Genomic DNA, 72,089 nt, shown 5'->3' with positions numbered 1-72,089 from the left:
CTACCCAATGTCTAAGTCACAGCCTTCAGGAGTGCAAAAGAGTAAACTTCCTACAAAACTTTCTAGAGCCGAACATCCATCAAATAATCTCAAAACACCACAGAACTTGAAGGAGACCCTACTAACACCAATAGGTCACTCTCCTTAAGGTCTATGAACCAAAACCCCAACCCAAAACACCCGGTGCAAAATCACGTAGGATGTCTGGCCGAAATTTGCAGGTCTTCGTTTCTGAAATCTAAAGTGCCTAATGTGTAGCTCTACTCAATGTGAATGCGTGGATATGGTGCAATGCAAAATCGAACAACGTATGCTCACCGAATCACAAGTTGAAGCTCGTAGATGGAGCTCGCAAAACCGGACCGTACACGCACAATTAGGTATCGACGCGTAGCTCTCGTCGAGGGCAACACGCTGTACTTCTCCGCACTCGATTCCGACCACCGGTGCACACGTAGCGTCAAGATGAATCTCACACTCTCTCTCGTACACAGTACGCTCACTCACAAACTTCAAAACTTTTTTTAAAATGACAAAAGGTCCTTTCATTAAGGTCAAAAAGTGGTATAAATACCTTACAATTCTCAAACCCTAAAGTTACAAATCAACCATCTACTCAATCTAAATGTCAAAACTGGGATACAATCTGGAAACTTCTGTAAGCCCCAATATTTACAAGGTGAAATGTCTGGTTTTCTTAATAAATGAATAATTACAAAAAGAATGATAATCTGCCGAGCCGTCATTTTCCGTAGGGTGTGTCCAGCTTCTAACAACTTGCATGGATCCATGAGGTGTTGTATTTTCAAGTCCTTCCAATATGGAAGCCTTTAAAATATAAAGTATCTTTGACATACCTTTTGGTGGAGTAGACAGGGGTGAATCACTGTTCTAGTGCTCTTCCCCAAATGCTTGCCCAGTCTGTCATTGTGCACTTTAGAGGTGTCTTCCCATTTGTTGAAGCCTTGTATTTGCTATGAATTTGGGGCAAAAAATGATGGTTGTTTGGATAGATTACTTTGTGCAAGGCATCTAGTTGTTCCATCACCAATGATGGCCTACAAGTAGGACAAGCGGACAACCCTGCACTCATATTATATTGCTAGAGAAAATCTTCAAATTCAAATGGGAAAAAGAGAGAAGAATAAACACAGCATACCAAAAATATCTCCAAGACCAAGATAGTCGTGCATATTCCACATAAGGATATCCTTCACATTGGCCTCTCTCCTTTCCTTTGGAAGTGAAACATCGACAACAGGGATGCCCTTCCATAACTCCTCCAGCTCCTCGATGAGGTACTTGAGGTATACATTAATATTTGAGGTATACATGAATATTTTTCACTTTGGACTTCCCTCTCACAAGAAAAAAAAGAAGTATATTGCCCTCATTGGTTGTCTCCCATGGTGGAATATTACAGTTGATGATCATCATTCCATCATTAGACTGGTGGTTAGCATGCCATGTGAGAAGCTCCACTATAGACCTGCTTTTAAACATGTGCCAAATCCGAGGGGTAGTGAAAAATTCCTCAATAACTTGCAGGGTAGGTGAGCCCCACTCACATCGACGGTGCAACAAAAAAGTGTCAATGCTAGAAATGTGGAAAGTAATGTCAAGGATGCCATAAAATGTGAAAAGTAATGTCATGTGAAATGCCTCTTAGGCCATGCAAGGCAAGTTGGGAAGTGAAGTCCATGTGGTGGGTGGTGAAAAAGAAATTGGATGAGTGACTTAACTTTCCTGCATGAAGAGGGTCAAAAAGTCCTATTCTCTAATTTTTTTGCAAAACTCGTTTTTTCTAAAAATGCTCCTAGTCTTAAGAAAAAGGCCGTTCTAGACATTTGTACATATCACACATGAAAGTCAATTTGGCACCATATGGAAGATATTTCACTTTTCATAACCTGCTACTTTTTCAGCGTATGAGAAGAAGATAAAAGGAGAGAGATCTTTGAGAGAGCCTTTTTGTGTAGGCTCCACCATACCCAATCACTTGGAAAAGAAGCAAGCTTTGATCACATCGTCTCTAGTGTTGTCTGCCTCATCCCTTATTTTCTTCTTTTCTCTTGTTTAAAGGTGTCGGTGTGTGTTGCATTTGTTTGAGCACCCCAAATCAATTGGTGTGTGCACAGAGAGAGAGAGAGAGAGAGAGAGAGAGAGAGAGAGAGAGAGAGAGAGAGAGAGAGAGAGAGAGAGAAAGGGGGGGGGGGAGGTGTTGTGTGCATGGTTGAGAATTGAGAAGCGATTACAATGGTTGAGATGCATTAATTTGTGATATTGTGTGTGATTGTGGACTTGGGTGTGCGCAAATGAGTGATTGCAATGAGTTTTGGTTGTTTGATATCGTTTCTCGAGAGGCTTGGGGTGCAGTGATTCCATATGAGCTATAGAGAGGTGTGTGTGTGTATTGTTGAGTGTGTTTTCCCTTCCCCCCTTCCATCTCGGAGGGGTTCACTCGACAATATGTAGAATAGCACGTGCGATCAACAAAAGGGGTTAATTTCTCTTATGAATTTATAGCAAATATACCTACAGATAGGTGTTTTAAATTGAAAAAGTGAAAATTTTAGTACATAAGGGGTCTTTTTATCAAGAAAAGTGGTACATAAGGGGTCTCTGTATATCTCAAATAGTGTATAATAGGGGGTTTTATAAATACCTCTTGAATGCATGTGCTATACAAGATCTCTATATAGTGACCCCCCCAAGCCTTCCATCTTCTAGTGGCCCCACTGAAGATCATCTAATTTCTCGTATTTAAGGGTGAATTTGTGGTTTTGGAGATGCTAGATGTGCAATTTCTGAAGATCAAGTGATGTTGAAAAAAGATATGGTTGAGTTTTTTTATTTTCATTGAGGTTGAAGAAGCGAAAACTTGGCTTCAGGATTATGGAATATTTCTACTAGAGAGCAAATTATTGAGGGTACGATTCAAATTTTTCAACTCTTAGTACATGGTAATGCAAATAAATGGTATGATGGATTATATGAAGAAGAAAAGATGGATTGGGTGACCTTGGAAGTAGCCTTTTAGAGCACGGATGTGCGATTGGATGAAGCAAAGCAAAAGCTAGATGGTCTGAAGCAAATCTTGGATGAGCATTGTTAAGAATTTGAGTGAGAATTTGAGGGAATTTGGGAACATCTTATCAAGGTACTTGCTGCAAAAAATGTTGATTTCTTAAATCTGAGCAAGTTTATGGATTGATTGCATGAGGAGGTTCAGATAAACTTGAAGTGGATGTGCATGTGTCGTATGTAGAAGCAGTGGCTTATGCAAGAGATTGAACCAAAAAGATTTTGAAGAAGTGCCAATCTAGGCAAGGTTTGTCAAGAGCAATGGTGGCAAGGCCAGTTAAAGCAGTGGAAAGCGGGTACAGGAGTATATGGCGATGCGAGATGAGTGGAGGGTTCTTTGGATACAGAGGGATAGAGTTGTTTCTATGCCCAAGATGTCGATTATAGAGGTTCCAGCTATTGAGAGGTGACAAATCTACCAAACAAGGTGAAAGAGATATGAGCAGGCTCATGTATGGTTGATCAGGTTTCATTGGTTTGTGCTAGCGATCAGAAGGTGAGGTTGTAGTGGAGATAGAAAAAATATTGGTTCTCGAAATAGAAGAGGAGGTGGAAGTAGGCTATAGCAGTTCTCTGGATGTAGATACAACCTGGGAGATAGATTCTTTCCATTTGAGGTATGAGGAGTTTGATCTCTTGCATGTGGAGAAAGATGTGAAAGATATGTGTGAGGAGCAAGAGCCTGTGCAAGCGGTTATGCTAAATGGAAACCAGGATGGAAACAAAGTGTAAGCATCCAAACCTACTAATGAAGACACGCATATAAATATGGTACCTTGTAGCTATAATGAAGTGGACCCATGTTCAAGTTTGGTGGAGATGGATGGTGATGAATCTCGGCACACTGGGTGTACATGCTCTTATGAAGAGGGAGAGTCGATCGATGCTATACTCAGGGTAATGCGGCCTGGAATGTTCTCTTTCTTCTTTATCTGAGGATGTGGTAGTAGGACAAGTGCTTGAAGAGCAAAACGGTGAAGTCAGCATGCAAGGGTGATGGTTGAGCCATCTAGCCTACTTTTTATGGAAGGGCTTGACGATGCTCGGATTGAGGGTGTTACAAGTATGGAGGCAAGCATGGAGATGGTGATGGTGAAGAATCAGATGGTTAGGAGTTTCCAAGACATCGGGTGGATTCTATGGTGCATGGAGGAGAATCCTAGTTTGTGGCCTCGTCCGAGGTATCTAAAGAGGTATGTGCTTCACAATTGAAGGATATGCTTTTGGATGCATTTGTGAAATGGATTGTCTCTATGTTACATGGTTAGGAGGGAGGGTCATGTATGTATATGGAGCAGGATGATGTGCACAATGGTGCTTTGTTTGAAGCACGTTGGATGCAAGGTGATGCTTGGAGTGTTAGATATTCTCTATGGGCATTCTACATGTATGGTTGGCCATGTGCTTGAGTACAACACTACGTGGAGTTGTTGTAGATGGGTGGATATGTTCCCCGGGGGATTCACTCTATATACAAAAGGAGATGCCACCTGCGAGCGAACAACTTTGATAAAACTCCTATATATGACTCATATTAGGGAATGTGACCCCCCTTCCTACGCTTATACGACAATCAATGCAGAAAACTATCATACCCCTATCTTACATATAAAATTTAGGTCTCACATGATATAACTAAGTAAAACTAGTCAAAGAGCGCGTAGCATAGTGACTAGAAACATACTATGGCACCACTTCTATTGATAACTAGATGTACCCTCAATGTGTCTTAGTTTGACTTTCAAACTATGTGCTCGTTAAACCTGTACTATAGCTACTCGTCCAATTCTGACTTATCTAAATTACTTAAAAAATATGGTTATAAAGTTGTGTTAGGTTCTCCTTGTAAATTTGCATCTATACAAACTCTCTATAGCTTTCATCCCTCAACAAATGAACTAAACTTACAAAACAAGCAATTGATACAAATGAGTGTTAGTTCTTGCATGTATCTTTGCAGCTATTGAATCACAAATTCAAGGGCAAACTTTTTTGGGAAGCCATGATTGTGAAACACAAAAACTTCCTCTCATTTTCCCTTTTTTCACTTCTTCCCCCCCCCCCCCTCCCCCCCCCCCCCCTAAATATGGTACCCCCTCCTTTATTTTTAAGCTTGGGAGATAAACTATTGGGGGCCTACCCCTAGCTTATACGCTTATGTAACTTGTAAAAAAACCCCCCTCCCTTGCACTTACGTGGTGCGGTAAGTTTTCCATGGTGAATCCCCCGGGATATGTTCAATGCCACGTGTTTGATCTAGATGGTTTGACTAAGAAAGGGGTTGGGTAACCCTCTTGAGAAGAGGTGACATAAAATAGGAGTAAAACTTTGTACATACAATTTCTTTCTTTCTGCTTTGTCAGTATGGATTCTGCATGTTGGACAGTAAATGTTTAAGTAAACATGTTTTTGGTTGAACATCAATGTTCAACGAGGGGGTGGGAAATGATATTGCATCCAAAAAGTGTCACTGCAAGAAAATGTGGAAAGCAATGTCAAGGGCACTTACAAATGTGTGCCAGAATGTCAAAGCATGTGTGAAGGACCACTATGGACAAAGGAGTTCGTGATGTGTATGACTTATGTATCTAGGTGGACCAAGGTAGAGATTTAATTCTTTAAAGAAGGTTCCTCATGTGAAATACCTCTTAGGCCATGCAAGGCAAATTTGTAAGTGAAGGCCATGTGGTGGGTGGTGAAAAAGAAAGTGAGCAAGAGTGACTTAACATTCCTACATGAAGAGGGTCAAAAAGTCCTATTTTGTGAAAATTTTGCAAAACTCGTTTCTTTCAAAAACAACTGTTTAGAATGAAAGAAAAGGCCATTCTGAACATTTTTGCATGCATATATATGCTTATACTCCATGTGAAGTGCAGTGGCATACGACCTCGCCCGTCAACAATCCGAAGGTATGTGGTAATCATTAGGGAAGCATTTTTCCCATTATACTACTAGGAAACAGAGAATTAATACAAATGCAAGAGGGACAAAGAAGCGAGTGCAATTTATAAAAAACTATAAATAAAAATTACTAAAGAAGTGCATCTACAGTTGCATTGCTCCAACCAAATTACTTTTGCAAGGTGAGGGCTTTCAATGATACTCGAGGTACCAAGTATTCTGCACCATTGTAAAGAGGTGTTCAAGCACTCAATAACAACCTGTCCTATGTTGATTTTTCTCGTTGAGTACACGGTCTACAATCCTTCTCACACATGCTGGCTTCATGTGCTAACAACTCATCCACCATGTTGAACATGTGCTCATCCTCAAACTTGAAGTGTCCTTGAGAGGCATGTGGAAGAGTTGTCAAAGTAGATTTAGTGCCACAATCACCACGTACGATGCATTTTCTCAGTAGCTCTTGCCATTTTCTTTTAGCCTTGCATGCGCAGAGCACCACCACCAAGCACAGACATATGGGGAGCATCCTCATATGAGGGGGAATGGTGCTCCCATCTACTCGAGCACTTTTTTGAGAGATCCAAAGTCCCTAATTCTCCATATGCTCCAAGGAAATACACCTCAAGCAAGGGATTGCCTCTTCGCACTTGGTGCAAGGACAAGGGAGTTTGTCCTTGAGCCATCGCTCATGTTCGGGGCCGTTCAGAGGGACACACTCATCCCAATCATCTTGCACATGCATGAAAGCTCGTTAAGTTAATTGAAAAATCATACGTGCTCTAAAAAATGAACATTTAGTGTATTAGGTGTAAACTAGATATTAAATAGTGAAAGAGAAAAAAAGAGTAAAGAAATAATTTAAAAAAGTGCAATGAGTAAGAAAAGAGAGACCGGCTTGATAAATTATCCATAGTACTAAAGCTAGTGAAAACTAGAGAGGGGATTGCAAAGGGGATAGCCTGCAACATTGGATACTTTTTTGAATGTTTGAAAAGTTTAGCACATGGCAGTAATATATGCAATAATCAGTGCGATGTTCTCCCGATCATGGTGGTCTTCAATCCCACCCTTGCTCGAGGCTCGGTGGTAGCCCCTATTTACCTCTGCATGCACGCCCTCTCTCATGCACTCTCTCCTACTGTCATGGTTCTACCATTGCCATACACTGGCTCGTGTACATTACTGGGGCTTACTGTAGCTTTCCTTCTCAAACTTTGCACGGATCTCATCGGCATGATATACAGGTGTCTCTATCTGTCTGCAAGCTATATAAAGCCCTTATTTAAAGGTGAGGTAATCTCTTCCTATCACTTAACCTTGCTTTCGTCGTGTGTGTTATTTGAAAGCGAGTTTTGAGTGCTTCTCTTTGTCGAGCAATATTGTTGATTAGCATCTTTGCATCATGGAGTTAGTTGAGTAGGGCTCTGCATCTCAGGTTGGTACTTTAGCTTGCATAATTTCTTGAAAAGGTTTTTTTCTACTATAGTTTAATCCTTTGGTTTAGTCATAGTTACCTTAAATACCATCTATCTTTAACTTTAGTTACCTTTGACCTCCATGGACAACAATTCAATCTATCTATCTATCTCTTTCACACACACACACACACACATAGATACAAGAAAACAAACACATATATACACATACAAGAAAACAAACAAACATATATATACACATACAAGAAAACAAACACATATATACACATACAAGAAAACACACACACACACACACACACACACACACACACACACACACAAAATCAATCTTTGGTGGAGTGCTTCATCACTCGGTGTTGGAGAGGAAAGGGTGGACCGCAAGAGGGCCCTACACAAGAGGACCACAAGAATACTTAACCGCTAAACAAGAGGTAAGCTTCTACAAAAACCCCGTACCCTACTATTGCCTTAAACACACACACATTACAAAAGATAACGGGCACCCATAAAAAGAAATAGATCAAGGTGTGTCCCGTTTTTGGGCATACCTTGTGTAGGGTTTGAGGGCGGATAATGAAAAGAGAAGTTCATAATTAAACGATGATAATTAACTATTAAAATAACTTGAGAAAGATATTCAAACACAAATGCAAAATAGATACTTGATTCATTATTGAAGTTTGTACAAAAGTGCACCGTGTGTCAACTATATGTGTGTGTTTTGGGTATCAGAGCGCACATATAGTGTGACACATGGAGAGTGGTTACACATGGTTATACATGTAGGTTGACACACGGTAGCCTAACACACACAAATAGTAGTACACATAGGGTAGCACATGGTTATACATGTAGGATGACACACCGTAGGCAACACAATGCACACATATAGTGTGACACGTGGAGAGTGGTTACACATGGAAGTTGCTACAAAACCCGCAATCCTTACACCTTGCTCTTCAAAACTTACCAACATTGCACCTATTGGAGTATTCATCTCCATATCTCCCTCTCAATCTCTATCCCATCCCTCTCTCCTTCCCTCCCTCTCCCTCTCCCTCTCTCTCTCTCTCTCTCTCTCTCTCTCTCTCTCTCTCTCTCTCACACACACACACACACACACACACACACACACATACACATATACATACACACATACACATAGATACAAGCAAGCACACACACAAAGAAGCACAAGAAAACACATTCTGACACATAAACACAAGCAAACCCATTCTGACATACACACACAGACACAAATGTGTACATACAAGAAAACACATACACACACACACACAAAAACACATACAAGAAAACACATACACACACACACACAAAAAAACACATACAAGAAACACATACACACACACACAAACACATACTTACACATACAAGAAAACAGACACGCATGCACACACACACACACACACACACACACACACAAAACCATCTTTGGTGCAGCACTCAATCACTCAGCATTGGAGAGGAAAGTCTAGACTGCAATCCCGGGGGATTCACCATGGAAAAATTACCGCACCACGTAAGTGCAGGGGAGAGTTTTTCTTTTACAAGTGACATAAGCGTGTAAGCTAGGGGCAGGCCCCCAATAATTTATCTCCCAAGTTTAAAAATTAGGGAGGGTAAATCATATTTATGGGGGGGGGGGGGGGGAAGTAGTGATAAAAGGAAAAAATCAGAGGAAGTTTTTGTGTTTAAAAATCATGGCTTCCGAAAAGATTCTTCCCTTGAACTTGTGAGACAATGGCTACAAAGAAACATGCAAGAACTAACACCTCTTTGTATCAATTTCTTGTTTTGTGATTATAGCTCATTTGTTGAGGGATGAAATCTATAAAGAGTTTTTATAGATGCAAATTTACATAGAGAACCTAACACAACTTTATAGCCATGTCTTTTGAGTAATCTAGATGGGTCAAAATTGGACGAGTAGCTAGAGTGCAGGCTAAACGGACACATAGTTTGAAAGTCAAACTAAGACACATTGAGGGTACATCTAGTTATCAACAAAAGTGGTTAAAAAGTGAGATTAATGAGAAAAAAAAGGAACAAAAGAGAGGAAAAGAGAGATTAGAAAGAGGGGATAGAGATAGAGAGAATGGAGAGATAGAGATAGAGAGAGAGAGAGGCATGGAGAGAGATAGAAAAAGAGGAAGGAAAGGGGGAGGAGAGAGGGAGAGAGAGAGGAAACAAGACATATATATATATATATATATATATATAGAGAGAGAGAGAGAGAGAGAGAGGGGGGGGGGGGGGAAGAGAGAGATAGAGAGATTGAATGAGAGAGATAGAAAAAGGGGAGACGAGGAGAGGGAGAGAGAGAGAGAGAGAGAGAGAGAGATGGAGGGACAGAGAGAGAGAGAGCTAGAGAGGAAAAGAAAGAGATAGAGGGATGGAGAGATAGATAAGAGTAAAAGACACAAAGAGAGATAGAGATATAGAGAGAGGAGAGGTCAAAAGAGAGAAAGATATATAGAGAGAAGAGAGAAGGAAAGAGAGAGAGAGTGTGTGTCATTAAATATCTAATATCTAACCAACCCAAATGATTTTCTCATATTAAACTAATCATTTAATATGGGATTATAAATGGAAACAAGGGTTAGAATATAGACATGTGCTTACAGATCTATCTCAACACGGGGCCAATGGTAAAGGGACCCAAATGAGAGATGGTATGTCAAAGATCAAGGTTAACTAATGAAGCTTAAAAGACCTTAGGGTTATCTTCATTAAAGACCTCCAATGGTTAGTGTTAAAATTCCTTTAATCTTAAGTAGGCTAGGGTTGAGCTTGAGGTGGGAACCCGACCTAAACTTAAGCAAGCTACCGTTGTGCTTGAGGTGCGAACCTCAGCAAGCTAGGGATGTGCTTGAGTTGAGAACCCGACCTAAACTTAAGCAAGCTAGGGTTGTGCTTGAGGTGGGAACTCCACCTAAGGTGCTTGTCATGCTTGATGACTAAGGTACTTGAGGTACTTGTCACATTTAATGAGGAAGTTGCTTGAGAAGCTTCCTATGCATGGGGGTTAAGATGCTTGAGTCAAAAAGATAACCTACACACTTAATGAGGAAGTTGCTTGAGAAACTTCCTATGCATAAAAATCTCAAAGTTAGGGGAATTCTAAAAGAGCACATGGGACACATGTCATACTCTCACTAAGCTTAACCACATGGTGTTCTTGAATGCTATTGGTATGGCTAAAGAGGGGTCTAATGAGATTTTACTTCCATCTAACAAATATCTAGATATTTTCAAGCTCTCTCTCTAAGGGGTAAGGAGGACACTTGTCAAAAGACTACCCATGTGCTTGACTGCAGGCTGCATGTGATTGTCTAGGAGGAGAGGGGCCCAATGAGCATGTATCATGTAGAAATTTTGTCGAAAGCAAGGAAGGGGGGTTCTAGGGGGATATAATCCACATACACACTCATTTGCAAGGCCATTCTCACTTGGTGAAAGTGGAGGAACACCACCTTCTTCTCCAAGCTTGTGAGAGTGAAAGCCTACACCAATACTCTTAGCTATGGAATGCAAATCCAACCAAGAGTCATGCTTCAATGCTTAAGCTTGCCATCTTCTCCATCTTCATTACTCTGCTATTATGTATGATAGCAAGAAGAGTAATGATAAGTGAGGAACTATTTCTTTCTCCTATGGAATGTTTCTTCTTCCTCTTCCCTATCCTCATTCCCCGCTAGCTCTCTCCACCTTCGAAGGTGTTTGAGGCCTTGGGAGTGAGGCTTGGGATAGTTAATGCTTTCTTCAAGTTTATGTTATGCTTGTGATGCATGAAGCTTTCCATATTCATTGCATCACCTAGGTTACAAGGAACACAAAGATTGTATTGTACCAAGTCTCTCTTGAAGGGAGAAACTATAATACAAATCCCTATTGGAGGGGGGACCGCCTCCATATTAATCCGGTCCTCAACCATTGTCATGTTCTCTAAACTCTCTCTCTCTCTCTCTCTCTCTCTCTCTCTCTCTCTCTCTCTCTCTCTCTCTCTCTCTCTCTCTTGCAAAAGTATTTTTCATGCCAAGTTAACTAAGTACCATGTTTATGTTGCTACCATCAATTAAGTTCACCCGCTATGCTCACAAAGTAATCTCTCAAAAGTGCTTCACCTAATTTCCTAATTCCGCTACTCTCAAAGTTCAAAGGCCATTTCCATTACATTGGTATCAGAGCATTTGGTTTCTCTTTTCTTGCTTAAGAAGAGAGTTTTTCAAGTAGCCTATTAATGGTTGATTTTGTTAATTATATTAGGGTAAGTGGGACTGGGATCTATTATAGGTTTTGTTGAGCCCACTATGTGGGATATGGTGCACACCTGGAGAGCTTTAGTCTTAATAATGGAGTCCTTTTAGACTTGCCTACGGCTTTACCATTATTGAGCCATAAGAAGTCTGAAAGGAGCTATCCCTTGGCAACTTCGCTATGTTAGACTCACTCCAATGCTCTCTATAATTAACCAATTCAATCCGTGGATGTAGATACTTAAGTGCCTATTTTCAAAGGCTAAGAGGAGTAGCAACTAAGGTTTTGAATTGCCAAAGCATACACTAAGTAACACCTAAGTTTAATTAACATGGCTGACAATTACCAAGAGAGTAGAATGAACATTGAACTTTGATTTTGCACATGATGAAGGTGTTAATGATGATGCCCTTATGTTTGTTAATTATCTTGTTACTAGGTTGCAACAAGCTATGGGCAACCCCTATTTGCAAGCCAAAGTTACGCAACAACTTCGTGCTTATGGGGTTTCCTTTCCTCTCAAAGAGGAGAGAGAGCTTAGGAGGCCTCTTGGTGAGACCCCACTCTCTCCCATCATACGAGAGGAGGAATCCAAATAACAAGAAAGTAATGACTCCCTAAGTTCCTCAAAAGATGTGGCTCCATGAAGATGGTGGTCTAGACGGTCGCCAACTCCTCCCAAGAGGAAACGGTTAACCCATAGTCCTTCTCCTCGTCACTCCAAAAGGGAAGAGAGGAAACAAAGGAAGAAAAGAGCAAGAAAGAGGTCACCCTCTTCTCCTTCTTCTTCACCTTCCTCCTCTACCGATGAAATCTATGGCTATTCTCCTAGAGAATACAAGAGGAGAGGACATCGCAAATCTTACCCTGCATGGATAAGGTCACAAAATCTAAAGAAGTTCAAGGAGGGAGGAAAGAGTATCTCTTTTCTCACCTATGATGGTACCTTTGGTGCTACCGATAAAGTATTGGCCTTCATCCAAGGAATTGATGGGCCTTTGGAGACGAGTGCTTCACGAAGTCCTCCAACCTACACCATGTAGGTATGCACTTCCAAAATTGGCTCGTCAATGGTGGGCTAGCCTTCGTGGCAATGGCAAAGCCCCAAAGACATGGAAAATTGTACGAGTTTCCATCATGAAGCGATTCCTTGCAAGTGATACAAAGGAAAAAGTGCTTACCAAATGGTGAAGTTTAAAGCTTCTCTCTCATGAGTCTATCTACAAATATGTGTACAAGTTTTGGTATTTACATCTCAAGGCTACTATCTTTCAAAAGATAGACTTTGTCGAGTAAAAGCAACAATTTTGTGCCGGATTACCCAAATAGATGGCCGAGTATGTCAACTCTCAATGGCCTAGTTCTATCACCAAAGTAATCCACCACACCATGGTTGCTTCTCCCATCAATTTCCAACAAGGGGCTAGACAGAATGTCAAGCCCATGAAAAATAAAGAAAAAGATGATGCTAAGGGGAAAACCAATGTCCAAAAATCGTACCAAGGCTATTCCAACAACAACAACAATTGGTCCAAGGAGAAGGGAGTTTAAAAAGGTAAATATAAACTCTCTCCTAAAGATCTAGAAGCTTTTAGTAAGGACCACAAATGTTTTAAGTGTGGGGAGCAAGGCCATGGCTATCGTCCTTGCCCCAAGAGAATTGCCTACAATGAGACTCCTAAAGTCTCTATGTCTGAAGCTCCAAAAGAGGATGCTCATTGCCAAGGATTTCTCCTTTCCTATGCTTGGGGAAAGATGCAAGAGCATGATGCCTTTATTTTGTTTGACCCTAGTTCAACTCACAACTTCATATCCACAAAGTTGACCACTAAGCTAGGCATACAAGCCCACAAGATGGAAGATGCATTGAAAGCCAATGGAGCTATCAAGGGACAAGATGTCTCAGTTACTTCTTTCATTGGAAAATTAAGGCTTCATGTCCAAAGCTATTTGAACAAAGAGGATTTCTTCATCTCCCCTCTTAAACATGAGAATGTTATCGTTGGGGCACCATGATTTAACCGCATGGCTTCCAACATAAATCTCCTTGAAAGGAAATTCTACTTCATGTATAGGGAAAAGAGCATACACATAGATGTTTATGAGTTAGGAAACACCATATCCCTGCAATAAGGATCTGTACAGTCTATAGACAATCAACCCCATTCATTAAGAACACTACCTTCCTATACGGAAGAGTGCGAGGCTCCCTAGTGAGCTATCTCTAAAATGAGGGATGATGACCATGCAATTGAGCTCCTACCAAGAAGCTCACTGACTAACAAGCCTCCTTATCAAGTTTCACAAGCTCAACAAGAGGAGATCATGAGGCAAGTGCATGAAGTGGTAAAAAAAAAAGGGATGGTGAGGTCTAGCTGCTCACTGCCTAACAAGCCTCCTTATCAAGTTTCACAAGATCAACAAGAGGAGATCATGAGGCAAGTGCATGGAGTGGTGAAAAAAAAGGGATCTATTTGATAATTTGCAAGTTTTTGCCTGACAAATGCTCCAGATGCATCATGATGGGCAAAAAAATCTTCAGGCCGTTCAAATTCTCTTGAAGAGTACAAGCAACACCTCTAGGTAATCTTTCAATATTGTGAGAGAGAATAAGCTTTTCATTAATAAAAACAAAGAGAATTTTTCTTACAAGAGATTTAATATTTAGGTCACATTATCTCTAAAGATGGCACCCATATGGATGCAACAAAATTAGAGATAATAAAAGGATGGCCTAATCCAAGGAATCTATAGGAGGTACGAAGCTTCATAGGTATGTGTGCATACTATAGATGCTTCATAGAAAAAATTCTCTCTAATAGAAATCCCACTACATGACTTAACAAAAAAAGAACGTTAAGTATTCATGGACTGCAAAAGTGAAAGAAGCTTTTGAGAAGCTTATCTCTTAACGTGTGTTCACACTACTAGATCTCTCAAAGCCATTTGAGGTCCAATATGATGATTGTGGTGATTTCCTTGGAGCTATTTTGCTTCAAGAAGGGCATTCCATAGCATATGAGAGTCAAAGACTCAACTTCAATAAGTGAGTATTGGGAAAATACGAAAAAAAGCTACTAGCTAATATTCTATATGCCCTAAACACGTGGAAACGCTATCTCTTGGGGACGAATGGATCACAAAGCCTCAAGGACTTCATGACGCAAACCAAGCTCTCCAACAAACAAATGAGGTCGGCAAAATTTCTTTTACAATTTAAATTTCATATTGCTCACGTTGTTGGCAAGCACAATCAAGTGGCCGATGCACTTTCACAACGACCAAGGGTAAATGTGGTGTCTATGGCAACTCATAATGATCTATCTTTTATGATAGATGAGTCTGTTACTTGACCGACACTTTAAGTACGTAATTACAGCCTTTGCAATAGGTAAGCAACAAGAACCATTCACCTTGAAGGATGGTTATCTTCCAAATGGCAATAGGCTATGTGTTAATCACCCATACAATAAGAACGTCATGTATGAATCCCATACATCTCCTTATACGAGGCAAAGAGGAAATCCATAATCTACTCTTCAAGGAGTAGAAATGTATTTTTGTTGGTCTACCATGAAAAGTAAACATACAAGAGTATGTTCCAAAATGTGTGGTATACCAAAAGTTGAAATTTGATCGAGGGAAGCAACTTGGATTGTTTCAGTTGGGCAGGCTTAACAAGAAAACACACTCTACGCCTGTCAAAAATACTATTGAGGCACATCAATTGGCAACCCTCTTCAGCTCTCAAATTTTCAAGCATCATGGATTTCCAACACCCATAGTGTCGGACAAAGATCCTGGAATGACTAGTAATTTCTAGAAGGCTCTCTTTGAGAATCTAAGAAGTAGATTAATTTTCTCTTTCGGCCTATCATCCACAAATGGAGGACCAAAGTGAAATAACTAATCTAACGATTCTTGATCTACTAAAAGCCTATGTCATGGAAGTAGATCAATGTTCTCAATGATAGAAGTACCTACCTCTTATAGAGTATGTGTACAATGATATTGTACATACTTCTATGGGGAAAGTACCTTTTGCGGTTAAAGAAGGAAGATCCAAAAGTCCCTTACTACTTAAAGTACATGGGAAGATCTCCGCTCTACTGATGAATATAGCCGAGACCTACAAGGATATTTTCCAAATATTAAAGGGGTTATATCCATCTCACAGGAAAGGCAAAAAGGGCTGCTGATATTAAGCACAGAAGAGCCTTAGCCTTTACGGAAAAAGATTGGGTCTTACTTAAGTTTCCTATGGCTCGATTGAGGCAAACGACGGGAAAATATCCAACGGCTCATCAAAATTATTATGCTAAACTAGAAAAAAGATATTATGGTCCTTTTTAAATTCTTAAGCTACTCAATGAGATGGCTTATTAATTAAAATTACCCAACCATAGGCTCATGCACCATGTTTTGAGCCTACTCAAGCCCTACAAAGGAGAGCCTCCAAATGAACAAATTATTGAAAACCCTCCCGAAATCGAAGATCAAGAAGAGGTACTACAACCCAAAGCTATCCTTCGGCATGAAGACAAGGTACTATGACATGGTAAGATTATCCGACGGTATCTTATTCAGTTCAAAAATTATCCTTTTGAAGATGCTAGATGGATGCAAGGAATCCAGCTTAAGGATAGTATGAACCTTGACAACGCTTACAATGCTACATTACAGTAACCAAATGTACATGTTTCTTTTAAATGATCAATGTTTGTGTCTTATAAGACTACTTCTCAAAAATTATCCTTTTGAAGATGATAGATGGATGCAAGGAATCCAACTTAAGGATAGTATGAACCTTGTCAATGCTTACAATGCTACATTAGAGTAACCAAATGTACATGTTTCTTTTAAATTATCAATGTTTCTTTTAAATGATCAATGTTTATGTCTTATAAGACTACTTCTCTCTTTATTGTGCACAAATTTAAGTAGTATGCATACTAAGAATCATGTTTGGGATGACGACGTCTCTTAAACACCATGTAGAATTTGTCACTCTACTTGGGAGGATGAAATGGACTAAAGAGTAGACATGCTTGTGGCAGCTATGTCTCCCAAGCACCAAATGGATTAGTCATCCATCTTGGAATGATGTCGTAGGGTAAAAAGGGATCCTCTACCCGCTAAGACAAATTGAGTAATGACTATGACTTTATCTCTTTTACCTCATAATCGAGGACGACTATGATTTCAAGAGAGAGGTAATGTCATTAAATATCTAATATCCAACCAACCCAAATGATTTTCTCATATTAAATTGATCATTTAATATGGGATTATTAACGGGAACAAGGGTTAGAACATAGACATGTGCTTACGGATTTATCTCAACACGGGGCCAATGGTAAAGGGACCCAAATGAGAGATGATATATCAAAGAGCAAGGTTAACTAATGAAGCTTAAAATACCTTCGGGTTAACTTCATTAAAGACCTCCAATGGTTAGTGTTAAAAGTCCTTTGACCTTAAGCAAGCTAGGGCTGAGCTTTAGGTGGGAACTCGACCTAAACTTAACCAAGCTAGGGTTGTGCTTGAGGTGGGAACCTGACCTAAACTTAAGCAAGCTAGGGTTGTGCTTGAGGTGGGAACCCGACCTAAACTTAAACAAGCTAGGGGTGTGCTTGAGGTGGGAACCCGACCTAAACTTAAGCAAGCTAGGGTTGTGCTTGAGGTGGGAACTCCACCTAAGGTGCTTGTCATGCTTGATGACTAAGGTACTTGAGGTACTTGTCACATTTAATGAGGAAGTTTCTTGAGAAGCTTCCTATGCAGGGGGGGTAAGATGCTTGAGTCAAAAAGATAACTTACACACTTAATGAGGAAGTTGCTTGAGAAACTTCCTATGCATAAAAATCTCAAAGTTAGGAGAATTCTAAAAGAGCACATGTGACACATGTCATACTCTCACTAAGCTTAACCACATGGTGTTCTTGAATGCTATTGGTTGGGCTAAAGAATGGTCCAATGAGATTCTACTTCCATCTAACAAATATCTAGATATTTTCAAGCTCTCTCTCTAAGGGGTAAAGAGGACAGGCTGCGTATAATTGGCTAGGGGGACAGGGGTCCAATGAGCATGTAGCATGTAGAAATTTTGCCCAAAGCAAGGAAGGGGGGTGCTAGGGGGATATACTCCACACACACACTCATTTGCAAGGCCATTCTCACTTGGTGAAAGTGGAGGAACACCACCTTCTTCTCCTAGCTTGTGAGAGTGAAAGCCTACACCAATACTCTTGGCTATGGAGAGCAAATCCAACCAAGATTCATGCTTCAATGCTTAAGCTTGCCATCTTCTCCATCTTCATTACTATGCTCTTATGTATGATATCAAGAAGAGTAATGATAAGTGAGGAACTATTTCTTTCTCCTATGGAATGTTTCTTCTTCCTCTTCCCTATTCTCATTCCCCGCTAGCTCTCTCCACCTTCGAAGGTGTTTGAGGCCTTGGGAGTGAGGCTTGGGATAGTTAATGCTTTCGTCAAGTTTATTTTATGCTTGTGATGCATGAAGCTTTCCATCTTCATTGCATCACCTAGGTTACAAGGAACACAAAGATTGTATTGTACCAAGTCTCTCTTGAAGGGAGAAACTATAATAAAAATGCCTATTGGAGGGGGGACCGCCTCCATATGAATCCGGTCCTCAACTATTGTCATGTTCTCTAAACTCTCTCTCTCTCTTGCAAAAGTATTGTTCATGCCAAGTTAACTAAGTACCATGTTTATGTTGCTACCATCGATTAAGATCACCCGCTATGCTCACAAAGTAATCTCTCAAAAGTGATTCACCTAATTTCGTAATTCCACTACTCTCAAAGTTCATAGGCCATTTCCATTATAGAGAGAGAGAGAGAGAGAGAGAGAGAGAGAGAGAGAGAGAGAGAGAGAGAATAATGAAAGGAGAGAGAGATAGAGAGATGGAAAGAGAAAGATAGAAAAAGAGGAAGGAGAGAGAGAGAGAGAGAGAGAGAGAGAGAGATGGAAAGAGAAAGATAGAAAAAGAGGAAGGAGGGAGGGAGGGAGAGAGAGAGAGAGAGAGAGAGAGAGAGAGAGAGAGAGAGAGAGAGAGAGAGATGGAGAGGGAGGGAAAAAGAGAGAGATATGGAGGGAAAGAGAGAGAGAGAGATAGAGGGATGGAAAGAGAGGAAAAGAGAGAGATAGAAAAAGAGGGGGGGGGGAGAGAGAGAGAGAGAGAGAGAGAGAGAGAGAGAGAGAGAGAGACGCTACCCTGAGAGGTAGAGTAATGGGGGCTCTTATTGGGATTCTTATTGTGGTGGTGGAGGGGGGATGGAGTCACCTATTTTGGAGCATGCTGCTCCAACCACAGAGGATGAGGACACTCACATGGGGACTACTATAGGGTCAATTATGGTGGTGAGGTTGACCTTGGTACTACACAAGGCAGCGCATTTTGGTGCTATCTACAAATTATTATACACTCAACATATAAGAATTGCTTTATAAACTTTAAAGACCAAGTGCCTAATCATGCATGCTATGTTAAGGAGGCGTTGCATACTGGATTTTTGAATTCCCCCAATGAGTGTTTCTTGACACAATGGTTGGAGAGGTATATCAAAACATTCCTAAAAAACAAGCAATCAAGTGTACGATGCACAGTGGCCGATCAGGTCACGAATCCAAATAGGAGCTATCGTGGTGGCAACATGGAAAATGCAGAGTGCGAGTGGGTAATGCAAGAAAAGAGGGAGCAAGCTGCAATGGGCTCATCCTACAGTCAACAACGTGAAGCTCAAGCTAGACAAACTACCACGCACTACGATTCGAGAGGCAAAGAAACTTGGAAAGATAAATATGTGTGTTATTTTTAATTGTGAAATTTTGGTTAGAAGGTGTTTTAGCTTATGAAACTTTTTTGGTCATTGTTAACTTAGAAAAATATCACTATGGCCCGCCATCCTACTAGAGAGATGATAAAGTATCAAGAGGGACACACGGAGTTCGATAGTTGGCGATGGTTGTTGGAAAACATCATATGTCTCGTGAGCAATTTGACTCAACATTTAGATCTCTAGAAGCGGTAAGTGTAGACAATAAATATTATATTAATCATTAATTTGGGTTATTGATTTATCTAATTTGTTTTTGGTTGGTGTAGAGTCAAAGAGATCAAATGCATGGACTTGCAGATGAGGAGGAGGACTATGATATATAGATATTTTTCTATAATCCTCTTTTATAAAAAACAAAAAACCGTCACAATTTGTATGTAAATGCATTTACTAGACACGATGTCAGAGGGTGCAGGGTGTATTTCACAGCTCATAAGATAATTCTTATAAATAATAGAGCCGTGCCTTCTAAAAATATCTAATAGTACAATTTGCTTGAGTGTAGCCTATCAGGTGTATTCATTAAGAGAGTAACTTAACAAAAAAGTAAAGAAAGTGAGAGTTTATCAAGCAAGTATATTAAACTGAGGGATTGTTGTAAAAAAGATGTTGTAAGAGGTGGAGCAAAATTTGGAGATCTGCAGATAAGGAATGAAGTAGCATAAGCACTAGGATGGTGCATGGCATCTAGGCCTAAAGATATGTAAAAAGATTTGAATCATCAAGGATAAGTCAAATGATTTTGTTAGATATATATTATTAAAATGAAATGATAAATTACATACTTGTAGGTTCCAAATTAATAAGTAATCTTCAATGGGATCAATAAATACGTCTTGGGATAGCCTTGTACAAGAGAGTAAATATATTGAACCAACTACATACTAAATTATAAATTAATTTAAATATTTTATTGTGTAAGGAGAAGAAAATTGATTCCAGAATGTTATAAAATATTGCTAGTGATGTACAACCTCAATATGATAATTGACTTTGTAAAAGAAACATCAATAGAAAAGAGGACTTACAGTGGTATGGTCGAACCTTGTCACAGTTTATCCTGGTAATTTGAACTTAGTGATCAAATTAAAAATCATAGTTTAGATATACATGTTTAAATAATCTTTAAAGCAGCAAATCTAGAAATTCTAGGGGTTACACCCAATAAAAGAAAATGATAAAGCATTAGGAAAATTTTAAACTCATTTTTGGGCCTTTTAAGAGTGCCACATCATCAAAGTTGTATAAAAGAAAGCAACCCGGTAGACCCTTCTAAATATTGCTTAGAACCCCATGATATGACCTATCATTGGAAAGTTCTTGAAAAATGGATTCTAAAGAGCCAAGGTCCGAAAATTTTGGATGACTTCTATGAAAGTTATGCCATTTTTTCTCAATCAGCCAGGTTTTGTTACCGTTACGGTAATCTAAAATCACATTTTTCTAGATCTACATGAAGGCAATGTCCGATGCATACATGCTATATATCAATAGATAGCATTTGAAGAGTAGATTCTAAATATCCATCCTCCAACAAGTTTGGATCTTATTTGCAAAAAATTTACCGATCCCCACTTTTTGAAAGCTATGTCACATCAACAATTCTTACAAGGCCCATTTTTGAGTCCAAACTTTTCCTAATGGTTAGACCAACATATGGAAGTCTTATGAAGTATGAGGTATGAGAAGTCTTATGGTAGTTCATCATGTTTAACCTTGGAGTGTGTGAGTAAATTTGAGCACAAAAGGCTTACAAGTTTTGGTGGTAATTTCAAGTCACTTTTAACTCATATGTTTAGCTTTACTTTCATATGTATTTCTTAAAGATAAAGCACTAAAGATGATCTTTTAAAACCAATCTTAATAAAAGAGAATTAAAGTAGAAAAATTTGAGTACAAACAAGTGAATAATGGAAGTTTACCGAATGGTTTGCAAAGCTAGGAAAACCAGCAGATATCGGTTTTTGTCAAGGTGATACTAAGGTCAATTAATAATTCCAAATGAAAACTCAATCTGAGTACTTAATTTTGAGAAATGTCAAGATATCTATCCCTAAATATGACTTTTGTAACATTTAATGGCCTAGTAACTTGTGTATATCGGAAAATAGAATGAACATAGTGAGCATTTCATTAAAATTGATTCCTAATGAGATAAAAAAGAGTGCTTGGGTGGAGAAAGCAACAAAAACAATAACACCTAGTTAGATAGCATGAACAATACTTCAAAAGACAGAGAAATTAAGCAATTGACAACAGTTGAGGACCGGATTTGCATGGAGCCGGTCCGCCCTCCAAAAGGCTTTGTATTATGGTTTCTCCCATCAAGAGAGACATTTTACAATACAATTTCTTGTGTTCCTTTAATACTAGCTAGTGCAATGAAGATGGAAACTTCATGCACTACGCAAAACACTTATCAAACACAACATCAATTCCCTCACGGTCTCAGACCCAAGACCTCACACACCTTCGAAGATGGTGAGAGCTAGCGGGATATGAGAGTAGATTGAGAGGAAGAAGGAGTATTCTTACGAGAAAGATGTACATCTCCTCACATAATCACTCATATTAGCATAGCTTAGCTTAGTAATTAGCATGGTAGAGGAGATGAGCATGCATTGAATCTTGGCTCTTGGTTGGATTTGCATCACAAAGTCAAGAGTTGTTGGTGTAGGCCTCCCTTCTCACAAGCTTGGAGTAGGTGACAAGCTTTCCATTAAAGCTTGAGAAAGAGAGAGAGTCTTATTTACTTCACACATGAGCTAGTGTGAGTTTGTAGGTGATAATGCCTTTGAAAAATCAGCCCCCTCTCTCTCTTGGTCGACCCCTCTTGGAGTGTCAATTTTTTTATAGCTTTTCATTTGGAGCTTTCTCACATAGTTTAGGTCTTTCTAAGTTGCATGCACCCACTAGAGTGTTCACTTAGATGTTTCTAAGTTTTATCTATTTTTGCAATTTTGATGCATGTACTCCAATCCCTTCACAACAACAGCATTAGTGTATTAATAAAAGCTCCAACCCAACCAAACTTCTATGTATGTCATTCTTGTAGAGAAACCTACAAGGCTTCAACAAAACAAAGTACAAGCACTACCATCAATTCAAATAAAGATTCCTCAAAAGCATTAATCTGTATGTCATTCTTGTAGAGAAACCTACAAGGCTTCAACAAAAAAAAGTACAAGCACTACCATCAATTCAAATAAAGATTCCTCAAAAGCATTAATCTTTATGATCCAAAATAGTACAAGGCAAAAATCATGTCATCAAAGAGATTGTTTTATTGGGAAATGCCAAAATAAAGCCTCACAAAGTGTACAAATCACTCACCAAAATGTCAAAAAAATTCAGCAAACTACTAGGAATTTATTTTTTCTCTACTTCTTTGAAGGCGTAAACTGTCGGGGTTGATTCAAGATGAAAGTGAGATCTCTTTCATGTAGTGTTGGTTGATGTATAATCATATGCTGCTTACCATCCAACCCAAGAATCTAAGAGTAGACAGAGTATAGGTGCTTACAAGCCAAGTAAGATTTTGTTGCTTTCTCCCGGCCTTGAAAATCATGGCATGTACAGTAGGGCTCCATAGCCACATGCACAACATATACATCTTGAGTTAATATCTTGAACACAGCATGACGAGAAGGCACCAAAATTATCTCTTACACAAAACAAGCTTCCATACGTGCTCCCATTTCCATGCATTTACTTGCCTCCTTAGAGACACCGGACCTCCATTTTTTGTTGCGCTTGCCAGAGGTTCCCACTGTCTCCCTTTCCTTGACAGCATTTGGAGAAGGAGCTCTAATCACAAAAACTGCCCCTAGCAAACCATCATACTCCTCCTTTGATACACCTGTTCCACTCTCTACTAACCAAGTTGTTGGCCTTTCCGGTGGTGACAATACTTGTTTAGCCACAACTTCAATGTAATGCACATCATGGCCACAAAACCACATCCATTGGTGGTTCCTCTGGTCTTTGTAAGTTCTCTCTCCCCAAAAGTATGGGGCCACAAGTCCTGGAGACATTCTCACATCTTCTCCCTTCAAGCACACCAAAACACTTACGAGAGACCTACTTTGCATGACATTCTCACATCTTCTCCCTTCAAGCACACCAAAACACTTACGAGAGACATTTTGAGGCATTCTTCTCATTTCCCGATGACCCCTTGGCACAGCAATCTCAAAATCACCAATAACGTATTCACTAATAGAAGGTATGGTGTCATCTATTATGTCATTATTTGCATGAATCTCCTCATCTGTGGAATCTGCATTCATATCAAATCTTTGTCCCTCTTGCTTCATGTCCATATCAAACAAAATCTTTCGTGGTCGTCCGCGCTCTTTTCGTTGTGTAGAATCCATCACATAGCCAGGCTCATGAGAAGCTGTTTATGCAAATCCTCTAGCCTTATTTCTTTGCATTGTTTCCCTATCTCCATGCAATAAAGGTTTCCCATAAAATGGTGTGCCTGCCCACTGCCCCTTGGAGAGCACGTGCCAACACAAGTGGGCTAAGAGTTTTTGCTTTATTTCTTGATCTCTCTAGATATGTTTGCATATCTGGACCAAGCCCTATGTATCTACCTGTTAGATAGCCATGTTGCTTTCTGCATTGAATGTACGCATTGATGACATCAGTGACGCATGCACCATACAAAGAAATTTTTTTGCTACCGCCTTCTCCAGCAAGCCAAGAAGCATGAATGGTCTCTGACAAATTGGTACTCAGAATTTGAGCCTTTTCCCAAGGACTCATAGAAATTTGCATTCCACCAAAAAAAAAACTTTGAATTAGTGAAATAAAAAAATAGAGAAGGTTGTGGTGAGGCTCATGATTGTATCATACTTCATTGTGTAAGCTACCCCAGTGAGATATCCTTGACTCCCACCACTTGAACCATTTCTCCAATGACTTGATATTCTCACTTACAACATTATCTGCCCACCATCTTCTAATTGCTTCTACTTGCGTCATTGCCAAACCCATTGTCCTTGAATTGCGCCAAGTCTGACACATGTCTTTGTGGATACCAAACTTTTCTTTGGTTATATATTTTTTAGTATGTTTATGTAGACTTTGCTCCCAGTGGAAGAGACAAGACCTTTCCCTTCCATTCATGATGTTATTTGGCCCTTCATTGAAAACTGTACGCACGGCAGCCCAATTTGCTCCAGCCTCATCAGCCATAAATCCTGCAAAGTCTACTGATGGATAACCTTCTTGAGCCATCACATTATTAAGAGATCTCCAAAATAGGACTTGTGTGTCTGTATCCTCCTCTTTGGTGTCACAAACCGCTATAACCATCAATCCCTTCAAACTAAAGAAAAAAAGACAAATCTTAGTTACAAAAAGTTTGCAAATGTGCAATAACAAAATGCTACAACACACCAAAAGACTACCTCGGATCATAGAGAGAGCATGACATAGTTTCCCATCCATCTATTCTGTGTGTGTGATCAAAATGTACCCGAGCAGCACTCAAATCTCCATTTCCTCCTCGACACATGCAATTGACAAGGTCTATACTAGACCCTGGACCTTTTGTTGACATCTTAAAGATGTAGCACTTATCATTTGGCCCACCTTGCCCAGGGAAACGACTTCCATGAAAGTAAGGAAAGTGACATTTTTTCTTCAAAAGCATAATGTGGCCAAACCCATCCCCAACAATCAAGTCTTGTTGTCTTTTCTCAGTAGCTACCATTATCTTAAATCTGTCAAAAAAAGTCATAAATTAAAATAACCTTGTAGTACTGAAAAATCTAAATGTTAAATGTTTTACCTTTGATTTTGAACTAGTGGAATCATTTCTTCCAATACATTTGAGAGCTCTGACTCCCACATTTTTAGTTCATCTGAACCAACAATAGCATCAGCCAATAATTGTCTAGCGACAATCATCTCAACTCTTCTTGGTCCACTGCTTCTATCCACCTTCAAGACACTTGCAACCATCTTCCGTATTCTCTCTATTGTGGCTCTTGAAGTACCTGCTTGAACTTCATGTAAGTGATGACCTACGTGAATCATCATTCTTGTAAGCTTCAAATCTGAGGGCAAAATGTATTACACTTTGCAAGAACAAGTACACTCACAGAAAACAACATTTTTGCAATAATGACAAGTGATACGCAGGTTTTCTTCTTCACATAGAAGCCCTTTGCTGACTTGATTATCTAGGTAACCATGAAAGAAGGATACATTGAACTTGGTGTTGTTCAAATAATAGGGACAAAGAACTCTGTGACAAACTAATGACCCGAAGCAATAACTAAGCCTAACAGTACAATTTATGGGCATGTTATTTTTATGTGGCCTAGTCCAAAAATGACCATCGAATTTTTGCTCCATCCCTTCCATCCTTTTACAACCTTCTTCAATGGGGGGAATCTCAAAGGCAATGTCACCATCATAAACATGTGGAAGCTCGATCACCTGTTTGATTTTCTTGCTACTCTTTATCAAGTGTTGTAGTCTGAAACATGTTTTTCTACCTAAAATCCAAGGAATGATGGAGTTTTTTGTAAAATCATGAACGACATCATCACTGGACCCCAATATTTGTTGTTTGTCAAACGGCTCAGTTTCCTCTTTCATTGATGGATTGTTTATCTCAAAACAATCTTCTTTTGCACATGGAAACTGACTGTTGATGCTTGTTATGCCTCGTTTAGCACCAAAATCACTTTCCTCACTATCTGTAATATAGATCATATCACTAGAATGTTCAATGAAATACTCAGAAGAGAGAGAAGAGTCCAATAAAAAGTGCTCATTTCCATCAATATCCCACTCTGAAGGGGTTTGAATATACATTTTTTCCAACCCGATGTGAAATATTGCTTTCAAACATGTAAATTTGTAGTTTGGAGGAAGAAGACACTGTATCTGTTGAGCAAGAGTTTGTTGTGTCGAAGCTCTACTTCCCTACTGTGTGTCTCTTTTCCAAGTGTCCAAGAGAGAGTTACTCTGTCCATCTCCATACCAAGACAAAGGGAGCAGTTGGTTTTCTAAACCTAATGAAAAGTTCTTGCAAAAAATATAAAACATAATTTTCGCACTTAGAGAGAACAAATCAGTGACTGCCACATCATAAATGTGAGGGCCGCTCATTGTTGCTTTATAATTAATGTCGACGACTACAATCGTAATATAATATCCTCTCCTAGTTTGTCTATAATTAAAGCAATCATAATTAAATACTATCTTTTCATTCTCTCTACAATAATAATTAAATATTATCTCTTCATTCATAACGTAAGGTAGAGTCTTTATTTTTATGAGGAAATAGAAGCTCACAATCATTACTAAAAGCTTGAGCTCATAAAAGGGATTGGAGACTGCAGAGTTTAGAAAGTTCTTTCATGGCTAAAGGCTAGACAAAATGGTGGTCATAGGATCATCAGATTAACAGATACTTTTGCTTAATATTGTAGGTATTATTAATAAAATCCCTTAAATTTGAAGGTGGATTATGTTTTTTTCAATAAACCTAAGGTGAATTTACACAAAACCTAAGTTTTTTGGAAGACCTAAGTTTCGACGTTCTACAACTCATGGCTGGAGCTCGGCAAGTCATGGCTGGAGTTTAGCAGGTAGAACCATCTTCATTCCTCTCCTCCTCCATCTCTTCCTCCACGCCCCCGCCCCACTCGCTGAGCACGCAATCCGTGCTCAGCCAGTGGGGCGGGGGCGTGGAGGAAGAGATGGAGGAGGAGAATGTTGTTTGTTTTTTAATTTTTGTTTAATCGCCTGCGTGCTATCCGCATTGTGTCTAAGTATGAGCTTCTGTTGTGCATGCTGTCCGATTTACAAGCAGGAGGTACAGGCACACTGTGCACGCTATCCGAGACGTGGGAAGCTTTGTATGTTGTTTGAGTACAAGAACGTTGTCCATCTGCACATGCACGGACGGATAGCGTGCTCGTTTTTTGGGTTTGCTAAGGTAGGGTCGCTGGCTGTGCTAGCAAGGAGGGACGGGGCCAGGTGTCAATTACAAAACTGGCAATGCTCTGCAATGATGGGATAGCGAGTAGGTGGAGGGGAATTTTCAAGGCTTTTGAAGCTTGGAAATGGAAAGAATAGACCCTTCTCAACTCGACCTGTGCCATGTTGTGAGTGTCAAAACTCTCAGCAATACCAGTTTGTGGCCATGATGTGAGAAAATCCTTGAAAAGCACGAATCTTTTAACATGCTACGAGGGGGACGGGGTGAGAGAGACGTATCAGAAAGATCGTATTGTCATGTTTTGCAGCTTGAACGGTGTTGGAGTTGGGCGTCAGTTATGGAATCGAACAGTGGCCAGAGAAGGGAGATGGCGGAGTAGGGGTGAGGATGGCATGGATGGCAAAGATGGGCTGCATGGAGGCTGGGGCATTGTTTTTTGTATCTACTCTTGGCCACATAGGTCACGAATTGCTCGTGTGCATGTTGGTTAGAGAGCTGACTAAAGGCTCTCAAGTGGGCTGTAAGAGTGTCAAAACCTGCGGAGGTTTGGCCTTTTACTCCTCCAGCAAGGCCACAGATGTGGAGGAATCGCCATAGATTCCGAGCAATAAAAGTTGAAACCTGCCAGTATGTGCTAGTTGTATCCCAACTACCAATCTTTGAATGTAGTTCAAAGATTAAAATTTTTGTTTGTTTCAAAGCACAGAAAGGTAAATCAGGTTTTGTGAAGATAAACATGAATTTAAGATTCTAAACATACATACATATATATGTATATATGTCCAATTGAGATGTTTGAAATAATCAAAGAAGAGATTGTCATTATCCATATCATCGTCAAATGCTAGAGTGGAGCCTGCTATGCCAAGATGGTTCTCTTGTTGACTAGGTGATTGCGCAGGAGCAATGCCAATATTTGGTGACCACGACGCGTTGATAATGGGAGCATCTGTCTGCTCATGACTAGCTATTGAATTCATATGCAATGTAGTTGATCCAGTAGGCTTGGATCCAATCAATGATCAATATAAGTGAGGAATATGTTGCCTCTCATTCATTGCATGTAGCAATTGCTCTTCATTTGCTAGAAGCGAATTCCGTCTCTCAGTTGCGAGGCTCTGCTGTTGCCTCTCATTTGCTAAGAGTAGTTGTGGATGTTTCTCATTTACAATAGCACTACCATATTGTGGATGTGTCTCATTTACAATTATGGCACCACCATATTGAGAAGCCTTCATGAAGGGCCTCTTATTCGACATCTCCGGCCTTGAATATTGCTCGATGTTGGACCAATCCTCCCAAGGGATTGAGCACTCGACATTGCTCTTGGGCATGTTGTTGTAGGGTGGTATCAAGAGACGTGCTTATAACGTCTATGTTCATAAGGTGATGAAGTCCACTAGAGACCAATGAGAGTGTAGTTGAGCTTGCCTTGGGTAGCGCCTGAGTTGATAGCAGTGCGGGGCCATCCTCCATAAGTGAAGCAGCGACAGTGGTCATGGGGTGGGAGAAGTTTATTAAGCTGGTCGGAAGCAAGGACGAGCTATTGCTGGCAAAGTTAAATAGGTTGCTTAGGCCATGAGGGGAGGCCAAGGGCCAATACTTTTTGTCGAGCTTAGCAGATCGGCATGTATGGTAGCCTTTGTAGATAACATCAAAGAACATTTTCTCCTCGTCACACCTTTGGACTTGTTTGATGGAGGGGCAGCATATTTGTAATACTAGCTATTGCAAGCTCCACCATATCTCATGCGAGTGCCTCCCACATCCCAATTTCCCCCTTGGAGTACAACAGTTGAGATGATGGCTTCTCTTCTGATGAAGTAATGAGCCTGCTCAGTTGGGTTGCCAACTCACCAGTTTTTTTTTTCTCGACTCACCGGGGGGCCCATAGGTGGAGGTGCTTGTCCCTTCCAAATATTAGCCATGTTACATAGTTCTGGAAGAGTTAATCAAACGGACTCTTGACTGCCTTTCTTCATGAATAAAACTCTTGTTTAGTTCTTTTTTTGTTGTTGTGCTACACATAAATGTTAGATAATAGCTTGAAATGTATTTTTTTCTTTAAATGCTACCAACTATAAGAAAAATGCACGGATATAAGAAAGGGTAACTAAAGTCAGCTGTAAATAAGTTTTGACAGGTTTTGACATGTTACTTGTTTTGACAGGTCTTGACATGTTTACCCTATGGCATTGAAACCACTTTGATTTATGCAAAAATCTAAGGTATTTATCCTATGTTTAATTTTTAGCAGAAGGTCAAGTGTTAAACCTAAGAGAGTATCTAGCTATTTAACTCCTAAGTGTTAACTCTCTCTCTCTCTCTCTCTCTCTCTCTCTCTCTCTCTCTCTCTCTCTCTCTCTCTCTCTCTCTCTCTCTCTCTCTCTCTCTCTCTCTCTCTCTCTCTGAAATCATAGCATTTATACATTATAACTGTTTCGTTGTTTTTGCACTTATAGTATTTTATAAAAGAGTTGATAGTTCTAGACAGAGTTTTGATTATGCTAGTGATTTTTTTTAATAAAGGTGTAAGATTTTTCTCATGGCTCCCAAACGCTCCATGAAAAAACGAGAAGCAAATTGTTCAGGGGGGATGACTCTACATTCTGGGGCTATTCAAGGAAGGCAAGTTATACTTGAGGATGGTTCCTCAAGGATTCTACCTATGAGTCCACCAAAGAAGTCTGTGAAGAGAAGAAATCCATGTGTGTATGTTGATGATGAAGCGTGGTCCTTGGACAGGTCTATAGATGGTGCTTCTAATAGCAATGCTATCACTCCAAATAATATTGGTCCATCTTTTGCTCCCACCCCACAAACTACCCACACGGAGACTAATAACCAAACCGAAGTAGATGACTTTTCAAAGCATAACAGGGTTTTTGGGGAGAATGTGTCTCTTGGGTTGATGAATGAAGTCATAAGTCAATTTCATATCAAAAGAAAGTCAGAGCCTCCTTTTGTTCCCTTATGTAGATTAATAGCTACAAATGTTGTTCGATGTGAAATTCGGATGCACCTTGGTTGACATCCACGTTCGATAGGGTTGGCTATGTCTCTTCAATGGGTTCTTTTATTGTTTCACTTAAAGGACGACATGGAGAAATAAAACATCTGATAGAAGATATGATTGAGAAGTGGGATCCAATATGGCAAAGACTTAATGCAGAATTTGAAAATAATATTGTGGGTGATTGGGTAGATCTTCGAGGCAAACTTTTTTTTGTTTGGGATGGTAACCACAGATTGAAAACTTGGATGCGACGAATTGAAGAAGGAAAATGCTTCTTTTCTTATTGTGTTTGAGTTTAGATATACATTGTTGCACTTGAAAAATCAATTTGGATGATGTTTCTTTTGTAGAGCACTCTGAGGATGAAAAATACCATGTGCAAGTTCATTGTGGATAGATAAAAAAGAAGGAAGCAGAGTTGATTTTGAGTCTTGATACAACAAACGAGTAAGGCATATTTGGTTAATTGTTGTTCAATTCTCTAGTTGTAATATGTTTTTTCATTTTCTTACCCGTCAACATTTTCTTCTAGAATCTTGCGGGCTACAGCTCCACCCAACTTGGCACATGAAGTATTTATGTTTCAAAGTTTGGTATTGCTAACAAATCAAGCATAATGGAATATCTAACTCCTGAGCAAAAATCTTGGATGGAGGTTGAGCTTAAATTGGAGGCTAGACATAACCAATGGATTGTGCCATGGTACTCAACGCCGTTGTTTTAGGGAAAAACTACTCCCCTGTTCATACTCACGAGCACGACACAGACAACATACTTATCATCCGATGACACGACTAACCCATAGGTGCACGTAGGAAATCTCGTTAGCTTGCCAGGCTGAGACCAATCTACACATACGCACTTTTATGATGCATCAATCACTAACCCTGGTAGAATGCAACCCACTCTATCCCTAAACGCTCACAACACAGTTTACACGTCCAATGAACTCGGAATCGCATCAAACTTACTAGGCACCATCCTCTCACTAGGATATACTTACCTATAATTCTAATCTCACCAGATTTGAACCCTAGTTATCTTGAATACAGTCGCAATAGACTAACAGGTCATAATCCAAAAGTGGGTGAAACTGAAGTTTATGAGTATCTATGTGTAGCTAATCTCTTTCTCATTCCATAAAGCACTTGATTATTGAAAACGGACACTATTTGTGCTACTTAGAAGCAAAACAAGCTCGAGGACGGATCGATCGAGATCAGCTTGAAAAGGTGAATGCGTGGCGTGGGCGCGTAGCTCTCGGAGAGACTACCGCGATGGTGTGGTCACGTCGTGAATCCGGCGAGGGAGAAGCGCATAGCGAAGAGGATAAGACACTCTCTCTCTCTCTCTCTCTCTCTCTCTCTCTCTCTCTCTCTCTCTCTCTCTCTCTCTCTCTCTCTCTCTCTCTCTCTCTCTCTCTCTCTCTTTCTCTCTGACCCGTACGGCACAGGATTAATATTCAAATGTTATCCAAAAAATGGTTCTAAGGTGACTTTTATACTTTTAGTCACCTTAGCTCAAAAATGTACATGGGGTTCTCTTACTCATTATTACAAAGTGGGAACAAATCTGAGTCCTGACTAACTGATTAATCTTTACATAACCCAGACGAATGGATCAAAATGATAAGACGTCTTTGACATAAAATGGGAATTTGATATGCTTTACAAGATGGGCTCATTACAACAGTTGGACCAATGGGGCTCCAACACTCCCCCCCTCCTAATTCATGTCTACCACGACATGATCATCTTTGTCTTCATTGTCGTTGTCGTCTTTCTTGGTTGATTTGATGTAGAAACGCATCATATCTCATAGAGTCGCTTGCCATTAATGGGCCAAAAATTTTTGACTTGTACATGAAGAAGCTTGTGTAAAATGCTTCTTCAAAGGTTTGGAGATGATAGCTTGGCAGAAACATTAGCCGTTTGAAATAGGCATACAATATTGGCTCCATCGGTGGCCCACTTAGATCGTATGACAACTCCGAGATGCTTCTTTCGGTATTCATATACTCTGACGTCCAGCTTTCTGAGAAGACTGTGAGACAAGCCAAAAAGGTTTGAGCTATTTTACATAGCATTTTGCAGGATAGGTCGGGAGAGCCTCTGAATTCTGTGATGGCGCCCTAAAGGGTTTTCACCATGTAAGAACCGGATATTCTCTCTCCCTCTGCTGGCCCTGGCAATACTGGATAATTTAGCTATGTCAGATTTCTGCTCTGTAGTGCTTTATGTTGGCTGTAGGTGTATGTCCGTGGAGTTGGGGAAAAAGTTCTGTCATTCCTCAGCTCGGGCGGTGCGTTGACTAAGTGGATCAGGTTATTAGGATGATCCAAGAGCCATTGACGCCTCCACTTTGGCTGGCTGTTTACTATTCTATTTTGTTGTTCCCGATCCTGTGCTTCTCCTTCAAACACTGGCACTTGTGCTTCGTTTTCGAGCTGCCTTTGATGTGTTAGAGTTTCGTATTTCAACAGAGCATAGGGTAACATAGGGGCATTCCATTCACTCCGTAGCTCTGCTGATGTTTTCCCTGATCTGGAGATCTCTTGTAGAAACTCCTTTTCTAGTTGCATCGCCTTGTACCATATCATTTCTGATTGTTTCTCCATCTTCTCGGCCAGCCTCTGCTCTTCCAATCTCGTGACTGAATCTTCTTCTGTTTCTTGGTCTTTGGAGCCAGTTTGATCAATTTGTGTATCTAGGGCATCCTGTTCATCTGTTTCTTCCTCATACTCATCTTGACCCCCATATACTTCGGCGAGTCCAGCCAAATTCGTTGTTGGTTGCTCCAGGTGAACTCGTACCTGTCCTTGGTGTTGCCTTGCAGTTTGTAGACTTGCAATTTGCGCAGCCATTGTTCTACTATTGATTTGTAGAGCTTGAAATTCCATTTCCTTTTGAGCGGCAGACTCCTCTAACTGTTTTAACTTGATGTGCATGTTTTCATTTTCTTCCCTGAGTGATTTGGAAACAATGCTTTCCATTTCACTGTCAGGAGCTGGTCCTTGTTGTTGTTCACTTTGTAAATCTGAAATTTGTCTTTGCAGTTGATCTTCTGCTCTAAGCGCCCTTTCGGCTATCATTAAACGCTGTTTTCTTTCCAACTCCAGCTCCCTCTTCAGTGCAACCACTTCTTCTTCTGGGTGGACTACCGATGTTGTTGGTAGCGACGTTTTTTGCTTCTTAGCTCGTTCAATTTCTCTTGCTTGGATATCTGTTACTGCTCTCAAATCTTTGACTTCAATTTGTAAGTCATCGATGACGACTTGCAAACTAATGACTGTCTCCAGCGCATCTTGCTTTTCTTTTTCCAACTTTTTGATGTGTTCATCTCTGTCACTGACATCTTCAAGGAATACGTTTATTGTATCTTCACATATGGCATTGAAGTCTTCAGACTCCTGTAAATTGTCTTTGAGAAGATTTACTGTGCCTTTGAGCCCCAAGATCTCAGCATCTCTGATGCTGATCAGCTTTAAAGTGTCCTCCCTTTGCTCTTGCAGTCTCAGAACTTCCTCATTTGTTTTTTGTAAGCTTATTTTGTTGGACCGGTTCTGATCAGCTAACCATTGACTGTGCAGTCTTGTGTGGCTTAGTATTGTCGCCATTGACTGCAAATCTTCATCTATAGTAGCTTCCAGCTCAATTTATTGAGAGGAGGAAGCTTTTTCTTTAGTCTGATCCACCTCCTTCTCCTTGCCTTTATCACTTTGTGATATGGTTTCAGTGTTTGGGTGTCCATCTGTTCTTTCTTCTTCTTCTTCTTCTTCTTCTTCTTCTTCTTCTTCTTCTGCATTGGGAGGTGTGTGAACTCTGTCATTACGATGTGAACTTTTTGAATGTGAAGTAGAGTCAACAGGTGGGCTAGATTTCCTTTCACTTGTATCTGGCCTTGGAGATGGCGGCGATGTTTCCTGATCACGTGAAGTGGGCCTCAAATGATCTCTCAAAGTTTGGAGATCCTCCTCTTCTAGTAGCAATTCTGGTTCATCCCTAGCATTTCTTTCTTGGATGTACCGCTCGAACCAGTCCAACTCAAAAGCTGGGTTGTTTCTATTCTTCATTCTCAGTGTGTAAGTGCTACTAGAAGGTTTCCAAGTGGCGCCTACATCGCCTTGTAGAGATCTTTCTAGAGAAAATCCTTCTAGCATCCTTTCCATTTTTGCTATCTTCTGCAACCTGGTGTTGTTTTCCATTTCCGCTTCTTTAGTCGGACATGTTCCTCTTCAGATCTTCTTTCTTCTTCCATCTTTTCTTGTGTACTTCTTGTTACTCTTTCCAGCCTGCGTCCTCCAATGGTGTTAATAGAGTCCGGTACTTTCCTTTGTGATCTGTCTTCGATATTCTCCCTTAATACCAGCCAGTCATTCTGGTGAGGGGCAGGTGGCAACTGATCTGCCGCGCCTATGGCATGGTATATTACTCTGGTTAGGACTTCTCCTCCTGCAATGTAATTTGGTATGTCTTGCCTTAGCTTTGTCATTTCTTCAAACAGATATGACGTGTGATCTACATAGAACTCATGGGTCATTCCCATAGCCCATGTCAGTGTGGTTGAGATGCTCCCGTGTGGTGTAGTGTATCTTGGCGGTCTTTTCCTGTAGCTCAACAAACACTGACTGTAGATCTGTGTCAGTTCTCTTACTTCCGGGTTTGCTATGAGTTCAAAAGAAGGTAGTTTGGACTTTTGCAAGTAGGCTGTGAGGTTTTTCCTTCTTTCCCTCATGTTGGCTCCTTGATCTGACAATTTCAATGCCTCTTTGATAATATCTTTGGTGATCTAGATCTCCAGCACTTCATTATCCATGCCTACTACTCTGCAAGTTCCATCTTCTTGGATAGTCTCTATTAGGTATTGTACCCTCTTGAAATCTATCCCTACAGGTGGTAGTGATACAAAGTTCCACAAGCCAACTTTTTTGAGCCATGACCTTTGCGGTGATCTTTTCAAGTAATTCTCTGCCTCCTTGGGAATCATCACTGTATCCACTAAGTTCCTTTTGTCATCCACATATGAACCTTGATAGATCTGAAAGGTTGCTGCCTGTTGCACGTCTCCAGGTATCCAGGTGGCTGCTGGCTTTAGGGAATTGGGTAGAAGTGCATAGGGTACTGCACCTTTCGTTGTCAGGTTCTTGCCTTTTCTTTTTCCCGGAGAAGTCTCCATAGATCCTGTATTCACAATTAACCGTTAATGCACAAACATAGTACTACTCTTCTAAATTGATTACCACTTAATCATGCATCTAGATGAGCCTTCTTAGTCCCAAGATTAGTTATGGTAAAATGTTAGCAGATAGACAAGCTCTTCCATTGTGCGACTTTGGCGGATTTAAATTAATGTTGTTGGTGAAGGAGAACAAGTCCAAATGCCTTGAAATTTTGTGAGGTGTATGCTCACAAGGCATGTAAGGTCACTCTATAAGCCCAAGCTCAAAATTTATTCATTTGCAACTTTTTCTCTGTCTATCGTGATAGACTAGCCTGTTTTTTTTTACCAAGGTCCTATTTTGCAGTTGTGCCTCCACCAATTGGTTTCCCATACCTTGTACATGATCTGATCCCATTTTCACCTCAAATGAATGTCAAGTGACCCCTTTTTGGATGAAATCCCCATTTTCTTGATTCCTTCCAAAGAGATGTTGGTCTATCTCCTTCATTTTGTGTTGTTTTGGGCTCAAACTTAGTGGGTGGTCTTCTTGCATCCTGTTGAAGACATCTGTTAATTCTAATTTTTGATAAGATGGTCCAGTATCTCTCTGCTTAGTCTATCGCGATAGACTGGTACTTAGTGTCAATTTGTCATTTTTTGGCACTGTGACCATCTGTCTGCCTTCTCCCAGTTGATGTAAGGTTTCTTGACCCCTCACATATGAATTTTACCTGTCTGCCCTTGAGATGTTCTGTTCTGACTCTAAGTTGTCACCATGTCTCTCTCAGCTTACCATAGGAGTCCATCCTGTCACCAAATTTGGTGTACTGCCTTCATGTGTTTCCTCAAGTCTATTTTGTTAAAATTTTGAAGTCTTTCCCCCAATTACTGGTGCAGCAAGTCTATTGCGATAGACTAAGTTATTTGGCCAAAAAAGATCCTTCTTGCACTTTGACTTGATATTGGTGGTTAATAATCCTTGTTAGCACCCCTCATGAAGCTAAAGTCAAAATTTCACTTGTCTAAGTGTAAATTCAAGTCTATCGCGATAGACTAGTACTTGGTCATTTTTACCAGTTGTTAGTTGACCACCATGGTGTTAATAGGCCCTCCTAGACACACACATCAAGTTTTAATCAATTTAGCAGAGTGTACTCCCTGTTTACAGCACTTAGCTGGTCCTGGAGTCGAAGTAGACTACTTAGGTGATGGTCGTCGTTCCTTTTGGTCATTGTATGATTCCGGTTGTCTTTTATTTCCTTTTGACCTTCCACCCAAGCAGTCAGTTGTTGTTTTGGTGTTCACAACACCAAGAACGACCATTTGGACATCTTTCTGGCCTGTTGCCGGCATTTGCCCTAGTGGAAGAGATTTTTTCCTGAGTGGACACATTCCATCTCGTAGTTGACCTCTTTTGGATGTACCTTGTTGAATTTGGTGTCATTTTGTCACTTGGTCGGCCAGTTAGAGTATCGTGACGCTTTGTGCGGTTTTCGTCCGATAGGTACTTTAGGCTCCGATTTGACGAACTTTTTCAGAGTCTAACACTTTAGTCGGTTTCTCGAGGTTATTGGCTTGCTGTCTATGAATTTTGGCTCATTTCCGATCACCTTGGTTCAGTTGCCCTTTTGCAGGTCCTGTGAAATTAGGGTTTTTTGAGCGGCTTCCTTCGCGCTTCCCGAGGTCATAGGCTCGATCCCTAAGCTATAGGCATTGTGCCTTTCAATTTTGGTTCCATTTGGTGGCCTCTAGGTCTCCCTAACAACCATTCTACCGTATGTGTGCACAGGTTGTGATTGTGATGCCGACGAGGTTTTGCGACTAACTGAAGCAAACAACACTTAGAGTCAGTGTTGACGAGCATACCTCTCATTTCTGATGTCGATCCGGTGACCGTGCATGATGGATGAGCTCCTGGAAGTCTCAACTGCTGTAGGGAGCTCTCTCTCTCTCTCTCACTATGGAAAATGACTCAAATGAGAGATTTCTAGCCTAGCCTCTCTATATGTAATCGAGACTTCGACACCAAATTTTCTCACCTTTTACCTGTGGCCATAACTTTTTGCGAGATGCAGTTTAGGCTCGCAAATTTTCTGATTTGGACTTCGGTTGCTCTAGTTTTACCATTTTTGTAGATTTCTCATGTTGGAGGTCCCTTCATGACGGTGGTCATTTTGCCCGGTCACCTTTGCAGTCCCTATTTTTTCTACGTCTTCTTTACCTTGCTCCGATCAGACATCTCTTCTTCTGTGTTTCCATCTGGATGACGGATTTTTTAATATAATTTTTGCTAGAAAATGGCTAAAATAAAGCAAATAAATCCCGAAAATAGCAATTCTAACCTAGAAAAATGCCAATGAAAAGCAAAACACTTTGTAGCTCACTTTTCTCTCGTCTATGTACAATCTCCCTCATTATCGTCAACCTTGGCCTATTTTTTGTTGTTTTTAGACAGTTTTTGGCTAGATTTGACTCTCTTTATAGTCTATACACATCCCTAGGGGCTCATGAATGATGATTTGGTCCCCAATTTAGATTAATTACGAGGGCATATTCTTTTTCCCAAAATCACACAATAAAACGCAAAAATGGTTGAAAAATTTCTCACAAACATTGCCCTCTAATATATGACATGAGTCCGCATTTGGAATGCCTCCCTCCCTCCTTGTTGGAGTCCTCCCGGACGACAAGGTATCGTCAAGGGTATGTGATGTGCATGGGTGTGAACTCGTGCTAATGCAGGCCTTGTAATATAGCCCTATATGCCTTTGCAGTCAATGCATGTAGAAAGAATTTATGCAGTGCAAGAGGAAGTTATAAGCGATTCGCTTATTGGCATTTGTCGTTGAGGCTTCCTGTGGTATCTTGAGTTGGCTGGCAGATTTTCTTTGCAAGGAGCAGTTGTAAATCTGCCGCCCTTTGTTTGATTGTTTTCCACTGGTTTTGAATTGGCGTAAGTGGTTCCTTTGAAGTCGATATCGTCATAGCTGGTGGAACATTCTCTTTTTCTGCTTTGATGACTTGGGTCTTATAGATCCTTGTAGTTTTTGTTGTTGATTCTGTTTGTTTCCTCGTGCTGTTTGCATGATGTGGCTTGACCTTGACAGTTGTAGATAATTGCTCGATTGTCATCTTTGGTTTCCCTTCTTGTGTTGTTGGCCCATTTTGAATTAGAAATTTTGGCCGCCATACCAATATAGTCCATTGCGTATTCGACAGATTGACTATTGTTTTTTGAAGTTTTGCTGGCTTTCGGTGTTTTATCTGTTCTTCTGAATCCTTTTTTTTTTGGAATTAGGCTGTCCTGCCTTACCCAAACTTTGTATTTCCTCTTTTGATGTAATTGGGCCTCTATCAGCTCTATACGCCGTACCCAAACTTGCCTGGTTCCCTGCATGGTTGCTGATTTTTAATAAGACGTTGCTGGACTTATAAAATTTGTTTGTTGTGGGGCAGATCTTTGCGGTTGTATTGACTTTTGTTTCCTCCTTGACATGAATTGTTTATATGATAATAAGGGTTCTGAAAAGTTTTCATTTCTGAACAGTGCTTCATTAGTATCCAAATCAATGAATATCCTGTTAGCTTTCATCCATGACACTGCTAAGATACACAGCGTTGCTGATCTACCTGGTGGCAGTACATGGAATTTTGTAGTGTACGGGTGTGCCTGCACTGTGATTGGTATTATAATAGACCACAACGTGGTCACCTCATCACCCGATGCTACTTTCAACCGATGTGTCTCTGGGATCGTCTTCATTGTTCCAAGTTTCTGAAAGAGCTCAAAGCTGATGACACTCATTTTTGCTCTAGTGTCAAGCAATGCATAGATTTCAACTTGTTTTGTGCCTGCATAAGCTTTTATGTAAGGACTACACCATGTATCTTCCAAGTCGTCGATGATGCTATCGTCCTGAGCCCTAAGTTCTGTCATGGTCTTTTCTAATTCATCGCTTTGTGTATCCGCTTCAATTGTTTGGGATGTTGAAAGAGGATATTCGTCAGTCATCATTGGGGTGACCATGTTTATTGTCCAGAGAAACTGCCTTCCTTTAGCAATCCGTTCCTTTGCTTCTTGTTGTGCCTGGTCCTGAATTCTTTGTTGTTCCTGTCTATAGTTTTTTCCATAATGCAGTTGAAACAACATTTCCGGTGTTAAAGGTAGATGATATTTTTTTAAACGACACCCACTAATCCAGTTCGGCATTTCTTTTCCATCTAGTGTCGACAGTTTTACTGCTCTGCTGGACGATATTTCTTGGATCAAATAAGGCCCCATTCCCCTTTTCTTTAGCTTTTTGGCATGTTGTTTAAGGGTGTATACCAAGACATAGTCTCCCGTTTTAAAGTCCTTGTTTTTGACATGTTTGTCAAAAAACTCTTTCTGTTGTCTTTTTTTTGCATATATGGCCGCTACAGCATTGAGTCGTAACTCATCTAATTTTCCAAGGTCCTCTAACCGTTCGGAGAGTTCATGCCCCGTCCAATTTAATTGTTTGGCTACCCTTAGTGTGGGGATCAAAAAGTCAATAGGTAATATTGCATTTAACCCATATACCATATTAAATGGTGTAGCATTGAGTGTTGTTTTATATGCAACTCGATAAGCCCACAATGCCAAATAGAGCATCTGATCCCAATCTGTTCTTGTTTCACTAACCAGTTTCGTAAGAACCGTGCACAATATTTTGTTGGTCGCTTCCGCTTGGCCATTGGCTTGTGGATGATAAGGCGCAGATTTGCGATGAATTACCATAAACTCATTTAAGAGATGTTGGATAACTTCATTTACAAAGTGTGTCCCTCTATCACTCACCAGCTTGATTGGAAGGCCATAACGTGTAAACACATATTCATATAAGAATTGTGCCGTGGTTCTAGCGTCTACTTTCGTTGTTGCTTTTGCTTCCACCCATTTGGTCATGTAGTCCGTGGCCACTATGATATATTGTGCTTGTGAACGATACGCTGGTGGAGTGATAGGACCAACAAAGTCCAATCCCCATTTAGCGAATGCTCGAGCACTCATCATTGGTCTTAAGGGCATTTCGTCTCTTTTAACTAGTACCTTAGTGCGTTGACATTCATCACACCTTTTCACGAATTCTGCTGCATCTTGAATCATGGTCGGCCACCATATACCTACAACCATAATGATTTTTACGGTTCTCTCTGCTGAAAAATGACCTCCTGCTATGCTTGCATGAGCTTGTTCCAATAATGGAAAGTAGTCATTTTCATGAGGAACCAACCTCAACTGGTCATCAGTTCCTCTTTTATACAATTGGTCACTAATGAGGGTATACCTATTCGCTTCAATTTGTAAAGCCTTTTGTCTGGCTTTGGACCAATCTCCTGGAAGCTCCTTATTAGTCAAATATTCCACAATAGCATGACTCCATGCGGGTGCTACTGTCACTTGGTAAAATGTGGCATAATCCACAGTGGTATTGGATGTGCAAAAGTCGCATTTCTTGATGTAATTAGCTACATCGCCTTCCATTCCTGGCCAATACACTCCAAGTCTTCTTAATTGTTCATACATCATTTGATTTCCTCTATGGAATCCCCCTGTTCGTGTATGGGCCTCCTCTAGATACGCTTCATACTCCTCTGGGTCTATACACAACCTTAGAATCCCATCGTTTCCATGATGGTACATTCTTCCCGCAAGCATTGTGTAATTTTGTGCTTGTCTAATGTCTTCCACCGTGTGTTTGTCGTCAAGATTCATTCCATATGTCAGCAACAGAATAATTTGTTCTGATCATTTTGGTACCATTTCTATATTAAACAGGTATGCGTCTGGGAGATCATCATCTACCCCGGTAGCTTTTTCACCATGTAGTAATCGAGAAAGGTGGTCTGCTCTTTGATGAGTTTTTCCTTTCTTAACTACTACCGTAAAATCAAACTCCAGTAACACAATGAACCATCTTACAATTCGTCTTGTGTTACAAGGTTTGTTTACTAAGTACAAGAGTGCCTGATGATCCACAAAGAATGTGAATTTGTTCGCGAGTAAGTAATGCCGAAATTTCTTTACCGCATATATCATACCCAATCCTTCTCTTTCAGTGGTAGTATAATTCTTTTCTGCACTGTTGAGTTGTCTGCTAGCATAACTGATTGGAAAGTCCGTCTTACCCTCATCTGGTTGTGCTAATATACAGCCTATTGCAAATGCCGAAGCATCTACATGTACATGGAAGATCTTTGACCAATCTGGTGCTTTTAGAATTGGTGCAGATACCAGTGCATCTTTTAGTTTCTGGAATGACTCCTCACATTCATTGGTCCAAATGAAGAGCGTGACTAGACTATACAAGGGTTTTTCTATTACAGCCTACATGTAGATAAAACGTCGGTAGTATCCACAATGTCCCATAAATGATTGTACCTTTCGTACAGTGTTTGGTCTTGGCAATTCTATGATCACCTTTACCTTGTCTTCATCGGTGGTAATTCCATTAGCCGACACTATGTGGCTAAGATTTTACCTTGTCGTACCATGAATACACATTTTTCTCGGTTGAGTAAAATCCTATACGTTCTGCATTTTTCGAATACCTTTCTCAGATGATCTATATGGTCTTCTCTCAATAGAGAATAGACACACAAGTCGTCCATGTAAATATCCAAGAATTTTCGCAAGTATTCTTTAAAAGCGTGTGTCATTAATCTCTGAAACATGGCTGGAGCATTGGTCAAGCCAAATGGCATTACCCTAAACGCATATATGCTCCATTCTGTTGCAAATGCTGTTTTGTATTGATCTTCTAGTTTGACCCCCAATTGGTTATAACCAAAGAATCCGTCCATAAAGCTATAGGCTTGCTTGCCTGCCACTCATTCCAGGACGTGTTCTGTGATAGGAAGAGGGTAGTTGTCCCTTATTGTTACTGCGTTTACCTTCTTGAGATTCACACACACTCGTAATTTCCCATTTTTCTTGGGTACCACCACTATCGGGGACACCCAGTCCGTGTGTTCTATCTCATAAATAAATTTAGCCTCCATAAGTTTGTCTATATCCTCTTTTATTATTTTGGCAAATGTCTCATTATACGTGTATGGACGTTGTTTGCTTGGTTTGCATCAGACTTTAGAGGGATTGAATGTTCACAAATGTTAGGATCCACTCCCTTCAAATCTTTGTACGACCATGCAAATACATCTCGAAATTCCTTAAGTGTTTTGATCAGTAATTCCTCTTCTTCTCGACCTAGATCTGTGGCAATGTAAGCAGGTCGAGGATTTTCTCCTGGCTCTGCTAAGTCTATTTTCTTGGATTTCTCTGGTCCATCGTAGGATTCGTTTGATTTAGGCTCCCTCATTGGTTGCTGAACCACCAATCTTCTTTCCTGAATGGTGTACTTACAATAGTGAGGAGGTACATCTATCTTTTTACTCCCATCACTAACGTTCGTTCCATCGCTACTTTCCATTTTAGTTGTCCATACATTTTTCATTTTTTGTTTCAACTCATTGTATCTCGTTTTCCGTTCAATTTTGGTCATAATTGGACTAACACAGACATTCAGTTTTTTTGTTGCAACTCTTTTTTTTGTTTTGCTGGTTTTCTTAGGTTTCAACAGTCTGGACTTAAATCCTGAGTCTTCAACAACCTTAAGAAATCTTCCTGACACTTTATCCTTAGCACAATCAACAGCATGAATGTTCATAAGGACATGTGTCTTACCCTTAAACTCCGGCATGGGTCTCAGCCTGGTTGGTGGACTGATATGGTGCCGTTTACTCTTGTATCTTTTTTGGCGTCTCTCACTTTGGTTTGGGAAATTGTAGAAGATGTCATTGTCTTGATCTTGATTGTCGTCTTCCTCCGTATTTTCCGACTTCTCGTCATCCGCGTTATCCTTGTTTTCACTTTGATCAGAAGAATCATAAAATTCTTCTCCCTCCTGCTTGATTTCTTTAGTGGGAATGTCCACATAGCCCACTATCTTAATCTCAAGTTTTGTTTCTGTTTTATTGGTCCTCATATTCTGAGGATCTCCATCGTTCTCATCCTCCTCCACAATTTTTCTCAACATGTAGTATGGTATGATATCGTAGCCATTCTCATCACAAAATTTGGTGGGAGTGACTTCATTGACGCATACATCCAATGTAGCCAAAATTTGAGACCATTCTAGAGGTTCAAGATTCTCTTCAGGAAAAGGTTCTCTTATATAGGCATCGTCTTCCAAGACCCTCTCTAGTGTCCTTTCATTTTGGTCAAATTCACTACATTGAGATGCCCCACACATCCATATCTCCTTTTTCTTACAAAGCCACGCTGGGACTTCTGATCCACTAATGGTGGCTGAGTCAAATTCTTCCACAGGGGTTCTCGTGACATCATGGTAGCTATGATTTTTCATGTTTATGCGTGTAGTAGTTTCAGCATGTCTTAGATACAAATAATCATACCCCCAGTCCTGCACCATTTTGAGTTGCCTCATGAACGGCCTACCAAGGATAATTTCATAGTTGTTCTTCTTGCCGAAATCTACTATGGCAAAGGTATGTTCATACTCTATGCCACAAGAAGATACCACAATTGCCTCAAGCAATCCTATAGGACTTTCTATGTGCCCATCCTCCAGTTGCAATTTCATTCTAGTTGTTCGTATTGCTGGTTTTTCCCGTTTTTTCCATAGCATTTTGGTTGCAATGGCAATGCCAGCTCCACTATCAAGTATTGCCTTAGTCTCTATGCCGTTATACTCAACTGGTAGGGTTGTGTTGCCGTCTTCACCTTCACAATACTCTCCTACCTTGTTGAGTGGCACTGGTCTAGTGTTGACTTTCTTCGGTTCTGTGTCATTAAGCTCGGTTTCGAAGAACTTAAGAGGCGTCCTTATGCCAAAGTTTTCAAGACATTTGCCAACTTCTGTCCACATGCTTGGCCTAATTTTTAACAATTCTACCAATGTGATTGTACACTTGATCGGAGTGGTCAACAAGTCTGTCAGGATTTTAGTGTCCACATGATTTGACCCACCTATTCTCTGAGAAGGTACTCTTCGAATTTCTGATCTTGCCTCATAGTTCCCCATATATGATGGCAAAGTTCTGAGCGATTCTGGTCTGCTATCTTCGGATGCAACTGAACCATTATCACCTTGAAATGATTTAACGTCTAAATCCCATGGAGGCTTATTCAAGTTCAGCTCCGAGAAAGGCGCTGACTCGACTGTTTTTGTCTCATATTTTTCTTGAGCATTTCGCACAGTTTCCCATAGCTCTTCATGCCAATTTTCTTCCACAATAGGGGAATATGGTGGAAAATCTTTCAGTGATTCATCAGTGCTATTAGGTACGTCTCTTGCATCCTCTACATCTGGCAAGTATTTAACGTTTTCTATCTTGTCGGGTATCCTTTGTTCGGTTTTGTGAGGTGTTTCATTGTTTGGTGATTTGATTACTCTATCTCCCGCTTCCATAGGTGGAGGTTCCAGTAAAGCTTCTGCAGTTTCAATCAGCTGTTTGCACATCTCTAGTCTCTGTTTTTCTATCTCTGGATATGGATATGTCATCCACCTTTGCTCTAGAGTCTGTCTGTTCTTCAATCTTGCTTCATATGCTTGCAAGATTGCATCTAAGGGTTCATTGATCTTATCTACCAATACCGACCCTCCTGAGCTTTCACTTCTTGGTCCCTCCGTTCATTTTAGAGAGTCGGACTCTCTTTGCTATTTAAGTTTCTCTCGAGCTATCGTTAGCTCAGCTTCTACATCTTTTTGTTTTCGCTCACGTATAGCTTTCATTTTCGCTCTTCGTTCTTTCCAATGATTATCAAGACTGGCGCTAGACTTGTCAGTCTTGATTTCTTCTTGATTTTCATCGTTACTCTTGGGCTGATTGTCATTTTTCCTTGCTTGGGATCTCGTCAAGACATTAACAGGAATCGGAGTTTTGTTTTCTGACCCTCCACTGGAAGGTAACGCTCCCAGCATACTCAAGGTAGTTTTTGATCCTTTGCTCGGGTTTTTCGGGAAATCAGGGATCAAGTGAGTAATTCCACACTCGGTGCAATATGCGTTGACCCTAACGATTTTGTCATGAGGGCAGTCTCTCAGCCAATGGTCTCCACCACACTTGTAGCATGGTCCTTTAGGGTGTTGAGGTGCTCCTAGAGCTCCTCTTTATTGGTGTGCAATTCTTTGCCCGCTCATGCCTACGTTGGCTATGAACAACAATGTTCTTTCATCCAGGCTATATCGTCCTTCTCCCGCTGCCTGTGCAGCAGTTGGTGGTCATGTATTTCCTATCATGCTCCATGGTTCTGGTGTAGAGGGTTCGTCCGGTGGATAATAGACAAAGTTTTCCGCATATCCATTGGGCTCGTCGTAGTATGCATGCATAGGTACTAAAGCCTTCTCATCCGACTCAGTTACTGTGGGTGTGTATCTTATGCCGACTGGTCGTAATCCTGGTAGGGGTGGTTGTTGTCCCAACACTGGTTGTGGTCTTTCTATGCCTACAGGTCCTGGTAGGTTGCCAGTCTGATATCTAGGCATCGGTGGGACTTGAGGGGATGTCGCCTGAGCTTGCGGAGCATATTGTCGTTCTCTCACATATCCCTTTTTATAATGACACTCCTCCGTCCCATGGTTTGTCCATTTTTGTTCAATTGCACACCATTTTGGTTGTTTAGCTTGTGGTTTGGAATACAAGTTAATCTTTTTAAGCACTTCCTCTACAAGCTGCTCTTGGCTTACCGCTACTTCTCCTTTCAGTGTTGTCTTAGCAGATTTGCTTCCGCTCTGTTGCGAGGAAGAATCATCATCAAGATCCTTGAACTCACCCTCTTTGTAGACCGCACAATTTTCCACAAGGTATAGAGCTTCCTTGGTCAAATCATTCAATGCCGTGCTCCTTTTCATATGTAAGTCATTTTGAAGATCTGCATTCCTTAGTCCTTGGATAAATATAAGCATAAGTCTGGACTGAGTTGGCAGTTCTTCCACGGGGCAGAACTTAACATATCTTTTTAATCAAAGGGCTGCCTTTCGCACAGACTCTCCATCTTTCTGTTTGAATTTATGGATTTGTGAGACTGTATTATGAGCTATTCCTCTTTGTGAGAATTCCTCGATAAACTCGTCAGACACTTCCTCCATAGATTCAAAGTCTCTTCGGTCCACCGAGTCAAACCATGTAGCAGCATCATCCTCTAAGGTTAAACCGAATCCTAAAAATTGGGTAGGAAAGTCTAACACCTCTTCAGCTCTAATTACACGCACAAAGGCTGCTACATGATCTCTTGGATCCCTGCTTCCCGTATATTTCTTGTTTACCCATTTTTGCATTGGAGAAGGTCTAATTCTACGATGGTCTACAAATCTCATCATGGGATCTCCCCGTCCTAGTCGATATACCTCCTCTGGTCTTCTATAGTGGCCAGGTTTCTCTCCCAGTGGTGCTCCTAATCCATAATTTCTAACAGTTCTCGTGAGAGATGGTTCATCTCTCCGAACTCGTTCTCGGGGTGTTCTTCCAAACTCAGTTGACCCCTGAGTCTTTGGCTTACTCTCTCCTTGATAATGTGCATAGATTGGTGGTTCTTGTAAATCCCTTAACCCTTGTGTTGTTTGATAACCCCCTCGGGTTCGTCGGTCTTGTTCTAATGTAACACTCTGTCGAAGCCATGCCTGCAATGATGGCTGAGTAACTGGTTGGTCCTCGTAGTTGGACGTCAGCTGTCGGGTAGAATGTGAGGTAGCGTCATACTCTTTTGAAAAGGGATTTATCAACTTGCTAGGGGTGTAGGTGGCTCTTGGTACTTCGTCGGGGCCATAGGTCGATGCTCCCGGAACTGTTGCCTTTTCAACCTCTTCTGGGAGAATACGTTTGTATTCTCGCCCGTATCTGTCAACAAAAACAATATCCTTCCCCATAGCAGTTTCATAAGAAAATAAGTAAAGAACCTTGTCTTTGCTTCATTCATTTGGGTAGGGTTCCTTGCATTGAAAGTAAGAGACTATTCCCTCGCTTTCATGCTTGTAAATCCCTACATTCTCATTATAGGTTGGCACCCTGGTTGTTTTCTTATCATACATAAAAAGCGCTCCAGGTCGATCAATGTTAGGAGGCGGTTCTTGGGTTTCTGAAACCATTTTCCCTTTTGCCACGTTATCCCCATATCTGTTATAATCCTCAGGGTTACTCACTATCAGATAGTGGTTCCCCTTTTCGTCTCGAAATCTGTCACCATCATCGTTGACTCGAATTATCTCTAGTCTTTGAGCCGGTCTTTCTTCAATACAAGTACACTTGCGTCCCCGATAGTCAGAAGAAAATAAGGCTCCTCTCGAGTTAGATCCTTCCAAGAAGATTATAGTGAACTTGGTTTCATTTAAAGAATGTAGGGAGGTGCTCCCCCCTGGCATTGGTCCTTCACCGTTGAAACTTCCTGGCTGTTGACTCCCCATCATGAAGAAGGACTTTTCCGACGAAGTGTCAGTATCACTACCCTCTTCAATGATTGGTGCTAATGGGTCTAGTCTCTTCTAAGTTACACTCTCTTCGGTGGACGTGGTACTTACTTGACTTTTGACACTTTTAGCTCCCGACTTAACAAAGGCTCCTGACCTTAAATACATAAGAATGAAAGTTTGGTTGCAAACTTAAAGCTTACCTGGACTCCTTCTTCCTGTGTGGCTTTGTGCTGATCTCCTTTTGGGATCTACAAAAGGATGGTTAGTCTGTTCACAAGGGTTTTCCCTGAATTACCAAAAATCTTTCAAATATATACAGCAACCCCTTAGTCAGTCTTCTGGTGGTCCAATTTCAAATATGAAATGATGGCTGGGATCTATATAGAGCGTATGTCCTAGCAGTATAGTCACAAATTGCAAAAAGTGTCTGATTCACTACTTTCTTAGTCTATCGCGATAGACCGACAATTTTCTCAGCATAAGTCAATTCAAAATTGTGACTTTACCCTTGAGTTCCAGTTACCCTCTATAGCCTATCCCTCAAGTTTTATGAAGTTTGGACACTTGGGTTGGGTTTTGGTCCCATTTTAGTATTTCAGTCAGAGCTTGATTCTCTATCTGACCCTCAGATTGACCTTCAGTGATCTAAATGCCTTGAATTTTGGTATGTCTGCTATATAGGCCCTGATAAAGCTCTCCCTAGGGGAAATTTGAAAGAAAAGTTCCCAGGCAGCACTTTCCGTGGTCTATCACGATAGACTTGGCACTTTCTCCAATTTTAGCATTTTTCCCAAGTTTTCTCCACATTTGTGGCAGCCTCCCCTTGTGTAGTGTATTGACCAATTTTGGCACTATTTGGACATTTGGTCAAAGACTTCTTGCCCTTGTCTCTGAATTCAGACTCTAAACACCAGTTTTGAAGTTTTGTGGTCAAGATGGTGTTCAAATTCACCCAATTTTTGTGAGTACCCTTGTATTGATGTGTGAACCCTGTGGCATAAAGGTTTTTTTCCTTGTTGCTAGTCAATCACCACCTTCATCAGTCTATCGCGATAGACCAGGCAGAGAGCAAAGGGGATTTAATTTTTTGTCTGTTTTTGCATAGTCTTGTTCCCTATGCCCAAATAAGTCTATTCCCCAAGTTTTATGAAGTTTGGACTTATTTTGACCTTAAACTCAAGCACTTCACAAATTTTCACTTTACTCTAACAATTCACAACTCCATTGCACTTGAAGTGATGCAAATTTGATGACACTTCATCTTAAACTTGTGAACACCAGTCGTACCTCATGACACAGCCACTTTACCCTAGGCTAATGGTTATATCTCTTCTTGGCCTCTTTAGGTTCACTTAGTGTTTCCTTATGACAATCACCTGTTTCTTTTTTGTTGGTTTTGCTCGCAATTTTTTATGTTTTCTCGAGTGTTGGATCATAAATTTCAATGTATACTCTTTTCACCCTTTTCCAGGTTATATGAGGTGGGTTTTGCTTTCAAGGCAAGCAAACAGCCTTATTGTTTCTTCTTTTTGTTTGTTTTTTGCGGTTTTACAGCGTTTTTCTACTCTATTTCTTCACAAGTATAACAAGCATTCAAAACCAAAAACCATAACTCCACATTATCCTACTTAACTAAATCTAACTAGTCACAGACCCTCGGCAAGACACAGGCTTCCTGGCTATCCACTAGACCTCAGGATACTCTATCCTGGATGTTGTTCTAAAATTTTAAGCTCTCTCTAGTCAAAACTAAAGTAAGCTAACCATCACACGAGTGACGTAGATCTCCCTACTTAAGGTCTTGTGTCCCCGGCAGGGGCGCCAATGTTTTAGGGCAAAACTACTCCCCTGTTCATACTCACGAGTACGACACAGACAACATACTTATCATCCGATGACACGACTAACCCGTACGTGCACGTAGGCAATCTCGTTAGCTTGTCAGGCTGAGACCAATCTACACATACGCACTTTTATGATGCATCAATCACTAACCCTGGAAGAATGCAACCCACTCTATCCCTAAATGCTCACAACACAGTTTACACGTCCAATGAACTTGGAATCGCATCAAACTTACTAGGCACCATCCTCTCACTAGGATATACTTACCTATAAGTCTAATCTCACCAGATTTGAACCCTAGTTGTCTCGAATACAGTCGCGATAGACTAACAGGTCATAATCCAAAAGTGGGCGAAACTTAAGTTTATGAGTATCTATGTGTAGCTAATCTCTTTCTCATTCCATAAAGCACTTGATTATTGAAAACAGACACTCTTTGTGCTACTTACAAGCAAAACAAGCTCGAGGACGGATTGATCGCGATCAGCTTGAAAAGGTGAATGCGTGGCGTGGGCGCGTAGCTCTCGGAGAGACTATCGCGATGGTGTGGTCATGTCGTGAATCCGGTGAGGGAGAAGCGCGTAGCGAAGAGGATAAGACACACTCACTCTCTCTCTCTCTCTCAAACCCGTACGACACAGGATTAATATTCAAATGTTATCCAAACAATGGTTCTAAGGTAACTTTTATACTTTTAGTCACCTTAGCTCAAAAATGTACATGGGGTTCTCTTACTCATTATTACAAAGTGGGAACAAATCTGAGTCCTGACTAACTGATTAATCTTTACATAACCCAGACGAATGGATCAAAATGATAAGACGTCTTTGACATAAAATGGGAATTTGATATGCTTTACAAGATGGGCTCATTACAACAGTTGGACCAATGGGGCTCCAACACTCCCCCCCTCCTAATTCATGTCTATCACGACATGATCGTCTTTGTCTTCATTGTCGTTGTCGTCTTTCTTGGTTGATTTGATGTAGAAACACATCATATCTCATAGAGTCGCTTGCCATTAATGGGCCAAAAATTTTTGACTTGTACATGAAGAAGCCTGTGTAAAATGCTTCTTCAAAGGTTTGGAGATGATAGCTTGGCAGAAACATTAGCCGTTTGAAATAGGCATACAATATTGGCTCCATCGGTGGCCCACTTAGATCGTATGACAACTCCGAGATGCTTCTTTCGGTATTCATATACTCTGACGTCCAGCTTTCTGAGAAGACTGTGAGACAGGCCAAAAAGGTTTGAGCTATTTTACATAGCATTTTGCAGGATAGGTCGGGAGAGTCTATTCATAGTTGTCAAGTAATGGATTGGGTTACGGTTTGTATAATGCCCTAAATTCCCACGTGGGAAGCCTTGTAGAGGTGGCAAGTTATGGATGGAGTTTTGGTTCCCGTGTGGGAAACCTATGTACTCATGGATTTGTTTGCGTCTTGTTACTAATGGCTCATAGAAATATTGTTAAATAATTGTGTTGCTATGAAGGGGAGATGGGAATCCTTTTTGGCTGATGAGAAGAGAAGGCGTAGAACTTTAGGTCTTCTTGGGGATGATTTCAAAAAGAAGATGAATGAAGCTTTAAAGAAGGAAGAAGAAAAAATGAGAGATAGCGGATATAAGTACCTTTCTATTGCAAATCCTGCACATGGTGAAGAGTTTTTCACTATGCTATTTGACAAGGATTGGCATGACAAAACAATGGTAGGAATCACTCGGGATAAATTATACAACTTGTGCGCCGCAAACATCACAATAGAGAGGTTTGTTTCATTTCATCTTAAACTTTCATAGTGTGCATTGTAATCAGTACATTAACTTTTGGATTGACGGTTATAAATTTGTTTAATAGACGCAAAGAACTTCTTCACATGATGATTTTGATCAAAGTTAAGGACTCCAAGGGAGGTCATTTTGCAGACTATAAGAAACTTAGAGCCTACATGAGGCAAGAGACCTATTGGCAAGGAATGCTTGGCGAAGCAGTAATTATTATTGCTAAGTTTGAGCCAAAAACATTTGAGGTTTTTTTTAAGCATCTAGGAAGACACATGTTTCATTGGCTTATACTCATGTTCTGGCAAACATGAAGAGTGAGCCATTTTCGATATGGTCTAAAAATTTTCTCCATCAAACGATTGAACGTAGCTGGTGCATTAGTCAAGCCAAAAGGCATGACTAGATATTCATAAAGACCAAATGTTGTGCGAAACGCGGTCTTTAAGATATCCTCATCCACTATCCTTATTTGATGATAGCCACTCTTAAGGTCAATCCTATTGAAGTAGGTAGAGCCTTGTAGCTTATCAAACAGATCTTCTACCCGAGGTACGGGAAATCTGTTTTTGATAGTGATATGGTTTAGTGCTCGATAGTCCACACACATACGGTATGTACCATCTTTCTTTTGCACTAAAAGGACTGGAGAACAAAAGGGAGAGGAACTAGGCCTCACCATCCCTTTGTCTACCAGCTCTTGTACTTGCCTCATGATCTCCTCTTGTTGAGCTTGTGAGACTCGATAAGGAGGTTTGTTAGGCGGTGAGCTTCCTGGAAGGAGCTCAATACGATGGTCATCATCCCCTCGTTTTGGAGGTAGGTCCATAGGGATATCATCGATGAACACATCTTGGAATCCTTTTAGAAAAGTAGACAAGTCTAACTCTTCTTGATTCCTATCATTTCCATTTGATGAAACATTATTAGCTTTTAGAGACTCTTTGACATAAATCATGTACGCAAAAACTGAGCTCTTCATTGATTTATCAAAAGAAAGAGGATTTACAAGTGGAATAGTGCGACCACGCTCACTAGCATCTATATACATGTTCTTTCCCCTGTAGGTGAAGTAAATTCTCCTTTCAGGGAACTTCATGTTGGCAGCCATGCGATCAAACCATGGTGCCCCTAGGATAACATCCTGATGTTGGAGGGGAGAGATGAAGAAGTCTTCTTTGTCGACATAGCTTTGGACATGAAGCCTCAACTTCCCAATCAAGGGAGTAACGGAGGCTTGTTGTCCCTTGAAAGCTGCATCAGTTGTTACTATATCTCCCATCTCAAAAGCTTGAATGCCCAACTTGGTGGCCAACTCTATTGATATGAAGTTGAGAGTAGAGCCAGGGTCAAACAAGATGAAGGCATCATGCTCTCTTACCTTTCCCCAAGCATAGGAGAGTGATGATCCTTTGCAATGAGCATCCTCTTTTGGAGCTTCGATGGTGGAAGCCCTAGGAGTCTCATTGCGAGTATTCTTCTTGGGGCAAGAACGATAGCCATGTCCTTGCTCCCCACACTTGAAACACTTATGGTCCTTGCGAAAAGCTTCAAGCTCTTCAGGAGAGAGTTTGTTTTTACCTTTGTAAACTCCCTTCTCCTTGGACCGATTGTTGTTGTTGTTGTTGGAAGTGCCTTGGGAATTATTTTGAGCATTGGATTTCCCCTTTGCATCATTTTTATCTTTGTTTTCCATGGGCTTGACATTACGTCTAGCCCCTTGATGGAAATTGATGCGTGAAGCAACCATGGTGTGGTGGATTACTTCGATAATAGTACCGGGCCGTTGAGAGTTGATATATTCGGCCATCTCTTCAGGTAATCCCGCACAGAATTGTTGTCTTTGCTCGGCAAAGTCTATCTTTTGAAAGACAGTAGCTTTGAGATGTAAATCCCAAAACTTATCTACATACTTGTTGATAGACTCATGAGAGAGGAGCTTCAAGCCGCGCCATTCGGTAAGAACTTTATCTTTAGTATCGCTTGGAAGAAATTGCTTCATGATGGAAACTCGTAGAGTTTTCCATGTCTTTGGGGCTTCTCCATTGCCACGAAGGCTAGCCCACCATTGACGAGCTGATTTTTGGAAGTGCATAGCTACATGGCGTAGCTTGGAGGACTCTGTGAAGCCCTCGTCCCCAAAGGCCGCATCAAATTGCTGGATGAAGGCCAACACTTTGTCGGTAGCACCAAAGGTGCCATCGTAGGTGAGAAAAGAGATACTCTTTCCTCCCTCCTTGAACTTCTTTAGCTTTTGTGACCTTCGCCATGCAGGAAATGATTTGCGATGCCCTCCCCTCTTGTATTCTCTAGGAGAATAGCCATAACTTTCATCGGAAGAGAAGGAAGGTGAAGAAGAATGAGAAGAGGGTGACCTCTTCCTAGCCCTTTTCTTCCTTTGTTTCCTCTCTTGCCTTTGAGAGTGATGAGGAGAAGGACTATGGGTTGCTCTTTTCCTCTTGGGAGGAGTAGGCGATCGTCTAGACCGCCTTCTTCGTGGAGCCACATCTTCAGAAGAACTTAGACTTTCATTGCTTTCTTTCTCTTTGGATTCCTCCTCTCGAATGGGAGAGAGTCTTCTTTTGGGGGTCTCTTCAAGAGGCCTCCTAAGCTCTCTCTCCTCTTGGAGAGGAAGAGAAATTCCATAGGCACGAAGTTGTTGAGTAACTTCGGCTTGCAAGGTAGGGTTGCCCATAGCTTGTTGCAACCTAGTCACAAGATAATTCACAAACATGGGAGCATCATCATTAGCACCTTCATGTGCAAAATCAAAGCTATCAATGTTCATTCTACTCTCTTGATTATTGTCAGCCATGTTAACAAAATTTTATGGATGTACTTAGTGTATGCTTTGGCAATTCAAAACCTTAGTTGCCACTCCTCTTAGCCTTTGAAAATCGGCTCTTAAGTGTCTACACCCACGGCTCAAAGTGGTTAATTATAGAGAGTAGAGGAGTAGGTCTAACATAGCAAAGTTGCCAAGGGCTAGCTCCTTTCGAACTTCTTATGGCTCAATAATGGTAAAGCCGTAGGCAAGTCTAAAAAGACTCCATTATTAAGTCCAAAGCTCCCGAGGTGTGCACCATCCCCCACATAGTGGGCTTAACAAAACCGGTATTAGATCCCAGTTCCACTTACTCTATTATAATTAACAACATCAACCATTTATAGGCTACTTAAGGACCTCTCTTCTTAAGCAAGAAAAGAGAAACCAAATGCTCTGATACCAATGTAATGGAATTTGCCTATTCAATTTGAGAATAGCGGAATTTAATGAGAGTACTTTCAAGAAATGATTTTGTGAGCATAGCGGGTATACATAATTGAAGATAGCAACATAATCATAGCAATTAGTTAACTTGGCATAGACAATACTTTTGCAAGAGAGAGAGTTTAGAGAACAACAATTGAGGACCGGATTTATGTGGAGCCGGTCCCCCCTCCAATAGGCATTTGTATTATGATTTCTCCCATAAAGAGAGACTTGTTACAATACAGTCTTTGTGTTCCTTGTGACCTAGGTGATGCCATGAAGATGGAAGGCTTCATGCACCACAAACATAACATAAACTTGAAGAAAGCTTTAACTATCCCAAGCCTCAGTCCCAAGGCCTCAAACACCTTCGAAGGTGGAGAGAGCTAGCAGGGAATGAGGGTAGGGAAGAGGAAGAAGAAACATTTCGTAGGAGAAAGAATTAGTTCCTCACTTATCATACTCTTGTTGCTAGCATACATAATAGCATAGTAATGAAGAAGAAGGAGATGGAAAGCTTAAGCATTGAAGCATGGCTCTTGGTTGGATTTGCACTCCATAGCCAAGAGTGTTGGTGTAGGCTCTCAACCTCTACTTGCTTGGAGAGGGAGCTCTTGCACTTTGCATATCACACAATGAGAGTGCTTGTGAGTGTGTGTGGGTGAGTATACCCCCTAGGCACCCCCCTAGCTTGCTTGGGTCGACCCCCCCTTGTAGCTCATGCCTGAAGCTCATTGGACTCCTCCAGGCCTAGCCAGTCACAAGCAGGAGCCATTACAAGCAACATGGGTAGCCTTGGGACAAGTGTCCCCCTTTCCCCTTTGAGAGAGAGGACTTGATAAATGCTAAAACAATTAGATAATTCATGTAATTTATCATTGGACCCCTTTGAAGCCTAGCCAATAGGCTTCAAGCAACACATGAAGGTAACATGGGTAGGGGCCTGACATGTGTCCTTGCTGCCTCTTCAAGATGGGCTTCCCTTGTGTGTGTGAGTGGGTGTTCTCTCTCTAGGCCCTAGGAAAAGGGCTCGCCCCCCCTCTTGTAGGAATGCTTTTGACTTTTAGGTGATCAAGCACCTTACTCACCAAGCATGACAAAGCACTTGAACTAGGGGGGGTTCCCACAAGCATCTCAGGCAAGCTTCTCAAGGCACCTCAAGTACTTTAATCATGCAGCAAGTCAAGCACCTCAAGCATGGAGCCAGTCAAGCACCTCAAGCATGAAAAACACCTCAAGCATGACAAGCACCTCAAGCAGGACAAGCACCTCGAGCTTGGGCCGGGTTCCCACCTCAAGCTCAGCCCTAGCTTACTTAAGGTCAAAAGGACTTTTACACACATTTATTGGAGGTCTTCAATGAAGCTAACCCTAAGGTCTTATGCTCCATTGGTTAGCCTTGCTCTTTGATAGACCATCTCCCTTTTGGGCCCCTTTACATTGGCCCCATGTTGAGATAGATCTAAAAGCACATACCTATATCTTAACACTTGTTCCCGTTTATTCTCCCACATTAAGTGATCAATTTAATATGAGAAAATCATTTGGGTTAGTTAGATATTAGATTTTATGACACAAAGAGTGAGCAAGAGATTCATGCTCGTAAGTGAACTGCAATCTTTTGTATAAACTAATATAAGTTGTTTAAAATTGAATTTTGTTGATCTTTTGTTGTGAACTTTTCTACGGAAAGGTTTTTCGAAAGAGAGTCACATCTCTAATGACGGTGTAATCCCACCCCAAGCTACACACATTGAGCCATCCACCGAGCCATCTTTGCATGGAAGGAAAGGTAAAAAAGGTATAGAAAAACCCTCCCAATGTGTGCGTGTAAATTCTGATGGTGAGGAGGAGAGCTTTCCAATACCTCTTCCACCAAAAGAAACCACCCTAGCATCAAAGTCTTGCTTCTCTGAGACTATTGTGAGTCGTTCACTACATGAGAGGATGCCATCAAAACGCAACACAGTTAGACGTTCTTTGCTTGTTTATTTTCTTTTTATTACTCTAATTATTGTGTGCATTAACCGTTGGCACTCCTATGGTTTTCTAAGCATTCTTTGAGATTCTAAGCAATTGAAAATTTCATTCTCATGTTTAGGAGAGGAGTTTATTACTTGTGTGGATGCTTTGTTGTTGGATGTGGAAGCAATTGATGACCTAGCATGGCATAGGTAAGACTTACATATTTCTCTAAAAACTCAACTTACCATAATTTACTCTTACCATGATCCTTTGGGTTGTGTTAGTATTGAAATGTGGTTCAAGAAAACACCAATCTATGATGGGCGTGAGTATTCATTGAAGGGGGAAATCTCCCAATATGTGGCAAGGTTGATCTTTGCAGACTTCCCTACGTCCATGCTAGTTGATGGTATTCACAATAGCACTATAGGTGAGCTTTTTTTATGGCTTCTTTTTCGTTAAACAATGCATATATGTTATGATGTAATTTTTCATTTTAACTTGAGTGTGTAGGTAATGTAAAGGTTGTTCCTAAGTGGACCCACTTTTCGACTGCCTTGGCGATTGGTGTCATGGAAATTGCCGATGTTCACTTGGCAGACGAGGGTTTCTTGGTGACTTTGTCTCTTGAGCAACATTTGGGGGATCTTGCCATGCAGGCTAATAGAGTGAGTTTGCAGCTCCATCCCTCGTGTACTTTGATGTGTGATGGGGGATACTTGCATCCAGAGACTGGTGAGCAGGTGAGGTGGCCTTCTCTATGTGAAGCTTGCACACGAAATTTAGAGTTCTTCTCTTTAAGTGATTTATTTTCTCCTTACATATGTGATGGATCTCACTCTTGGTTTGTTTTATCGTAAGAATGCTCAAAGCATTACACCTCATTATGATAGAAAGGCTGGGGAGGATGTTTCTCTTGAGTGCTTTTTGGCCTCAAGAAGCTACCTCACAGAGTCTCCACCTCGTTCATCTAACAATTATACAAGGATAGCTGGAGATTTGATTCGAGGGGGAGCGGGATCATAGCGTACTAAGACTTTTTACAGGTAACTTTCTATCCATGAACACTCAGCACACTCATCTTGGTAGTTAAATGCTAGCTCTTGACGTTAAATTTTGATTATTATGTTTGACACAGTTGGTTGCTAGAAACATTCACATATGAGGACGACCATGTTATGGACATTTTTGCTGGGTGTGGTGGCTTGGGGCTTGCTTGCACAAAGGAGATCCGTCACTGTCTAATGCTAGAGGGTGATTTCTTTGTCTTCTCTGAGTGTTTAGAGAAGAAAGTTTGTGGTCCTCCTCCTGAGGAGAAAAACTAGTAGATAAGTTACTTCCATAGGTGGACAATTATTTCTGTGACTTGACTCTATGTATTATTTGAGATAGTATTTTTTCAATGCAACAATAAGCAACATATGGAGATTGTGGGTTTTTCCCTTGTCCCCACAAGGGTTTTTTCACCCACAATCATGATTCGTTGATTTCGGATGATGTTTCATATCTCAAATCGAGGATCAATTTATATGTTGTTCAATTATGGGGAAAATGTTATGTTTTTCATGTCATTATCTTGTTATTGTTGTTCTTATTGGGATTTAGGGTAATGCAAGAAAATGCTTGCTCAATAATCATCATGTATGTGTGTGTGTGTGTGTGTCTCTATGTATGTGGGGTGGGGTCTCTTAATGCTCTAGATTTGCATCTCTCTCTCTCTCTCTCTCTCTCTCTCTCTCTCTCTCTCTCTCTCTCATATCTCTAATTGGCTTATAATGTGAACAAGATAAAGACTCGCTGCTAGAGTAGAATTCCACTTACCTCATACCAAAAATTCAAAAAATTTACTTTGTACTAAAATTCTTGCAGGATCGTAAACAAAGACTTTGTGATGATCTTTCTTATAAATACTATATATATGACATTGCAGTATCAATATGTTGATATTGATATGGTTAGTTTTTTTATCAAATCCATGTTGTGTTGCTATGGCCCTTAATTGTGTTACAAAGATGTAGAGCACAATTTTTTTACTATGTACTTTATCCTAGTTCAAAATCTATATACCTTAGTATGCGCAAAAGGTTTCATCTACTTTTGCAACCCACAAAAATCTCTAAATTTGTAAAGAAAGCTCTAAATGAAAAGCTCCTATATTTAATATCCTCCCACTCTTGCTATTTGCTCTTGCTAGCATCCTATTGGACCTCCCCACGCTTAGCCAATGGTAATTAAGTAGCATAAGTGATATCCTTCTGACATGTTTCCCCCTTTCCCCTTTTGTGAGAGCTTTAGGTAATTATTTAATTCAACTAAACTCTCATTGGACCCCTTTGCCTCCTGGCCAATAGAAATCAGGCAAGCCATTGGGCTGTTGAATGCTCATTGGTCCCCTTGGGAGACTATCCAATAGTCTTCTAGAGAGCTTAATTCTTATTGGTTCTTTTTTTAAGTGTTTTTAAATTAATTAAACTAGATTTACTCTAGCCTAATTCTCATTGGTCCACCTCCAAGGCCATCCAATAGGAATTGGGTACACCTTGTGGGCATCTGGGCTAGGGAGCTGACATGTGTCCCACATTCCCTTTGTGTAAAGGGAGCTTGTGTGTGTGTGTGTGTGTGTGTGTGTGTGTGTGTGTGTGTGTGTGTGTGTGAGTTTCTCTCTCATCCCCTACTTGCAAGTCTCGCCCCCTCCTATGTAGGGATTGCCAAAGACTTTTGGGACACACACAAAGCATCCAATTCCCCCAATGTTTGACCTTTGGGCACAGCCTTTGAATTTTGGAACCTTAGCATTTTGGAAGTCTTAATGGGCTGAACCTTAGGATCTTTTAAGCCCATTGTTGCACATGGCTCTTTTACAGATGGCCCCCTCTTTGGATCCCTATTTTCCCTCCTTTGGATCCCTATTGTGGCCGGTCTTCTAGCTTAACCAATATTCTAGCTTTTTCTCCCCAGGCACTTCCCCATATTAAATGATCAGTTTAACATGAGAAAATCATACAGGAGAATTAGATCTTGATTATTATGACATTACCTCTCTCTTGAAATCATAGTCATCCTCGACTATGGGGTAGAGAAGATAAAGCATATTCATTAGTCCTTTTCTTAACGGGTAGTGGATCCCTATGTTACCCTACGACATCATTCCACAATGGATGACTTGTCCATTTGGCGCTTGAGAGCCCGAGGCTGCCGCAAGCATGTCTGCACATTAGTCCTATCATCTTCCATAGTAGAGTGGCAAGCTCTACTTGGTGTTCGAGAGACGTCATCTCCGCAAACTTGATCTAAGCATGCATACTACTTCATTTTTATGCACAATAAAGAAATAAGACAAAAATTTTGTTCATTTTTAACATTTGTACGTTTGCTTACTCTTGGGAAGCATTGTAAGCATTGACAAGGTTTAGGTTATCCTTTAATTTTATGCCTTGCATCCAAATAATTCTTAAACTTAATAAGATATCGTCGTATAGTCTTACCACCTCTTAGTACCTTGTCTTCATGTTGGAGAATGGATCGGGCTGCAGCACTTCTTCTTGGTCTTTGATCTCCGGTGGGTCTTCAATAGTTGGTTCTTGAGGTGGCTCTCCTTTGTAAGGCTTTAGTAGGCTCACATGGAAAGGATTGTGTATGAGCCAATGGCTGGGCAACTTGAGTTGATAGGCCATCTCATTGATTGGCCTAAGAATCTGGAAGGGACCATAGTACCTTTTTGCTATTTAGCATAGTACTTTTGGTGTCCCGTAGGATTCTTGCCCGTCGTGTGCCTTAATCGAGCCTTGGGAAATTTGAGTAAGACCCAATCATTTTCTTTAAAGGCTTGGGCTCTTTTGTGCTTGTCAGCAGCAGCCTTTTGCCTTTGCTGTGAGATAGAGATAGCATCCTTAATCTTTTGGAAAGATTCTTGTAGGTCTCGGCTATACTCATCTGCAGCGAAGATCTTCCCATGTACCTTAAGTAGAAAGGGACTTTTTGATCTTCCCTCAATTACCTCAAAAGGTTCTTTTCCCGTGGAAGTATGTACATTGTTATTGTAGGCATACTCCACTAAGGGTAAGTACTTCTCCCATTGGGATCTTTGATCTACTTCCGTTACATAGGCTTTTAGTAGATCGAGGATTGTTAGGTTATCTATTTCACTTTGGCCATCCGTTTGCGGGTGATAGGCCGAAGAGAAGGTTAGCCTTGTTCCTAAATTCTCAAAGAGACCCTTCCAGAAGTTACTAGTCATTCTAGGATCTCTATCCGACACTATGGACATTGGCAAGCCATGGTACTTGAAGATTTGTGAAATGAAGAGGGTTGCCATTTGATGGGCTTTGATAGTCTTTTTGACAGGTATAAAATGAGCTTGTTTACTGAACCTGTCTACTATCGTCCATATTCCCGTATTCCCATGGATAGACTTAGGCAATCCAAAGATAAAATTATGGATATTCTCTACCATGGTGAATTAGGGATTGACAAAGGTTGAAGCAATCCAAGTTGCTTCCCTCTATCAAACTTCGTCTTTTGGCATACCACACATTTGGAAACATACTCTTGTATGTTTTCTTTCAGGGTAGGCCAATAGAAATATGTTTCAATCCCCTTTAGGGTAGACTGAATCCCTCTATGCCCTACATAAGGAGGAGCATGAGATTCATACATTACTTTCTCACGTAGTGAGCTAGTAACACATAGTCTATTGCCATAGAGAAGATAACCATCTTGTAAAGTAAATGGTTCATCTTTCTTCCCTAGTGCAAGGGCTGAAATCACATCTCTAAAATCGGGATCAATAGCATACTCATCTATCATAGACGATAAATCATTGTGAGTTTCTATGAAAACCGCAATAACTCTTGGCCGTCTTGAGAGTGCATCGGCTACTTGATTATGCTTGCCAGCAATGTGAGCAATATGAAAATGAAATTGTGAAAGAAAATTTGCCCACTTCATTTGTTTGTCGGAGAGCTTGGTCTGCGTCATGAAGTACTTAAGACTTTGGTGATTCGTTCGCAGAATGAAAGGAGTCCCCAATAAATACTGCTTCCATGAGTCTAAGGCATGTAGAACTGCAAGGAGTTCCTTTTCATATATACCTAGAGCTTGCTCAATAGGGTCTATCCTTCAACTTTCATAGCCTATGGCATGCCCCTCTTGAAGCAAAATAGCTCCAAGTCAATCACCACAAGCATCACATTGCACCTCAAATGGCTTTGAGAGATCCGGTAGTGTAAGCACAGGTTGAGAGATAAGCTTTTCGAAAGCATTGTTCTCTTTGGCAGACCATGTGTACCTAACGTTTTTCTTTGTTAGGTCATGTAATGGTCCTTCTATTAGTGAGAAATTTTCTATGAAGCGTCTATAGTATGCGCACATAACTATAAATCTTCTTAACTCATGAAGATACTTTGGTTTCGGCCATCCTTTTATTACCTCTAACTTTGATGGATCCATTTGGATTCCATCTTGAGAGATAATGTGACCTAAATACTGAATCTCTTGTAAGAAAAAATCACTTTTCTTTCGATTAACATAAAGTGTTTTCTCTCTTAGAACTTGAAATATTACCTGGAGGTGTCTCTTGTGTTCGTCTAATGAATTAGAGTAGATGATGATATCATCAAAGAACACTCCAGTAAATGTTCGGTGAGGCCTGAATAGCTTCTCCATTAAGCGGTTGAATGTGGCTGGTGCATTGGTCAAGCCAAAGGCATGACAATGTATTCATAAAGACCAAATGTAGTGCAAAATGCGTTCTTTACAATGTCTTCATCAACTATCCTTATTTGATGATAGCCACTTTTAGGTCAATCCTACTGAAGTAGGTGGACCCTTGTAGCTTATCAAATAGGTCTTCTACATGTAGAACGGGAAACCTATTCTTGATAGTGATCCTATTTAGTGCTCTATAGTCGACACACATACGATATGTGCCGTCTTTCTTTTGCACTAGTAGCACAGGAGAACAAAATGGAGATGAGCTAGGCCTAACCATGACCTTCTCAACTAACTCATGGACTTGTCGCATAATCTCCTCTTGTTGAGCTTGAGAAACTCTATAAGGAGGTTTGTTAGGCAGTGAACTTCCTGGAAGAAGTTCAATTGCATGGTCATCATTGCCTCGTTTAGGAGGTAGCTCACAAGGGATGTCGTCAATAAAGACATCTTGAAACCCCTTCAGAAAAGTGGATAACTCTAATTCCTTTTGATTGTGTATATTTTCTTTTGCTAAAACATTAGGTTCATTTTGAGAATCTTTAACAAAAATCATGTACACGGAAATAGAGCTCTTTATTGACTTGTTGAAAGCTTGTGTATGTACTGAGGCGGTCCGGGGCGGGCAACAAAAAGAGCAACCTCTAGACACCCTTCAAGGCTCCCGTGCTGCTCAATTGAGTTGGGGTTTGGAAAAAACAACAAACACACACACAAACCCGCAACCTAACCCTACACAAATTTGGGGCACCACCTAGTTTTGGATGCGAACTAGGACGCGTAAAGAGAGAGAGAGAGAGAGAGAGAGAGAGAGAGAGAGAGAGAGAGAGAGAGAGAGAGAGAGAGATAGTGCTCGGGCTGCTTTGAAACGTATCGGCAATGATCAAGCAAACACAATTATAGATGTAAGAAACAGAGAGAAAGGGGGAGGGGGTGATTGTTGCATTAATACCTCCTTACAAATCTGTCATGACAAATCAAAGTGAGATTAGTATTTGTTCAACATAGCTTGCGTAAATTTCACCACAATGCATCACAAGAAAAACCACCCCAATCACTGTCTTAAGGCCAGGGGAGTCCTCTCCACCCTGTCGCCCTCTTACAGTATGTGGGATTTATGACTAGATTGATGACAACACCCGAGACAAGCTATCAAGAACTTAACAAAAAACACCAAGACACTTACGCATCATTGTTGTCCATTACTTCACGTTGGAAGGGAGACAAAGTATCCAAGCTTAGTCCAAATCCACCCTCCTTGATTCAGCAAATGTTGGGCTTACACTAGTAGGAGAAATGATAGATTTCCTACTCTCAATTGAATGAACACTCTCTCTCTTACAAATGGCATAGAGTTCCCTTGCTAATCCCCTATCACAACACATGCACATGCATAAGACAATGAGCTTCTACTCAAGAGCTCCTTCTAGAGAGGTTAAGCTTGGCTTCTCAAGCTATAGCATAGTGCTCTTGCTTATGGCTCCCCCCTTTTGTGCTAGCTACACCCTCCTTTTATAGCAATTTTGAAGGCTAGGGTTACTCCTCTAACCATGGTTGGGTTAGATTTTTAGCAATTTATCTAATTTCTTTTGCTTGGAATTATCAAGAAGTTGGTGAGGAAAAGAGAGAGGAGAGAAATGGAGGTGATAGGACTTTTCATAGTGGATTAGTGTTAGTAGAGTTAGTATTAAATTACAAATGGAATTGGATATTTACAATGGGAGTATCCCTGTAGGATACAAATAAGGAAGAAAAACTCTTAAGAGGTAAGAAAAGGTGGATTTCTTACAAGGTTGATGCTCCAAGTGTCTTGAGTAGGGCCAATTTTGACGCTTGTTGACGGTCCACTAGCTTTGACGGTACATTTTTTCTCCACTCTTGACCTTCCTTGAGAGACAAGGTAATTGAAGCTGAGTAATCAACCACCATGATGTTGTCTTTTAAGAGAAGAGGCTGAATTTTGTGGTTTTTTTGATAGATATGGGTAAATTGGAGGAGGAAAAATGAGACTAGGTGGTCAATTTTGGAATGGAATTGTGTGTGGGAGGTATGAGTTCACCATGGTTTCTCTTATTCTTCAAGGTTGAGGAGAAGGTGAGTAGGGTGCAGAGAGGAGTGGTGAGAGAGGTGGGGATGATGAGTGGAGAACTGTGTGTGAAAGAGGAAAATGATAAAGTGGAAGAGAGAGTGTGGCTGCATAGCATAGGAAAACTGGGGTCCACTAATAAAATCATAGCTCACAGCTCGTAGCTCAAAAAAATATGAAAAAATTTGAGACAAAATTTCAGCCCACGAGCTACAACTTTTGTTTGTATCACCTTTTCAAATTCGGAGAGCAAGTGAACTTTAAAAATTCAGCAAAACCGACCGTTTTTTTCCACTGCACAAGGTCCTTGTGGGGTCCTTCTTTGGATGATTCTTTTGAATACCTCCAAGAGTGAGCCCTCCATAGTGCATGTATGCATGCCACCTACCCTTGACCTTATTTGGTAGGTCTATAATTGAAGATATTGTTGAGATTATGATATAAGTGAATAGTACAACTAAGAAAATCAAATATTGAGGGGTCTAAAAAATATGTACATGTCAAATATAAATAATATAAGTGGAAAAAATATAAAGGGGTCAAAAGAAATCTCTCTGATTATGAGGCTACCATAAATATTTTTGGTGTTCTAATTTTTTAGAAAAAAAAAAAACAAAAACAAAAAAACAAAATAGATGTAGGAAGGGAAAAATCACAATAGTGGAAAAATATACACATAAATAAAATTAGTTTTTTTGGATTTTTGTTGGGGTGGAGTTACACCAAATATAAGAGAAGCTTACATGAAAATATTTCTATATGGAATAAAGAGTATGAAAAATGGTAAGAAAAATTGTGGTAATGGTGAGGCAATGTACAGAGCATAAATAACACACACCTAGGTAGAAATATTTAAATAAATACCAAAATAATTATGAAAAAATCTTTTATTTAGGCCCTATATACAAAGAAATATTTACATACGCATGGGCCATAATATACTTATTTTTTTTATTTTTTTTATTTTTTGGCTCAACTAGCCCAATGACTAGCTAATTGAGGGTTTTTTAAGAAGATATGGGAAAAGTCCCGTGACTCACGCACGCCTATATACAGTGAAATGGTAGGGATAGCCACAGTGTTTGGGTGATTTTGGTAGGGTGAGGTAACTCACTGTGGCAATTACAAAGAGCCGAAAAACGGCTATCATTAGCCCTCCCCCTGGATGATGGTATATTCATGTACCATCATAGAGCATCTTTTCCAAAGAGAGTGCTTCAGAGTCCTTGACGAGATCTTTATTGTTTGGCCCCTCAGAATTTTGGCTAGATTTACACTCATGCTTCATGTAACAATACTTACATGAGACAGTGGCCTTTTGACAGATCCTTGGTAGATCCTTTGGTAGAAGGCGACTCAAATAGGGCTTCAAGCGATACCCGTTTACTTTCCTGGAGTGCTCTTGTGCGCTCCTTGCCACACTGTCACAGCAAGGGACTTGCCGATACACCGTATGCGAGCCATAGACGGCTCCAAGCACACAACAAGCCTAAACTAGCAAGCTCAAGAGAACAAAGGGTGTGTCACTCACCGCTTTACGCTCGCCTTCGTGGTGGATTCCTCGCCGCGATGAAGAAGAAGCTGCAGTCGTGCCGCGCTCAACCGCCTCGCCGCCGTCGTGCCTTCGTAATGCTCGATCGCACACACACTCTCCCTCTCTCTCTCTCTCTCTCTCACACACACACACACACAAGGAGGTGAAGAAGAAGAAGATGGAGATGGAGCAAGAGCACTCTTCTATTGCACAAATGAGAGAATGAGTAAAAATTAGGTTTAGTTGGCTTTTATAGGAGCTCACCCCATTCACACTTGGACGCCCATGCTTAACCAACTAATCCCTTGAATGTCCAAGTTAAAGTGCGCCTCTCATCGGGGATCACTCCTACCCTTTTCCTATTGGTCTGACAAGCCCGGTACCTGACTCTAAATAATACAACGTTTATAGATCATAGGGTGTCCGTGTGCCGTGAGGGTTAACATGCCCCCCTTCCTGATGTAGATTCCGTCCTCGGAAGCTATTGAGTTGAAGCTGGGTCGTCGACGTGGAAGAGCATTTGAGATGAATGTCCTTAGCCTTCTTTAGTCACTGCAAAATCAAACAACATTGGCACAATAATTGCATTCTCTTAAAAAGCATATGCAGTTTTAGGTAGAAAAATTGATTGGTCAAAGAATTTCAAACAATTTGTTAGCAATGAACATTAAATTGCAATGTAATCAAATGCATAAACAGATGTAAAGGTAGAAAATTAAACAAGTCCGGGGTCGCTAATTTGACGGTCGAAAGGCACTAGAGATCGAATATTAATACCATGGGTAAGCTTCTTAATTTTCAGTGGTCAATTAAGTTGTTTAATCGCGAGAGCCAAGTATTGATGTTCGAGGGCTGACTAGAGGCTATATCTAGAAAACCTTGTAGTTAAGCTACCATAAAAGGAATTTCTCATGAAATCATCGCCTGACTGATTACTTTTTCTTTGACCCCCCAAGGTCTTTTCACAGTGATTCAATTATGATGTGTGTGCTTATTTTGTATGCCTTGGGTTTTTTGCTTCTCAAGGAAAAGCGCCCACACTAGGAACCTCTAGGGCTCTAGTACCATAGGCGATACATGTGAGTGAAGTACCAATTCAAGATGAGATTTATCTTCCAGCTTAAAATTTTACATTGTGGCACTTTGATTTTTTGTTTGTTCATTTTCAGCATTTAAATTTTGTAACTTTGGGGGGTCATATAACATTGTTACCCTCCCCAGACTCATCACATTAGTAAACTCCCTTTATAATACTTAAGCTAAAGGTCAATAGGGTTAAGCCCACTAGAAAGCCCTAGTACATTTCATACAATGCTGCCTAAATCGGATTAAGAACCTAAGTAACCATTGCTTATTAGGAAGGCATTCCCCATGGTATTAAGAGAAGATTTCTAATACCTAGCTTGGTCAAACTAGCTTAGTCGGACTGCTTGATTTTTACCCCTAAACAAGTGATTATGACAAAAAATTACATTGAATTAAATGTTTGATACTAAGCCAATGCGCTGGATATTATGCTACCAATCACAATCAAAGCAGACAAACATGGATGCAAAAAAGATAAGGGCAATGCTAATGGACAAGAAACACCTGTTTGTGTCGATGGTCGCGCTTGATTTGAAGTGTGAACGAGAGAAAGGTTCCATGAAGGTCCAAATCCTATCAATAGCAACACGCTCCTGTACACACTAGGAAACAAAAGGAATACCTCCAGGAGGCACATTAGTGGGAAAAGATAACTTCGCTAATCTCTCAACTGTAAAACAGAAACACTCCTATCGTACTAATCTTACTTACCCTCCATCACTCAAGTGATGAGGATCAAAGGTGTTTTATGGCATAGGTTTCTGTTTCACTGTACCAGATGTGACATGTGTAGGTCTGAGTCAATGTTTTGACTTTTATTGTGCATACTCGTTTGCTAATTTCTCTTGCTCTTTTTTTTTATTTTTTATTTTTTTTTGTGAGTATAAAGCTTTATATGTACATTCCCTAAGATCGGAGATTAAGAGGTCAAGGAAAAAGGTTGAGAGGGAAGCAAGTGAATGATGGCTGTCAGCAAACACTCCCCCCTTCCTTGGGTAGATCATACCGTTTGAAATGAGCTTGTCACCCTTTGAAACCAATTGTTCCAGTTGGTAATAGGTGAGGATTTTTGCCAGTAGTTTTCTATTACCCTAGGTGCCTCGTCAAGTTGCAAGGGTGGTAAGGTACTCTCCCAGGATCGAACTTGAAGTGGTTCATCAGGTGATTCTTGAACACTGGGAGGTGTGGATTCTTTTGTAGCTTCATGGAGGTCCACTACTATAGATGGAGGCTGTGTAGAAGCTTTTACCTCTATGGATGTATTACATGATGAGCTAGAATCTTCATGGGACTCCCCCCTTCCTGAGCTAGGTGGAACAAATCGTTCTTTCTTTGGTACCCAAACTAGCTCGGGAGCGGGTGTGTAGCATTCTGTGATTTTTTTCTTTCCACGATTATTGATTCGTTTTGGAGCTACAGGATTGGGCTCACATGGGTCAGGTGATAGGTAAGAGCACAATCTACGTTTTGGCACCCAGATTTGATCATTTCCTTGATAGTAGCCTTGGACTTCCAATAGTCGTTTAGGGATCCATCGCAACATTTTCTTACTTTTCTTGGAGCGAGTGGTACGTTTCTTACAAGGCTTCTGTTTTTTAGCACTAGATATGGCCACTAAAGAAGCTTTAGGGACCCACTTGTATGTTTTCTTCGTTACATTAGGATGAGTCTTGTCGGAAGCGATATGCATTGCTTGTAGCATATTTAAGGGTATAGGCATTTCATCCCCCTCAGGTGTTACCCAGGTCATCCCCCTATTTCCCCAAGTGTCTATGGTTGATGCTAGGTGGACCCAATCCACATTGTCTGATTTCGTCATACCCGGTAACACATCCATATAAGGAGAATCTTGGCCAATGTCTGTATCCTTCTTACAAGTGTAACAATATTGCAGTGGGGCCGAGTGAACTGTGGTGTCAGAGCGATGATCAATAATGGTTTTACTCCCTAAGGGGTGTACCTTACCAGTCACCAAATCCACTCTAAGGACAGAGTCTTGGAATTGCAAAAAGACATGATTTTTAGACCAATCATGAACCATTTGTGCTTCCCTCATGAATGGTCGTCCTAAAATCATTTCATATGACATAAGGTGTTTAGAGAAATCCATTACAATGAACGTATGTCGTACCTTGTGTCCTAGAACTTTGATCTTAAGATCCTTGAGCATCCCCATAGGTTTGGCTATGGTACCATTTGCCATCTTTACCACAATGTTAGTAACACTGAGGCGGGGTTTTCCCATGGATTCCCAACAATCTTTTGTAACGATGCTAACTCCCGCACCACCATCAAGAATTCCCTTTATAGTTAATCCCTTGGTAGTGATGGGTAGGGTCGCATTAGACTCGTTGCCTTCAAAATACTACCCTAATTCGTTAATGGGTACCTCGATCACAGACTCGTGTCCATCTAAGTCAAGTGATTGCACATGATTTTCCTCATCAATCATAATCGAGTCAGGCCTATTTGGTTGCGCAAACTGCGGTAATCCCGTTCGTAGCTCTCCGTTAAGGAATGCTCGAAGTGCAAGGAATAACTCAGGATCTCCATACAGCTTTGCTATGATCGTGGTTCGGACCTTAGAAGACATGACGTCCACTAGTTTGGCAACATTCATTGGCGTTTTGCAGGGTGTAGGTCCTTGACTAGGAACTGGTGAGGATGGAATCTCATATTCCTCAATGGGATCAGGTATTCCTTCGTTAAACATCCTTTCCAACAAGAAGGGTGTATGCTCACTTTCTGATGTCCTGTCCTCACTCCCTTCTTGGATGATATTAGATATGGCTAACGGTCAATGGTTCATGTGAGGTGGATGAACTTGCGTGGGAAACACTGTGTCATGAATTTTGACTTGCATGGGTTCTGGTTCTAGTTTCCTTTGAGTCTCCTCCACTAAACCTCTTAGTTGTTTCACCTGCTTAATCTCGTCTACTGGGTTTGGGTACGTCCCAATCTTCTTTTTACGATTCTTCCCTTTTTGCCCCTGCGGTTTATCTTGGGGGTCTTGGATTGGATTTGGAAACACTTGTGGTGTTTTCAGAGGCTCTTTATGGTTTTCTCTCATTCGGTTTTCATTTAGTTCCATATTACGGTTTTCTTTGTCGGTCTTTCTCTTTGTGGTATTGGTTCTAGTCTCCATTTTCTCGACTGAATCTGAATCATCCTCGAGGTCATTCATATACACGGGGTCATCTCCTGTTCCTATGTTTGTTTTGGAACTTGGCTTTGAATTTTCCGTATTCTGCGACTTCTTCCTTCGTGTCTTCTTTTTCTTTGCTTGGATAACTGACGCGGTATCTCTCTCTTCAAGGATATGGCATGGCCCTTGAAGCATGGACCGTGTAATCGCATAAGCGGGTGCGACGGGTGGTATTGGCGATGTCACACTAGCAATTTCGACCAAATTTAGGGGTGTGATTTTAGGCGCATTTGGGTTATAGGGGCATTGGGAAATCAAGTGATCTATGCCACAACGATTACATGTGAGTATTGGCATTGTAGACGTGCTCCCTTGATTCATTTGCATCTGTGCAGCATTCTTTTGCAGCCTAATAGGGCACTCTGCTGCTCGATGTGGTCCACCACACTCGTAGCATTGAAGAGGTGGCCTCCTAGCCTGGGTGTTGATATTTTGACCTCTGGATGCGAGAGCAGCAGCTTGATAAACCAGCTTGACTTGCCCCAAACAATCTTCCATGTAGTATATAGGACACTCTTCCATTGTATCAAGTCCGTAGGCAATACTAGTGTCTATTTCCTCCTCACAGCCATCTGCATAAGCATTTGATGGCTCGCAACCCACTTGGTTCATAGGGGTGACTCTTGGATGCGGGGGCTGCGGTCCTAGCACAGGAGGTGGTAGCGGTGTAGCTTGTACAACATTTTGAGGTCTAGGGACCATGTGTTGCGGTAGTTTCTCAACAGGTGGAGCAGGCATCAATACAGGAGCTCGAGGTGCATCCGTCCAGGCTACAGGTGGTCTATTTGCCATCATACGTTTGATCATTAAACAATCCTTAGCTTGGTGACCATACCTACCACATGCGTTGCAAGTTCCATTAAATTTTACTCTAAACGTAGGGCACTCACTAGTGCTATGTGGACCTAAGCAAATGGAACACCATTGTTGCTCCCTTCTTGGATACATGTGACTATTTTGAGGGGGTCGATTATCCTTAAGAGACTCTTGGATTGCCTTGGTGAGGTCTGTCAAGAAGGTCTCAAATACCTTTGGCTCATTGGCAATGGGCTTTGCAGTCATGGGTTCATACTCAATGGCTTGTGAGCTAGTGGATCTCGTGTCAGTAGACACCCTCATGCCTGCTATCATCAAGTTGTCCTCTAATTGGATTGCATTGGCAGTGACATCTTCCCAGGTTGTGATACCTCTAATCACTAGTCCATTATAGATTCCTTCATTCCTCAACCCTCGAATGAATCGATCAAGCAGTTGGTTATTGTTGAAGCGCTCATTTACAGGGCAGCGAGAGTTTAAGTGCTTTAGACGACTAATGAAGTCCCTTACTGACTCTCCTTCCTTACGTTCGGCCTTCTGTAGCTGAGATGCTACACCCCAAAGCACACCTTCTCGTATGTACTCCTTTAGAAACAACCTTCGAAGGGTAGGGTAGATTGTTTTCTCGTCCACCCTTAGGGTTCT

The 72,089-nt window shown here is 40.8% G+C and overlaps 1 pseudogene; it reads left to right on the top strand.

Moving 5' to 3' along the window:
• Positions 1 to 30,080: 30,080 nt before the first annotated feature.
• LOC147437101 (uncharacterized) lies at positions 30,081 to 58,333 on the top strand (annotated as a pseudogene).
• Positions 58,334 to 72,089: the final 13,756 nt, after the last annotated feature.

The sequence above is a fragment of the Adiantum capillus-veneris genome, chromosome 17 (genome assembly GCF_014529385.1).
Source record: "Adiantum capillus-veneris isolate H3 chromosome 17, ASM1452938v2, whole genome shotgun sequence".
NCBI lineage: Eukaryota > Viridiplantae > Streptophyta > Polypodiopsida > Polypodiales > Pteridaceae > Adiantum > Adiantum capillus-veneris.
Note: the sequence above shows the minus strand (reverse complement) of the source record. Positions and strands in the feature narration are given on the sequence as shown.